This window comes from Oryza glaberrima, chromosome 10 (genome assembly GCF_000147395.1).
Source record: "Oryza glaberrima chromosome 10, OglaRS2, whole genome shotgun sequence".
Lineage (NCBI taxonomy): Eukaryota > Viridiplantae > Streptophyta > Magnoliopsida > Poales > Poaceae > Oryza > Oryza glaberrima.
The window spans coordinates 18858909-18928755 of NC_068335.1; the positions used below are offsets into that span (position 1 = coordinate 18858909).

The window sequence follows — 69847 nt, forward strand, 5'->3', positions numbered from 1 at the left end:
AAATCACGGATTCTATAATTCCTACCAGTGAGATGCTTTCTTGACTTTGTCTCAGCAAAGAATGCCACAAAAACAAGATATCGGAAATTATCAAGTATGCTATTATAAGGGTTGGATTACACCAAGTTAGTTTTTTTGGATGTTGCAACTAATTTCTTACTGTGAAATTATCTGCTTGATGCAGTTCACAGTGTGGGCATCTAGACAGCTAAGAGTGGTCCTGTTCTTTTTTACTGTATCAGCAGTAAGCACAATTGGAATATGAAGCCTTCTAGGAAGACGGAGAAAAAACCAACTTGCTACTAAAAATTTAAAATGAATGACATGTTGATTTGCCAGTTGAGTTTCTATCGTGATAATAAACCAAATAAGGATTCCTATCATTCCAACTGGGCAACTGGCAATAGTCTCTAAACAGCTTTGTATTAAATCACAATGTTTAGGAAAAAAAAGTATCTATCTGTTCCAGTAGGCACACATGCTGGTTTTTTTAATGGTTTTCTTCTTTATTTTTTTTAAAAGATCAATTAAGCACTCTTTGTACCAAGAAAAACATAAGTAGACTTTTCTATTTCTAAACCATCATCATGTAGAATCACACAATGGAGTAAAACGGGAGACATGGATTTAATGTGGAAAGTCATTATGAAAAAAGACATGCACACAAAGTGATTAGTCCGGAGCAGAGGATACGGAGAACTCGGACCGTGATTAATCCGGAGCAGAGGATACGGGTCCCCAAGTGACAAGGGTGGCTATGGGGGATCTCTTCCTCCACGGCGGGCGTCTCATCCTCGCGGAAGTGAGGGCCCCTCGAGGCAACCTCGCCAGTTCACCGGTGAGGGCTCGTCTCGGGATCCTCAAACACCGCCTCACAACCCCGCCGTTCCCATTGGTTCTCTTTGGATTCACACCCCAGAGCGGGATCAGTTGGTGATTCGGCAGCCCCGCAACTGGCGCCTCAAATCTGAGGTGGTTGCGCCCTAGCGGGAGGAGGATCCTCGCAGCAACCGACGCACCGCCACCGATGCTCGTTTTTGGACTCTCTTTCAACAAGATTTCTATGAGACTGTGATCAAGCACAAGTCTCATCCCACGGTGGCGATGCAGTGGATCAACTGGGAGGAGTTGCAATCTTTTGATGACCCAGATCTCAACTCCGTCATTGCAGTTTGTGAGGAGATGGGGGTTCGCGCGTTCATGACACTTCAGCAGCCGTGGTGTAATGAGATTATCGCTCAGTTTTATGCCACGATGTACTTTGACTGTACTCGTGACGTGCATTGGATGACTTAGGGCACCTGGTACTCCATTTCCGATGAGAGGCTTGCTAAGTTGGGGGCTTTGATTTGAACTGGATGCAACACTTCGCCACCTTGCACGATCATCTGATCCCCCTCAACACCGAGCTTCGTCCTTTGTATCTTCCTGGTGGTGTCTTGGGCAAGATAGAGGGCATCAAGCCCTTTCACTCTTTTCTGAACCGGATGCTGTGCCGGACTCCTGTGCCAAAGGATGGTGATGCTAGCAACATCAACCATGTCTCCCGGAATGTCCTGCTCAGGTTCAATCCTCCCTCCCACCCCTTCAATGTCTTCAATTTGTATGGGAGGAAATCTAGTTGGCATCTTTTCAGTACAAGAAGGGCTTAATCTATGCTCCTCATCTTATGAGGATGATCGAGACCGTGACTCAGCTGCAGTTTGAGCATGAGGCACCTCACCCTCAACTTCACCTGCGCCTGCTCAAGGTTGACCGCCCCTCTAGGGTGGATACTTCCACTGCAAAGCTGGGGACATTCCCTCCACTTCAACTCAGCCACATGCTCTTGTAGCTCACCGCGAGCCTTCTTCCTTGTTCCACATCTTGCGAAGTCTTTTTTGGCCTTTGCTCTGCAGAGGCTAAGAAGAATTGCAAGGCGCGAAATGAGGTTAAGAAGACGGCCCGGCGCGTCAAGGACATGCAAACTTAGTTGAACTTGCATCTACAGGTGGAGGCGCCTCCTTCGCCTCTAGGTTTTGAAGCAAAGCCTGACGAGCTTGAGGAGGAGATTGAGGACCCCTTCGCTGGCTATCCTCCGGACAACGACTTCTTTGTGTTTATAGTGCACACTTCTAGGGGGAGTTCTCACTAAAACTTTGCATCCACATCAATAATTTAGCTTACTAAAATAGTGAAGATGGACTAAAGTTTTAGTGAGAACTCCCCCTAGAAGTGTGCACTATAAACCCAAAGAAGTCGTAGTCCGGAGAATAGCCAGCGAAGGGATCCTCGATCTCCTCTTCAGGCTCGTCCGGCTCTGCCTTAAAGCCCGGAGGCGAAGAAGCGCCTCCACCTATAGATGCAAGTTCAGCTGAGCTTGCATGTCCTTGACTCGCCGGGTCGTCTTCTTGACCTCGTTTCGCGCCTTGCGATTCTTCTTAGCCTCTGCAGAGCAAAGGCCAAGAAGACTTCGCAAGATGCGAAACAAGGGAGAAGGCTCGCGGCGAGCCATAGGAGCATGTGGCTGAGTCAGTGGAGGGGATGTCCCCAGCTGCAGTTGAAGTATCCGCCCTGGAAGGGGGTCAGCCTTGGGCACGCGCAGGTGAAGCTGAGGGTGAAGCACCTCGTGCTCAAATTGCAGCCGAGTCACGGTCTCGATCATCCTCATAAGATGAGGAGCATAGACTAAGCCCTTCTTGTACTGAAAAGATGCCAACCGGATTTCCTCCCATATAAAATTGAAGACATCGAAGGAATGAGAGAGAGGATTGAACCTGAGGAGGACATTTCGGGAGAGATGGTTGATGTTGCTAGTATCACCATCCTTTGGCACAAGAGTCCGGCGCAATATCCAGTTCAGATTAGAGTGAAAGGGCTTGATGCCCTCTATCTTGCCCAAGACACCACCAGGAAGATACAAAGGACGAAGCTCGGTGTTGAGGGGAATCGGATGATCGTGCAAGGTGGCGAAGTATTGCATCTAGTTCAAATCAAAGCCCCCAACTTAGCAAGCCTCTCTTCGAAAATAGAGTACCAGGTGCCTTGAGTCATCCAATGCACGTCACGAGTACGGTCAAAGTACATCGTGGCATAAAACTGAGCGATAATCTCATTACACCACGGCTGCTGAAGTGTCATGAACGCGCGAACCCCCATCTCCTCACAAACTGTAATGACGGAGTTGAGATCTGGGTCATCAAAAGATTGCAACTCCTCCCAGTTGATCCACTGCATCGCCACCGTGGACGAGACTTGTGCTTGATCACAGTCTCATAGAAATCTTGTTGAAAGAGAGTCCAAAAATGAGCATCGGTGGCGGTGCGTCGATTGCTGCGAGGATCCTCCTCCCGCTGGGGCGCAAGCACCTCAGATTTGAGGCGCCGGTCGCGGGGCTAGCGAATCACCAACCGATCCCGCTCTGGTGTGTGAATCTGGCTCTGGTGTGCGAATCCGGAGAGTGCCAATGGGAACGGCGGGGTTGTGAGGCGGTGTATGATGACCCCGAGACGAGCCCTGACTAGTGGACTAGCGAGGTTGCCACCCTCACTTCCACAAGGATGAGACGCCCGCCGTGGAGGAAGAGATCCCCATAGCCACCCTTGTCACTTTGGGACCCGTATCCTCTGCTCCGGACTAATCATGGTCCGGGTCCTCTAGAAAGGATGGAGTAGGAAATTGATCCTTTTGGCAGTTGGACTTGCGAGGATCCATCCTTAACCAGAGAAAGATACACACGATTATAATGGATGTAAATAACAAGAGAATGGAGGAAAGAATGATGCGAAACCGAGGTTAGAGGGCTCGGACAGGAATTTTCGGAATTTCCAAAAATAGTTTTCAGAATTTCCGAAAATTGCTGACCGAAACCTAAGGCCTAGATCCCGCACAAATCCACCGACCAAAACTTGTGGAATTGAATCTAGAGCTTCTAGGGCACTAGTAGAACATCTTCACCAAAGAAAATCAAAGGATTTGAACCGAGGAATCAAAGGATTTGATTTGAAGTCGCATACCTCAAGAACACGAAGAACACAGTGAAGATGAACAATGTAGCCCCTTTGGAAGCCCCCAAACGAGCTCCCGTGAGGTTGGAGTGGAGGGGAACGCCGAGGAGGAGTTGGCCGCCGGTGGGGAGTGGTGGGAGGGAGGGAAAGAACCCGTGGAGAGAAGAGAGGAAAAGAGTAAGCCACAGGAGAGAGAGAGAGGAGAATATATAGTCACATGAATTTTCGGAATTTCCGAAAGCAATTCTCGGACTTGTCCGAAATTTTACAGAACACTGCGCGCAGATCTGAAAATTTTCAGAATTTCTGAAAAAAAATTTGGAATTTCCGAAAATACCTGGGAATGAAGATGATATATCAAGCTTTTCTTTGCACTTTCTTTTCGTTTTCTTTTTAATGAGATCAGTATGTGAAATCATTGAAAGCTCATTCACTTGTAACAGAATAAGTCATTCATAGTGTTACCGGGACACGCGAGTCGGAAAATTATTTTCGCGCGTCGACACGGTGCGATACGTATTTGACGCTTGTTGCCGTGTCCCATGTGTTGCAGGTCCTGCGCTGGGCGACGCCGGTCTGCAGCCAAGAACCCAGCACTCAGATCTGCAGCCTCCATGGCCTCACCGAGGCCACGGCTCAGAGCTGGGCTAAGGACTATATTGGAGGAGGCAGGAGGATTGAGATGCCGGTCGCCAGTGTTGATGAAGAGAGCACCCAATCTGCAAGAATAGGCGACGGATTTGATGGTGCCATGGTGGAGAGGAGACAAGGAGAGAGAGAGAAGGTTCATGGCTCATGGCTATCGAACAAGAAGGCTGGGGAAGAAAGGTGGCAGCCTGGCTGGTGTTGGTTGTGGGGAAAGTTGAGTGAAAGTGGGCCCAGGCTTTTGGATAATTGACTTCTGTTCTTAGCTCTTGGATTGTAAACTACTGTACTGGGTGAGTGTGAGCAATAAGGGATTGAGAAAATTGGAAAGATACGTAAAACGAAGTGAGCCGCTATTAGCATATGATTACTTGAGTATTAACTATTTTAAATTGTAAAAATAGATTAATATGATTTTTTAAAGCAACTTTCCTATAAATTTTTTTTTGCAAAAAACGCACCGTTTAGCAGTTTGGGAAGCGTGCGTGCGGAAAATGATGTGTTATCTCACTCAATGTCCATGGAACGAACGCAGCCTTAGGTTGTGTATAGTTGTGTGCTAAAAAATTTTTAAGTATACAGACATACATTTAAAATATTAACGTAGACTAATAATAAAACAAATTACAGATTATGCCTATAAACTCGAGACGAATCTATTAAGCCTAATTAATCCGTCATTACCAAAAGTGTACTGTAGTACCACATTGTCAAATCATGGCGTAATTAGGCTCAAAAGATTCGTCTCGTGATTTACATGTAAACTGTGCAATTAGTTTTTTTATCGTCCACATTTAATGTTCCATACATATGTCCAAACATTTAATGTGATGGAAAAGTTGAAAGTTTGAAGAAAAAATTTGGAATCTAAACACAACATTATCTGAATCATGAGAAACTCCTGTAGCTTTTAACTTGCATGTTGTTTTTACATTCTATTTACACTCAGGTGTTTTATTTTAGAAGAGGAGCAAAATGAGTCCAATATTAAATATGTTTGAACACAAAAAATATTTAATCTTATTTAGGGTGGCGCATTATACAAAATTTGTCAATAAACTTAGGTATGTAAAAACCACATATGACATACATGTTATCTCTTGTTTATTTTTATTCATAAAATTGTACACAAAATTCATTAAACAATTTTCATGAGACATATGGATATGAATAGAATTTGCAATCAAATAAATTACATGATATGTAAGTAATTTAATACATTTGACACAACCCGTAAAATCGAAGTCAAAGAAAAGTACCCACATGGTGAAGATATATCAAGAAAATAGAGATTGAAGGACAGTGGTGTGGGTTGAGTTCTACGTTGACAAGAAAGAATTGATTCGATCATGCGATAGATAAGTTTCCATAGGAAATCTTTCTACTTTAATTGATCTAATATTGACTCTCCGACAATAAAATTGAAGTGATGATCATGGAAGATAAGATAGAAGCACGGTTACAAGTAACATCTATATGATGTTAGCACCGCACACTTATCTTCAACGGAAATTGAAGAGTCAATGCGTCTGATGATCCAAAGTCATCTATCGTATCGACTTGTAAGAGATAGCATTTTCTTTTTTTCTCTCAACTTTTTCTGAATGTATCATGTAAAGGTATGTACCTAAGGTGCCATTGTACAATTAGGTAAGGGTGGTAATGAGTTAGAGCTCACGGGTCCTTTCACACCCCAATTCAGCCCTTACATATTTTTTAGTTTAAAAGTCTATAAAATTTTATATTGTTGAAAATGCCAGTTTTATTGTACTTTTATATCTTCATGAATGCGTATGATGATTTACTTAATACTACTTTGATCAAACACAGATATTATGTCATGGTTTTCTTGGATGCTATTGGCCAACTTATTAACATGCTTGAATCAGGTCTTTCTAAGACTTCACCAGAATAGTTTCACCTGAAAAACCAGCAACTTAGATGGTCGCTGAAGATGTTGAAAAGCCACATCCCTAATTCGTCAGATAACTCTCATTATTAAATCGCGAAATTTGTGAAGAGAACCTGTGAATTCAGGAGTCAGGACTCTGTCCGTAACATCACTCAACCCATCGGCAGCCAAGTTGGGCCGCTATGTAGGCCTCTAAGGCCGGCCCAGTTGTGAGAAGGTGTCCACGTTCGACGTATCTGAACTCTGAAGCCGTGTCGAAGCATATTGTTTAGGCTACTAGTAGCCCAGCCCAACCGAAACTAACATCCTCTTCCCTTCCCGCTCTCTCGCCATCTTCCTCCTCCAGCCATGGCGATTGACCCACCCCACCTCGCTGCCCCCCGCGACCGTGATCGCCGATCCCCCATCACGCCGCCGGATTCCTCCCATTCCAGTGCGGATGAGACGCCGGCGCCGGCGCCGGATTCCTCCCCTCCCACAGGGGACAGCGTGGCTGGATTCTTGGAGACGGCTTCATCCGTGCGCGGCGCCGCTGGTTTCTTGGACGGCACCCCGGCGTCTCCTTCTCGCGGCGCTCGTGCGTTCTTGACGGCTTCTCTCGCATCTTCGACTTCTCCATCGGCACTGGCATCGATGGATGATGGGTTCTTGACCGCGACCTCGGTTTCCTTTACGGCAGGTGACCCAGGTCGATTCTTGGTTAGTGCCCCGCCTTTCTCGATCTCCGTTCTCTTTCCTGTTCGTCGCGGGCCTCAACATGGATTTGTTCTTGACTTCTTGCCAATTCCCCTTTGCAGAGGACGACTCCGCGGCAGCCGGGATCCTCCGCGCCCGGTGTAGTGGACGATGCTACGGCGTCGTCGACTTCATCGTCAGCATTCTTGGTTAGTAGTACCCCGCCCTCTTGTCTTCTCCTTTCGTCGCCGGCCTCAACGTGGACAATGATTTGTTGCCAATTCCCCTTTGCAGAGGACGGCGCCGCAGCAGCCAGGATCTTCCGCGGCCGGTTTATTAGACGATGCTACGGCGTCGACGACTTCGTCTTCAGCATTCTTGGTTAGTAATACCCCGCCCGTTGCCTTTCGTCGCCGGCCTCGACGTGGATAACATCGTGCCTTGTTTGTTCTTGACCATTCCCCTTTGCAGAGGGCGACGCCACAGCAGCTGGGATCGGCCGGTGTAGTGGACGATGCTACGGCTTCGTCGACTTCATCTTCGCTATTCTTGGTTAGTAGTACCCCGTCCCCTTGCCTTCCCCTCAATTCCCGTCGTGTTCGTCGCCGGCCCCGACATGGACGCCATCCGTGACATGTTGTTGCCCATTGCCCATTCCTCCGCAGAGCGGGACATTGCTGCAGCAGGGTCATGACGCGCACCAGGCCAGCTGGTGGCCAGGGGTGCTCATCATCGCTGGCGACGCCGACGCGCGCCGTGCCTTCTGGTGGCCTGCACGCCACGCCCGCGACGCTGGCGCCACCGCTGCCGCCGTACCCGTACAGGACGATGACCCAGACCGCCCGGCGGCGAGCGATACCGTACCCGACGCCGGCGGCGCAGACCACCGCTCGGCGCCCCTCGTCGTCCCCGGCGACGCTCTCGAGGCGTATTGGTGGCCGGCGCCCATCGTTGTCCCTGGTGATCCGCGGCGCCAGGCGTACTGGTGGACGGCGCCCGTCGCCGTGCCCGTGGCCGGCGGCGCGCGCCAGGACTCGCTTTGGCCGGCGCTCGTTGGCGTGTCCGGCGACGGGAGCCAGGAGTCGGTGTGGGTCGCGCTCCTCGCCGGCTTCGGCTTCACGGATCCGGCAGCCACCGCGACCACCCATCGCGGCTACCTCCGCATCGGCACCTCGACTAGTGACGCTCACCCAGCTGCTGTACGAAATCCAATTGCTTACCTTACCTGCATGTTAGTGTTACTTGCTGTTTTCCAAAATTTTGTTCTTGTTGACATTGGTCGTTTTAATTGAAATTCAGTTGATGAGGATGATCGCAGCAGAGAGACAGAGACAGGGTGTGGCTATCGTCAGTGATGAGGTAGGGCAGGAGTTATTTCCAATGATTGTTCCTTCCTTTTTATTGGTGGCTGACACACACGTTCACGTTAAAATTAAAAGTTTGGTTGAAATTAGAACGATATAACGAAAAAAGTTAAAAGTTTGTGTGTGTAGAAAAATTTTGATGTGATGAAAAAGTTAAAAATTTGAAGAAAAAATTTGGAACTAAACTTGGCCTATCTTCATTGAGTAGAGTACTAGTACTGCTCTAGTACTAAAACTAAAGCTGCTTGTTTGTGATGTGATTAATCAAACAGGGCAGCAGCAGCGGCAGCGGCGTGACGAGTACGAGGAGGCGGAGGCGTCCGAGCAGATGGGACGACGACGACCGCGGCGGCGTTCGCTGTCTCGGATGCGGAGGCAGCCGAGTGGCATGGTTCCTGCCCTGCTGCCTGCAGCTGGTGTGCGCCCGATGCGTGGAGACGGCGAGATGCGCATGCTTCCGCGCGAGGAGCCCGGTTCCCTGGCAGGCTCAGTTCCAGGTGAACGGGGTTAGTCTGCCGCCCACTCTGGTTCGCCTCCTGCACCCCGAGTGGCAGATCTTCGGTGTCGCCACCACGTCAGACAACGTCGTCGTCGCTTATTACCATGCCGAGGATGCCTACCTCAACGGCGACGACGCCTACTACGCCCAGACACCCGGGGTTCGGTTCCAGGTGCACGCGTTCGAGATTGTTGGTGCCAGGTGGACTCGAGTGGCCCAGCTCAGCTTTACCCTGCCATCGCCTCATCCTGGAGCACGTGGCTGGCTATCCGTCGTTGTGCGCCATGCGCCTCCTGATCGCGCTGACTGATGACGCGCTAGTTTGTGGGGATCGATTATTAGCATCTTTTTGACATTCATTCATTGATTCATCATGTACATCTGTGTGTTGTTGTGTGCGTCTGTGATTACTGATTAGTACTGTGCTCTTACTCCTGATTGGCTAGCTAGCAGTACCAGAGATTGTGTTTGTTTTGGGGCCCGGATGTGACGAAGGCATTCCTTCATTCTTTTAGTCTGTCTGATAGTTGGATTGACACATGTTCTTTCTCCTGTGCTTAATTTTACCCCCCTTTTTTTTGCATAGATAGATGTTCATTCTTTTACACATGTGCTTAAATATGGTTTTTTCTGTATGCATGTGTGTGTGTGTGCTGCACTGCTCCCGTGCGTAAATTATACTTGTCTCTCATCAGTGATGGAAGTGCATGCGTGTGTGCGCAGGGAAAAAAGAGAGGCTACATCGATGTACATTGTTTCCTCTGCTTACATTGTTCTGGACAAGTCGCATGCGCTATCTCATCGGTGACACATCCACGTGGCCTGCGATGTGCAAGACAGCTGTATTGATTGTTCGAGCAATTTAAACGGAAAAAAATAAAACATTCAACAGTTCTCCTCCCCCAAAACTTATACTTAGATTTCAAATCTTATAATAGAGAAACAACAAAAGGAAAACACTAAATACCCAGCTAGACCTGTCATGCCAAACAACGCACTGAGTCGATGTAGCCTGAACTCCCACACATCACATTCATATTCCATCTATCTCTTACCGACCCCTTCGCCACGCTGCCCCTTCATTTGGACGGATCCATTCGATCCAGATCCGACAGGCTCTATAAACGCAGTAAGGGCGCTCCATTGTGGCCAATTTACGAAAGCTAGATCGCCGACACAAGAGGATGTTAATCTAGAGCGAGCTTACGCCAGTTGCTTTGCTTGAGGGGTGATGACACGGGGTTGCCTAGACAACGTCTCCAAGAAGAGAAACGACGGAAGAGCACCACTGTCGTATGTGAAGGTCTCAAAGAGAGCCGAGATAAGGTTTTGACCTGGCCAACCCGCGAGAGGGGATGAGACGGCAAGACAACGCCCACAGGAGGGAGAGTGACGCTCGAAACGCTACCGTTGCCGGCCCGACTTAGGCCGGGCTAGGTTTTCACCCACCGTTTGTCGCCTGCCTATCTACAACTAACACACCAAAGCTCCACCACCATCTACGCGTGGGCACCACTGCCCCATCCCCCCCCCCCCCCCCCCCCCCCCCCCGCCGCGCAGTCTCCGCATACCGCCACCGGTCGTGCCTCAACATGCCGCACCGGCGTGCACCTCGCCCGCTCCACCGACCGCTCCTCCTGCTGCGCCGGCCGCAACTCCTAGCGTTGCGCTCGTGCCGGCCTCCGCCGCCGGCCGCCAACCCTCCCCGCGTCTCCTTGTGCCGCGACCACGAGCCAGCCGCGCCGCCTCACATCACGCCGGCCTCCTCCACCGCTAGTCGCGCCTCTGCATGCGTGCCGTGATGCCCTTCGTCGCCGTCGACAGAGCGCCCGCCGTCTGCAAACACCAACGCGGGAAGCCGATGTTGTGGGTCCAGCCTGCCTCGTCACCGGAGTCAGCTGTTTTTTTAAGAACTTTGTAGTCCTGTGTCCATTTCTGGTAATAGAAATGGGGGCCATGGCCCTTGCTAAAAAAAAAATCAAGATGAAAAAAAAGTTTATGTACTTCATACCTTAGTGTCTCATATAGTCATATCTCAGTTTTTGGGTTAAGGTTACTAATTATGAAACAAAATCTGTGCGAGGCCGATCATCCTCTTCATCATCTGGAAAGCTTCCGGCTTTGGATCGGACGGGTGCCGGTCAAGCCGTCCCGCTCGCTTGCCCACCACCACGCCGCTCTTCCCGACCTCCATCTTCAGCCGCCGGCCCACGTCGCCGCGGCGGCGGCGCCCGCCGCCGACGGCGACGACGCTTTCCTCGTGCAGGGCGATGTTGAGCATCAGGGCCGGCTCCACGGGCACGTCCACCCAGTGGTGCATCGAGAACACCGTGTCCACGCGGTTGCTGCCGGCGTCGTAGGCGTACACCTTGTGCCGGCTCGTGGCCAGCAGGACCTTCCCGTCCGGCGACGTGCAGAGCGGGAGGACGCGGAGCCCCAGGCCTAGCTCGTCCCTCATCGGCCGCTCTAGGCTCGTCAAGCTGATGCGGCAGCGCCGCGACCACGACGCCGACGGCGAGCTGGGTGCGGCGGCGCCGCTCCATGTCCAGAGCTCGTACTCCTCCGCGACGAGGCGGAGGTCCACCACCGCGCACAGGGATCCGTCTAGTTCGGCGAGGTGGCTGACCTCGCGCGCCAGCTCCTCCGGTGTAGGAATCCATCCGAACTGCTCCGTGGCGAGGGAGAGCGACAGGATGACGCGCACCGGCGGCGAGCCGAGGAGGATGCTGGCTTCGACGGCACCGAGGCGGGCAGTGTCCATGTGCCAGTAGAAGCAGCCGTCCAGGAACACCGGCGACCGCCCTTCGAGACACCTGGTCACGCCCGGCGGCACGCGCCCGGCGGACGGCCGCCATCCGCCGCCGGACACCAGGCTGTACATCTCGCAGCGCTCCTGCCCTCTCTCCTTCTCCTCCTCGTAGAGCCTAACGACCTTGTGCTCGCCGGCCGCTGGGTCGAAGCCGAGCCCCGTGCTCGAGCGTCCGTAGGCGCCGTCGTCGTACGGATCAGGTTTGGCAGCCGCCGCGTACGGCGGCAGGGAGACGTGCTCGCCGGTGGACAGGTTGCAGACGTAATACTCCGACGAGCTGGCCTGGAACAGCAGCGTGAGCCCGTTGCACGGCTTGGTGGTGAGCACGACGAGGTCGTCCTCGGCGGGAAGGTTGCCCACGGTGACGAGCTCGCGCGCCGCCGATGAGCCCGATCCGTCCGACGCTAGCTTGCAGGTGTAGAAGGCGGCGGTGGCGGAGCCCCCGGCCGCCGCCGGCGCGAAGAAGACGATCTCCGGGCGGCCGTCGTCGGTGGCCGTCCTGAGAGCGCGGCGCACGCGGACGAAGTGGTCGGAGGTGAGCGCGGCGCGCCACGCCCGGCAGACCGCGCGGAGGCGAACGACGGCGGCCGCCGGGACGCGCGCGAGGATGTGGCCGACGACCAGGTCGTCCGGCAACACCGGATGATCAGCGTGCCGAGGCCTCTTGCACGGCGGCCGAGGCGGCGTCGAAGCTTCTTCGGATTCTGCCATGATCGATCGTGTGTCAGATGAGATGAATATGATTTTGATCGTGCTAGGAAAAAGGAGGCACAGGCCCTTTTTATCTATACAAATTAAGGTGAAGTGCAACATCGTGTACCAGTCCGACTCGGATTGGTAGTTCTAATAAGAAATAAGTTCATCGGAGGTCACTCGACTTAATAGAGAGATTTTTGAGGTCCCTTGATCGCAAAATCAGAAACTAACCGTGCACTCAATGTCGTATGGCAGTATATATGGGTGGTTTTGCTGACATGGTATCCTAGTCAGAAAAAAAAATTAAAAAAAATACATGGGGCTCACATGTCAGCTGCACATCTTTTTTTTCTTATCTTTTCTTCTCCTTCTCTTTTCTCCACAACGGGCCGGCATAAGAACCAGGTCAACGCCGATGACGTCGTGTCGCGCCCGACGAGGAGGAAGTTGGTGACCACGTCACGGAGGCTCTCGTTGCTGTGCTCGCCGCTCGCAGCGAAGCGCGACAGGAAGTCGTCACTGCGCGCCAACCCGGCCACCACTCTCTCCCTGCGCTCCCCGACGATCCGCTCGGCGAAGCCTTGGATCGTGGCGAGCACCTCCTGCAACCGCCTCTCGGGCTCCATGTTGAACAGCCTCTTGAAGCACCACCGCGACTTGACCGGCGACATGAACCGGTCCATCACGGCATTCTGCGCGTCGTTGAACGCGCGCATGAACTCCGCTCTCTGGGGCGAGGCCATGCTTTCCTCGCGCGAGGCATGCGGGGTCCTCGTCGAAGGCGACATGGCAGATGTTGTCGAACGCAAAGCACTCCAGCACGTCCTGCACGTCCAGCATCCGGCCGTCGCGCTCCGCCCGCTCCAGCAGCGGCAGCAGCCTCTCGACGACCTCGAACCTGACGGTGTCGACCACAAAGTTCCTCAACGAGCGCTTGTTGAACTTGTAGCTGGCGGCCTTCTGCTGCCACAGCCACTGCTCGCCGTCGGAGTTGAAGATGCCATGGCCGAGGAAGTCCACGAGCATGGACACGGCGAGCTCGCCCTTGGGGTAGTTATCGAAGTTAGTCTTTAGCGTATACTCGACATTGGCCGGGTTGGCGGTGATGACGCCGCCGGTGAGGCCGAGCGCCTTGAACGACATGGTGTGCGTGGGGCTCCGCTTCATGACTTTTGGTGTACGAGAACTGGTGGTGCGCCATCGATCGCCACGGCAGAGTGTGGGGACGAGTCTTCGGAGTTGGCCATGGTGGCGACGACAGCGGTGGTCCAACCGTTGGGCGCAGCGGCGTAGAGCATGCACAAGAGTGGCTCATATTGGTTCAACAGCGGTCGGCCGGCATCGTCTCCCTCCTCTCCCGCGGGACAGTCTAGGCTGGCGGCAGCGAGCTGAGAAGCTCATTGGCGATGGCCTCCTCGAGCCAGCCCTCGGCAGCGCCAAGCCAGCTAGTCGCCCGAAAATGGCGCTCCCCCTCCTCCTCCACCACCGCTCCCCCCTCTCCCACCGGCGCGACGCGTGAAGAGGATGGGAGAGGGAGAGTTGGTTGACGGAAGATGGCCAGATGGGGGAGGGGAAAGGCGGCCGGCTGCTGCCGTGCTCGCCCTCCGCCGCTCTGCCCGCCACTCGTCGACCGCTGCCGTGCTCGCTTGCCACCAGCCTCCCGCATCCGTGCTCGCCATCGTCGCTCCGCTCTCCGCCGGAGAGAAGAGAAGAGAAAGAGAAGAAAAGAGAAGAAAAGAAAAGAAAATAAAAATGTGCAGCTGACATGTGGGTTCCACGTACTTTTTTAAAATTTTTTTGCTGACTAGGATGCCACGTCAGTGAAATCACCCATATATACTGCCATAGGACCTTGAATACACAGTTTATAAGAGTTTAGGGGTACACATTTCTGGTTTTGTGGTTAAAGAACCTTAAAAAAATTCGCTGTTAAGTTGAGGAACCTCATGTGAACTTACTCCTCCAAATAAAAGGTCACAGATCGATTTAATTAGGCCTGCACGTATATACGGGCCAAACTTGGTTCATGCTCATGCGGGCCAAATCTCGCAGAAAAATGATATTGGCCCAGCCTGCATTGGGCATGCCCGCTAATAAGACGTATTCTTCACATGATTACGTATTTTCATCTTTACGCCTTTGATCTTAGTACACAGAAACGTTATCCTCGCGGACGGCGTCCCTCCCTCCTTAGCCGCCCACCGACGACAAGGAGTACCCCGCGGATCCGGCAGACCTGTCCCCCGCCGCCAACGACTCAGACGGTGGCCACATCAACCTCTTCTCCGCCCGCGGCGGCTCCGGCGGTGCTGCCGACTTCGCGGCGCTCGCCTCCGCCGACGGTAGGAGGGGCACCGCTAGGGAGCGGGAGCCTCCCGCGAACCCTAAACTAATATTCTGATAAGGTTTGGTTAAATTTAGTAACAAGCCCAAACCTTCTATACAAGGCTAAACCGACTTTGTGAATAAGGTTGGCCAAACCAACCTTCAGCATAATGACGAGCCGATCTCAGCTATAGAGTAGACCGACCAACAAACTCTAGAGTTCGAGTTCAGTTTAGATATTTACCATATTTTCTTGTTTGAAACCAGGATTTCTAGAGTCCTATTGGATTTTAAGACCAACTGAACGTGGAGAAGACCTTGTAAACACAATACCACCCCTCCTATAAACAGACTGGGGCAAGGCCAATTGAAAAAACCACTAATCAAACGTTAAAATCAATCAACTACCCCTACCCTTATAATCTACATCTCCCTTCTTCTACTAGCTACCTGTATCTCACGTCATTTCATCCTCAACCCCCTAATTGCTCGTTGTCTCTCTCACTGCTGGAGAAAGGGTCTTTAACCCCGGTTCATAATCCCCTGTAGTGCAGGTTATGCAACCGGAAGCATGAATCTGGGACTAAAGATACAACATACTGGCACATGCGAGTATATAACATGCTGGCACACGTTCACCTTGACGGGTCTCTCACATGTGTTTGTTTGACAATATCTACCTCCCATGCGGCAATGTTTGTTTGACAATATCTACCTCCCATGCGGCAGTGTGTCTCCGAATGCTATTGTGGGTTACACACAACATGCTTAAGGTGTGGTGGCGTGTTTTGATGCCAACAGTAAGACTAATTAAAAATTCGAAATAAAAACATTTCCCTAGCCATTAATCTCACCGTCATTCTCTTCTCCTAGCGAAGTCGAGTGATCAGGAGAGGCAACGGGGCTACCGGCGCCATGGTCGGAGAACATAGAATTTTTTTCATTTTAATATTTACAGAAATATTATACCAGCGAAAATATTTACAGAAATAGATCTGCCGCCAAAGTGTAGGGCGGCAAGGTGACGTGGCACATGGCGCCGTGTGCGCATTTTGCGCTGAGGTCCCTTGCTAGTTGCTACCCTCTGCAAGGGTGGCAAGGTGGTGAAATGCAATTTTCGCCGCATGCAAAATTTGCATGCCCGCTCAGCAGCCTCCAGCGCTTGGTCACACACGTCACTCTACCACCCTCGGGGAGGGCTGCAGAGCCTATTTCTGTAAATATTTTCGCCGGTATAATATTTATGTAAATACTAAAACAAAAAAAAAATACAAAATGAAAAAAATTCGGAAAACGTACGTGCCGCTAATGGGCCGGAGAGTGCGGGAACTAGCAGCGAATTAGGGCCCAATTAGATGTCTTGTGTTGGGTTAGGCCCACTTGAACGAACAGTCAGGCTGAATCCTAGCCGCACGTCTCCATCCAACGGCAGTCATGGACGAGAAACGAGTGGGGGTCAGAGATTTCTTTTCCGACCGAGCTGTACTGGGCATTCCTCTGGGAACCTCATGAGAAGGGCCTATCTTGGTACTCTCCGGGCCCACCTGTCGGTGTCACACCTCGACGTTGGCGCGCTGATAAAATTGGAAAACTAGAGGGGGTTAGCGCGAAAAACACCTTCGCTTTGCCCAATCTCTCTCCCGGTCGGCGAACCCTCTCGACGGCGGCGGCGGAGGAGGAGCCATGGGAGGCCACGGCGGGCTGAACATCCTGCCGCAGAAGCGGTGGAACGTCTACAACTTTGACAACCGCGAGAAGGTCCGCCGCGACGAGGCCGAGGCGGCCCGGGAAGAGCAGCTCCAGCGCGAGGCCGTCCGCCGCCGCGACTCCGACCTCCGCCTCGCCGCGCTCCGCCGCAACCGCGGCCTCCAGTCCGCCGACGCGGCGCCCCTCCCTCCCCGGCCGCCCACCTACGCCGCGGAGCAGTGCCCCGCGGATCCGGCCGACCCGTCCCCCGCCGCCGACGACTCAGACGGCGGCCACATCAACCTCTTCTCCGCCCGCGGCGGCGGCGGTGGTGCAACCGACTTCGCCGTGCTCGCCTCCGCCGACGGTGGGAGGGGCGCCGCCAGGGAGCGGGAGCCTCCCGCGAACCCTAACCCTAAGAAGCGGAAGAGGAAGGAGGAGGAGGTGAGGGCGGTGGGGCCCGACGAGGAGAAGTACAGGCTCGGGTATGGCCTCGCCGGGAAGGGCGTGGCGGCGCCGTGGTACATGTCCAAGCCGTCGGCTTCATCCTCCATGGAGAGGAAGGATCGCGAGGCGGGAGAAGGGAGTGTGGGGAAGAAGAATGGTGGGAAGAAGAGCATTGAGGAGCTTAGGGAGGAGAGGAGGAAGAGGGAGGCCAAGGAGAAGGAGCGAGAGCGAGCGCTGCTCGGTGTTCCATCGAGGAAGGAGAAGTATTCGGAACGGGGACGATCGTCGAGGTTGTAGCTTCGCTACACAAGATTCATTAGTGTGAATTCTACTTGTGTTCTTGGACCTTTTGATTTTTTTGTGCTAATTGATGTCATCTTTGTGGCTTTGATGCAGATGGGCACGGTGATGTGGGGATGCACTTAATATATTTGTGCAGGCTCTTCGAAAGATGTTGATTTGAAGAACAATGTGAGGATTCACTTAGACCCTTGTTAGTTTTGGGCGTACAAATTGTGAATTAATTTGTTGCAGTGCAGTGTAATAAAAAATTACAATGAAATTATAATGCTGGTTGTTGATGACTCTCAAGTTTTGTTGTATCGAGAAATAAGTTGAATGGATTAATGATATGCAATTAAATTTTGTTTGATCATTTGGGGTTGTTCAAAGTTCAAACAGAAGCATTTTATTAGATTTAAGTTGTGTATTACAGCTCTTAACATCCCTAATCATGTTTGTTGATGTTCCAGAGGAAGTTTTTTGCCCTGTTACCCTGTATAGTTCTATGTTCTATCCCTCCTTTTGATAACACTCTTATTTACCTGCTGGGTGCCTGTGTCTCTTATATTAGAATATTAGATAGAAAATATCATGTTTGCACAATATGGCATAGATAATTATTATGTAAGCACTTGTGTTGGGTGCGAAACTGTATCTCACTAAAGAAAATGGGGGAAAAGGCATATGGGGCTCCAAAGTTTCTGTCTGTTCTTGCTTGTAATGTGGTGCTCCTGGTTAAAATGCTTGTTTATTTATAATCCACAAAGTTGGGGGCCACAAATCGTGCCGAACATACTTGGTACAGTGTTGACTGATTTTTGTTGAAAACCTAGATTTTGTTGGGACCAAATTTAAAATATTATTCTGAAAATGTAGCAATTTATGCTGGCAACTGTTTGGTGGTAGTTAAAGCGAGAAGGCTAGACCTTCATTGACTTTTCCTGATAAGGGTTTTTCTCTAATTAATTGGCTGGTGAACGAGAAACATCAAACTATTCAATCATGTTACCTACATAGTTGTGCTATTGAAAATCTGGCTTATTTTTGCAACAGATATTTATATTCCGCAGAAACAATTGGAGATGACTTGATGAAGGAGATTCCAGAGGTTTTATATGGCAAGAAGAGCCAAGGTGCTAAGCTGTTCAGGCGCCATTGCCGCCGAGGACATCCCAGTATTAGCAATTTGCATCAGAGTTATCTTTTGTAAAACCAACCCTGGCTAATGTAAACTAATGTAATGCAATGGAGCTTTCAACTCTGGTAGAAATTTCATTGTTTGCTTGTAAAGTTTATCAAAAAATTGCATGGTGGACAGACTCAACTCTCAAGCACCTCTAGATTGATCAAGGTTGGAGAAAACTTATTTTCTGGAGCATGTCGATGATCAAAGTTGAAAGAGCTTACAACATGAGATGAACTCTCAAATATCCCATTTGCTTGTTGGGGAGATGGTCACGATGAATTATAGAAAGATCAATACATACGATTTTATTTGGGAAAGATACAAACCATTCCTTTGTGACATGATCACATCGATACTACAATTCACGTTTTATAGATAAAATTAAGAAAAAACTAATACTGTAAACCACACACGTAACAATCAATAGGAGTAACTTTCCAATGATTAGTTTAAAAATACATCATGGATCAAGCTAGATTACCACTACGACGCCACACAAACACCACCCTTTTTTGTCCATCGGACACTTGTAAACCTCACCAAACTTGGTACATTTGTTTTTCTGCATCCTTTGGCAGCTGACCAACAAAACTAAGCATCCCCACGACGTTACCTTTTTATTTACTATATATAGAGAAATTATCTGACTAGACTGGAACATGAGATTTCTCATTTCTTTACAAGACAACCCAGAATAATGCTAAGTAGCCCAATCACCAGTACGAATGCCAGCGAGAAGCCTCCTTGATGTTGACTGGCTTGACGCCTTGCAAGCTCCTGCATATTTATGCCCACCAACATGGGGTTGACAAACATGATCACTGACATATTCTTTTCCAGTGAGTTCAACAAAATGAGAAGGCATTTCTTCCACACAGGACCTTAACTAAAGTTTTAACATGCTAATGTAATATATTTGCTCCTAATTATTCAGACAAGACCAATGGAAAAAATAAATAATAAATCAGCTCCCTCGTAAGCGAACGAAGTGCATAATGATTCAGCAAAAAAATAATAAAATAATTGTCGTCTATGGATAACCTAGAGAATTTTGTGTTGAGAAAAAAGTAACATCTAAAGGCGCATAATCGATGAATTTTATATTGAGAAGAAATGACATCTAAAGACGCATAATCAATGGATTTTATATTGAGAAAAAAAAACATCGAAAGACACATAATTAATTGATGTGTGCAGCTTGAAATATCTAGATTGAAGGCCTTCGGATGAATCCCCTGGAATATATGGTTTATGTGTATTTTCTACATGAACAACTTAAGGAGGTGATGCTTATTTTCGTAATAATATTTGAATTGAAAGGGGGAATTCTTTTACAATTAAGTAAAGGACTCAATTATTAGCTTTCAAACGGAAGCATGTAAGAGTGCACGATTTTAACCAAATACTCACCAGCTCCTCACGAAGTTTTCTATTTTGCTCAAGTGCAGATTTCTTTTCTTCGGTCAATTTTGCAACCAAAGCGGACAGCTGAAATGAGAAGACAAGTGGTTGTTCAATGCAGGCATAAGTCAATGACCAGAGCAGAATCCAAAAATAAATTAAGACTTAAATAGAAAAACAATTTTCGTGCTTGGAACAATCATTAGTAAAACACACATATAAAGAACACCCTGCTACCTGTCAATTGAATATAAATCAAATTTATGAAGATGGAAAAACAAATATTGTTAAGCATTCCAAGTACAAATACTCAAAATCACGGGAAATTAACTGGAAGAAGTGTTTTAAATCAAGGGCTATCTTGGTGCTATAGCTTTCCTTGAACCATGTCAACACAGAGAAAAACTCTTGTTTGGAATATAAAATAAGTGTTGGTAAGTTGGTAACTAGCCATCTATGCACAATAAAAGTCTGCAGCTAGATACTGTATTATTCAAACAGAAATTAACTGAATGATTCCTTTATATATTTGTTTAGAAGACCTACCATTCCAACCCCCATTTTTAATTTAGTTACAAAGAACAATGAATGGAATTCCACACAGAGGATGACTGAGAAACAGAGGGGAAAAAATCAGAGAGCGAAGTTCAGATGTTAAATGAACTCACCTCGAGGTATTGTTCATCAGATCCTGCATGTACTCTTGTTTCCTACAACATTTTGCATCACAAAGACAGAAACAAGCAACATCTTAAATTTTGTACAGATTATGAAATTGTAGACCAAATAAGGGGCGCATATATGTAGAGAGAGAGAGAGAGAGAAGCAATTAAAAAGATTTGATTGTATATGTAGCACGTACAACAACAGGACTTGCAGTCTTCAGCATATCCTCATTTCTCACAAATCGTCCAAGAGGTGATCCCAACTCCTGAAAACACATTGAGCAAATCATCCATTTATTTCCTTAATAGACTCATAGGAGCAGAAATATCATATGAGAAAAATTCAGTGCACTTACTGTCCCCATCTCAGCTGATCTCAATGAGACATTACCACTTGACAGCTCCGAACCACTCCTCCCATTATCCAAAATCCGCTGCATAGGCACCAAAATTCTCTTTGGAATATCAGACTCCTCTGCAATCTCCATCGCTGGTTCAGGTGGCATCACATAAGAAACCTTCAGCTTCACCTCCTCAACCATGTTGTTCTCATCTCTCATGAACTAAACAACACACCAATCCATGAATTCAGCACGAAATCTTTAACCACGAACAACATGTAAATAACAATTTAGTACTACCATTTGAGAGGTGATGTCCTTAGCTGACAAACCATCGTCGACGACCACGCTCTGCACCAAGAACTTGTCCTTGCACTGCAAGTCCGGAGGCGCCACAATCTGCGCTTGCATCGTGACTGAAGCACAAAACGCATCGAAACTCCCCACATTCAGACAGCCACAAAATAATCCCCAAAATTGAGCAGTTTCTTGAACTTTGGCTTAGTTCAGTTGTTTACACAAACACATTACCTACAACGACGGAGGCGGATCGCGGCCGCACGACGCCATTGTTGGGGCGCACGCAGTACTTCTTGGGGCTCGTCGTCTTAACCTACTACCCACACGCATCCACAAAAAAGGACACCGCAAAACCATGAGCGAGACATTTCCTCAAACACCAAGCAAGCAAGCAAGCAAGAAAAATATTTCTAGGGTTTTGCACCGCAATCAAACGGGCCGCAAACCACCTTAAACGCGACGGTCCTCTCGGTCTTGTTGGCGATCCTGAGGGGGCAGGAGATCTGCTTGTCGAGCTCGACTGGGCACGCCAAGAAATTGCAAAGGTACCAACAGAAAAAAAAGATTCAGACAAAAAAACAAGAACACCCGGCGAAATTCTGAAACGAGATGAAGCTAGCAGGGGAGCAGGAGGGGTCCGGGAGCTTCGGCTTACAGGGGAACTGGAGCTCGGGGGGGTCGACGTCGACGAGGTCGCAGGAGGCGGCCATGGCTGGGGTGGGGTGGGGTGTGGGCGAGAGGAGGGAGGGGGGAAGTGGTGGGAAAAGGGAGTCCTTTTCGTCTTGGAGGCGAATTTTCTTGTGGGTTTTATTATGTGTTTATTTTGCTTCGATTTTTTTTTTTGTGAATGAAAAATTTTATTATTTGTGTGTTACTGTACTACTTCCTCCGTTTTACAATATAAGACTTTCTAGCATTGGCTACATTCATATAGATACTGTCTAGATTCATTAGCATCTACTATATGAATATGGGTAATACTAGAAAGTCTTATAACATAAACGTTCGTCTTATTACAAAGATTAAGTAGTTATAATTTATTTTGTTGTCAGTTATTTTAACATTCAAATTATTTTAAGTATGATTTATATCTAATATATTTAAATAAATTTTTTGAACAAGATGAATGATCAAACATGTGTTAAAAATCAATGGCGTCCTCTATTAAAAAACAGAGGGAGTATTATCCTACTCCTACATATTTTTATCGATGTATTTATGGGTAAACTCCTTTTGAAATATTCAGAGGTAAACTACCGCGAAATACTATTCTACCAATGTAAATGTTGAAAAGGCGTACGACCTTCACCGATCAGCTAATGTGTGGATATAGTCATGTTTATAGAGAGATAGATGGTTTTGCATAGTCATGGATAAAAGTTATTTTGAAAAAGGTTTACACTTTTGATGATCTTAGTAGACGTATCTAGAGATGTTAACCGTACAAAAGGTATTGCTTTGACAAAATAGTTGTACATTTTCTTGTTCTACCTTGACACTAGTACTCTTCAAGTTTCAGTTTGACTTGCAGAAGAAATTGGGCTGTTTTGTTTTATTCTATTTCTTTTTTCTGAAATAATTCTCTGACTTGTTGTACATAATTACTAAATATCTTTGTGTATACTCAATTTTAATGGTGTGATCCTAAAGATTCTTCAGCATTTCACCATTAACTGGTCCACATTCCTAACCTATTTAAGATACTTCTGCCCAATTTTTCTCTTTGTACTACTATACGTCTTCTGTAGTTGGTGGCCGTTTAATTCTCAACTAAATGGAGGATAGCTATTTTTCGTCCATTTACGGGATTATTTTTTAAACATATGCTCTTTCTTTAGACCCATTTTATTTTTTTGCGTAATAATTTTTTTTTCCAATTCAATTGTATTCAGCCCAATTTTCGCTCAGGCTCCGCCACTAGTAACAAGTTGAAATTAAGCTCACAACCAACCCAAATTCAATGAACAAAAACGACAAGAAAAAAAGGGACAAAACACCTGATACCTCACGTTTTTGTCATGTGATATTTCTGTAGCAGTGGCAACCAATTGCCACACATGAATCAAATTAAGATTGAGTCTCTATATAAATATATACTCATGCAAATGGCATATAGCATCACTGTGTTTAATTGTCCTGAAAATAAGCACACTACCAAATTATATTGTTCAGCAAAATTAATGACACCCTCTTCTTTCTTTCTTTATTTTTTTTTTCTCTTTTGGTTTTGGTTGCCAGGTCATTTTCATCCAAGTTGGCATCACATCAGCCAATAAATAGAAGATGTTCATACATCATCTCAAGAGACAGAGAAAACCGGGTCGTGTTCATACGTTATAATACACTGATGGATCTAGGTGCAAATGGTGTTGTCAAAGGATAGGTCAAGAGAACACTTTTAAGAGTGCCATGCTTCCCAATTCCCATTTCAAGCCTCCCCATGACTCTTTTCCCATCACTTCTTCCTTCTTTCTTTTTTTCCGGCTCCCTTCGTTTTTGAGTCCGAGTTTAGACCTTGTTTAGATGGGACTAAAAGGTACCTTTTAGTCCCTATCACATCGGATGTCTGGACACTAATTATAAAAATTAAACCTAGATTATTAATAAAATCTATTCTATAACCCTCGACTAATTCGCGAGACGAATCTATTGAGCCTAATTAATCTATGATTAGCCTATGTGATGCTACAGTAAACATGCGCTAATTATAGATTAATTAAGCTTTAAAAATTTGTCACATGAATTAGCTCTCATTTATGTAATTAGTTTTATAAGTAGTCTATGCTTATTACTCCAAATTCATCCGATATGATAGGGACTAAAGTTTAGTCCCTATATCCAAACACCACCTTAGTTTCAAACTATTTCTTCAAACTTTCAACTTTTCTATCACATCAAAACTTTCCTACACACACAAACTTCCTATTTTCCGTCACATCATTCCAATTTCAACCAAACTTTCAATTTTAGCGTGAACTAAACACACCCTAAACACACCCTGAGTTGATTCTCATGTGTTCTAGCTTGTCAGTCACTTCAACGGAATTATGTGTCAGTGTCAACAGTTTTACATGCACAAAATCGAAAATATGAGGCTAACCGCACAATAACCACGGGTATTGGTCTTGTCAATTTATTTCACATCATCGACGAACCACTAATATTCACGTCAACAATTTTAAAGGCATAAACCAGGGTTTGAAAATATGATGCTAACCGCACGATAATCACGGGTATTGGTATTGTCAAGGTAGTTCATATTGACATACCGCTCGGTTAACCTAACCAAGTTTAAAAAAAATTAAGCTTTCTTTCAAAAGATAAATGGCAGGCGACAAACATTTAGAGATGAAATCGATCACCACATTCGTATCAAATTCATGTCCGGGCTCCAAGGCCATCCATGGCCATGTGCCAATTGTTCGATCACACAGGGGTCCTAAATATTTCAATATAAGCCATTGTGTTTCAATATGTTTTCGATATCAATCATTTATTTTCAAAAATTTCCCTCTTCTTAATCTATTGATTCGGTTATATCGTATTTGTTTTTTTAGATAAGTTTGATAATAATTATGGCAACCATAAAAAATACAGTTTACAATGACGATATGAACGTGTATTCTCATGTGCTAAATATTCCATTTTTTTCGCTTGGAATAAAATAAAAATAAAATTCTAATTTTTCTTTAAAATTAACGGACCTTGTGATATGGGGACGTACTCCCTCAGTCCCAAAATAACTTAACCTAAAATGGAATGTGGTCCATCCTAAAATGACGAATCTAGACAAAGGCTTGTCAAGATTCGTTCTCCTCGGATATATCACAGGTTGAGTTATTTTGGGACAGAGGGAGTAGGTAGTCCCTTTCTGAATTTCACTGAAATTGTCAATGAGGACGAGCAGTAATCACGGTTATCAACAAAACCGCTCATGAGCGAGGATCGGTATTTCGAAACCCTGGCAGTGGCACACATACATATAGTATCATCAATTACGAGCCACTTAGAAAAACCAAGGCCCCTAATAGCAAATCTGTACCACGGTTTACGTATACTATACATTGAATTTGGAAGGCCAAGCTGAGGGTGTGTTTAGTTTAGAAACTGGAATGATGTGATGGAAAAGTTGAAAGTTTATGTGTAGAAAAGTTTTGATGTGATAGAGAAGTTGGAAGTTTGAAGAAAAAGATATTAACATAAACAAGGGCTGATTGAAGTGTCCATAGCAATCGCCAGGTAAGATGACAAAGAAGCTTTACTGAATGCTAATTGCTTGCTCTGCCAATGGATGGTGGCATCAAATCTCAACTTTCTTTCTGAGTACATGTACTTTTTGGACTCATACATCATGCACTAAACACGCACTCGTGTGGGCAGTGTACATTCCAAGATTGATGGACATTTCATCAAAAAAAAAAAAGAAAAATGATTGATGGACACTAACGTTAAATCTAAAATTTGAAACCTAATAACGACCCATTCGATTATAGATATAAATTAAATATTATAAAAAGTAAACTTATAGAGCAAGTGATCCAAGCAATACAATCGATCTTTTTTTTAAAAAAAAGAACATAGTTTAGAGACGTAGAGCAGATAATGTACAGTAATGATCCAGTGAAGTTGGATGAAGAAATGCACGTGTGTGTTCATAGGGGTAGCTGTACGCGCGTTATAAGCGTCTGTATTTGTACTGTGTTTTAAAAAAATGAAGAGGAATATGCCGAAATTCCATATCATTCTCAACTTATTGTAAAGGCAAACTCTGATGGGCCGTTTAGCGTGTATAGAGGGGGACTTAACCATGGAGGTTTTGGTGTAATTATGGAGTAAAAGTGATCACAGCCATTCACACGTGAGACATGAAATGCAGTTCAAATGACAAGACTGAAACTTTCGGTGCAGAACTGCAGAGTTGCCGCTGTGCTGTCTCTTGCTCTGATACTGTGGATGTAAGTTTGTAATGTCAATCTGTTCATGTTTTTATAGAGGAATCTGTTCACGTTTTTTTTCAGAGGAATCTGTTCATGGTTGGGAATTCATAATTTTGTTAAGAGTATCCAGGAATGCTCATGGGCCTAAAAGGCTGGGCTTGGAAAACCATGTTGCTAATCTAGACAGGCCTTGGCTATGTACCTGGGCTATCCTCCACCAACTGGGACTGCGGGATACTATTATAGTGGTATCTCGACGTTTGGACCAGGTGGCACAGGAGTTTTTACCCAGGAGCATGGGTGGCGGTCTAGTCTACGGATCGATAGCCACTAAGATATATGTTTCTGTTAAACTTTTGTGCTTGGGAGATGTTCTAGTTGTTTCTTTCTTCTTTTTTGGCTGTGTGCATTTTATGCAGAGGCCGGGGTGACTCAGTTTGATTGTATCATCTTGATGTAATTAACTGAGTGTAAATAAAGCTTCTATTATCTTAAAAAAAAAAGACAGGCCTTGGCAATTAACAGCGGCGCTCCTACAGTATTGTAGTCTGGCTCACAGGAGATAGAATTCCATTCTTTAGCCGTTTTAGCTTATAATAATTATGTTATTAGTTAAAAATTAGAGTATTATATATGTGTTATGACATGCATAGGATTCCCGATAATTTTTGTTTTGGGTTTAACACTGGCAATTAGTATATGACAATGACAATGACTTGGGTGAGAGAGGGAGGATCAGATCATCCAGTTCTGCTTGGATACTGATGCAATGATCCTTTTCATCTGCTTTACTGCTACTCCAGCCTTCGTCCATTATTGATGAGCCGTAAAAACAACTAAAAATAATTTATACATAAAACTTTTATATCTATTTTACTAACGGTTCTAAAACCAATTATGCAAAATAAACTAAAGTTATACTACCATCAGATGACCTAATGCTGCTTATAAACGCCGTACTGCTTTTATATATATATATATATATATATATATATATATATATATATATATATATATATATATATATATATATATATATATATATATATATATATATATATATATATAGATAAAACTTTTACATATGTGTTCTGAACGATTTAAAAGCCAATACTGAAAAATAAAGTTCAATGAAAAACCATCAATATCAACTTAGTTTAAAAATTCAAATTTTGACAGCTGCTTATAAGTTGTAGGACAAAAATGGGAGCCTTATCTGTAGTGTAAAAGATGCCAACGGCTTGCCGGTTTATAAGCTGTATGGCAAAAAGATAACAGTGGCTTATAAGCTCTATAACTGTTTCAAAATTTTAATTTTGGCTACGGCTGATAAGATAATAATAAGCAGATGGTGTAGTGTAACGAGATGTTGTGCTGGTCCTGGTATTAAATGTGTGCATTTAGAGGGGAGTGTACCGGATCAAAGAGACAGGGACACACAGATCTTGATGCACTGAACAAGAAGAGGTCTCTCTCCCTGCAACCAGCGGCTCCGTGTCCTGAGGATGTAGGGTTGTTGTGGACATGGCCTACACAGAACAAGTGCAGAGAGCACAGTGATGAGTGGCAGATGAATTGTCACTGTGAAAGATGAACTGGCACACGCGGTGTAACTTGTACTGTACCATGCTGCAGCGACTGATTACCATAGCCAGTAGCCTAGTACAGTTCCAGGCTTCCAGCAATCCTGCTTTGATGATGATACACAGAAATGTTTGGCAATGGGAGGACTGTTTCCTGCTTCAATCTTTTTTTTCACGAACGCACAAAAGAATTACTTGTCAATATATTCGAAAGAGTTATAGTTACACAACGCAATCAGCCAGACCGACTTATACAGGGGAAGGGAGAAAAGGCAAAATAAAAGACTGGTTTCTTGTTTCAATCACAATGCAGTTGTGTCATAGTTTTGCTTATTATAAAACTTTTATATGTGTGTTCTTAGAAATTTGAATGTAAATGCTGGAAAATAAAATTGTGATGAAAAAACCTCAAAAATCGACTCCAAAATTAGGTTTCTTGGTCAGTGGTGAAGCAAGCTGATGTTCTGTAATTCTGATTGTTTAGAGATCAGATTATATGTTTCACTCTCTTTTACCCACTTTTCAGCTCACACTGGATGGTGTTTTGCAGTGTTGCTGTTGCTGAGGAAGGTCGTTTCTTTCAACAAAAATATGGATGCCATCTTCATCGGTTTTGTTTCTTTCATTGGAAAGGACACCGAGGGGAGAAGAGTTCATCAGTTAAAGCACATCAAAAGATTAATTTTGGAACAGGTCAGAGTGCAGGAAAAGGAAAACCATACAGTTACTTGTCTCATTCACAGTTACTACTACTAGTCTGTATTGGCACAGCTCAGGATATAACTGCATCTGATGAACCAGCTGTTCACAGTTCACAGATGACAAATCTGCAGCAGCAGAAGTTAAGCATGAACATTGATGCAGCAGAAATTCACTTGCATTGTCCGTTGATGCGATGCGATGAGATATTCAGATAAGAGTTCAGGTGTGAGTGTGACCAAGAAGATACTAGCTCGGTTGAACATGGACACTGATGCAGACCAAAATCAGAATGTAGATTTTAACTCAGTTGCATTGGCCATCAACATGATTCGACAAGATCTTCAGATAGAGTTCAGGTGTGACCGAGAACAATACTAGTTGATGTTCCTTTTTTTTCTCTGCATTTCATTCTCAATTCTCACTGACAGACATGTACATCACAAAGCTAGCAGATTTACCAGACTAATCAACACCTCTTCCTCTTCTTCTTTTTTTAACCAGCAACGACTAAATATGCAACTATGCATCTAATCTACTCATGATCTCTGTTCTTGATTGCGCATCACAACCAGATTAAACTATACATTTCATCTGATTTCATCTCATCTCATCTCATCTCATCCTCTGAATCTAAGCCGCTACTTCTACTACCACAGCTGGTGGTTCTTTGAGTATCTCAAGCTTCCTCGCCGCTTCGACGCCGCCGCCGCCGCCGCTGCTGCTGTTCTTCCTGGTAATCCTGATGTACCAGAAGACGACGACCACCACGGCGGCGGCGAACCCGACGAGGATCACGTCGGCGCCGGCGATCGACCGGTCGGGCTTCATCACGCCGCCACCCTGCGCCGCCGCCACCACGCCCGCCGGCCCTGGCGCCGCCGCCAACACGGCGCTCGGCGGCTCGGCGCCGCCGCTGCCGGCCAACAGCGGCCTCGCCATCGCCACCGCGGCCACGCCGCCGGCGCCATGCAGCACGGCGGCGCCAAGAACCGCCGCCAGCAGCCTCGGCGTCGCCAAGAACCGGCTCCTCGCCATTCGCGGCAGCAATGCAGGCACAGAAGAACAGAGAGATGGATGCAGAAATGCAGAATCTGGCTCGAATCTCGATCTCTACGAGCTCCGCGGCGTTGTGGTGATGAAATGGTGGTGGATCAGAGGTGAGATGTGAGCTGGTATATATAGAGTGAGGTGAGGTGGTAGGGGGACCCGACCAAGGTCGTAGTGGGCAGGGCAACGGCACACGAGAAGGATAAAAAAATAAATCAGAATTCAGAGTTGAGAATTATTTTCCCAGTCTCAAAATAAATCAATCTAGGATTAGATGAGATATTACCTAGTACTACGAATCTGTACAGATTCCTATTCAAATTTATTGTACTAGATAATATTATATTTTGGCCTAAATTTGCTTATTTTGGGATTGATGAAGTACTCCCTCCGTTCTAAAATACGTTTATTTTTTATCTCTTTCATTTGTTCCAAAATAAGTTCATTTTTTAATAGTCATTGTATCGGAATTTATAACGATAGAGAATAAATGCAATAGAGGAATAATTGCATTAGCCATTAGGATTTGATAAAGTAGGAATATTTTAGTTTTTTTAATGTGCTGGATGGGTGAAAAATGAAACTATTTTGAGACGAGGATATAGTAGATTGGTTGGGAACTTGGGATTCTGAATTTGAGCAGTGATGTGGAGTAGTAGCAACTGAAATTTCCAAGAGTGAGACCTGCTCTGAATTGATGTGCTGTTTACAGTAGAGGAGGGAGGAGATCGATCAGGGGAGGTCGGGATCGGGGGGAGAGAGGCTCGGGGAAGGCTTGGAGTGGGACGGACGCATGCTGCACTGGTTACAGCTGAGCTGAGCTTAGCATGAGTGTGCATGGCTGGATGCTTCTCAACCTTCTTTGACTCATGTTCTTCACCTGGAGTGGTTGGTTGTACTAAACTACTAGTACTTCAGTATTATCATAAAAGGTTAAGAGCACATAGTGTGATATACTTAATATGCAGGACCATTACCACTAAACTATGGGTAAAAACCATAGTTAATCTAATCACACACATTCATACAGGTTGTGATTGTCACTACTCCCTGTCCTAAAATATTACTTCCTCCGTTTTATATTATAAGATTTTCTAACATTACTAATATTCATATATATGTTAATAAATCTAGACATATATATATATATATATATATATATATATATATATATGTATATGTAACTAGATTCATTAACACCTATATAAATGTTGGTAATGCTAGAAAGTTTTATAACTTGAAACAGAGATAGTACTACCTAAGATAAGATTTGGTTCATCCTAAAACAATGAATCTGAACAAAAGGTAACTAGTCTGGATAGAATCGTTGCCCAGATCTATTGTCTTAATACAAACTAAAATATTTTAGATAGCAACATTCCGGAATACTGAACGCAGCAAGCGTGTGACAGCAACGGGCTACCCCAGCATTTGACCATTGTCAAAGCAGAAATGAAGGCGAGCGGCCGCGTGTCTGCTGGAGGAGAGGACGACAGGCAGAGCAGAGAAGGAGAGGTTAGCTTAGCTGGATCCATCCATCCATCCATCCATCGATAGCTCCATGGCTGGCTGCACTGGAGAATGCGCGTTTGGTGCGGCGCAATGGACATTCCGTATGCTGCTGCGACTGCGAGATCCCTTGGTTTGGGTGGCAATGCGTCTCTCTCCTCTTCATTTGCTTTGCTTCCGGCTTGATTGTGCGTACTAGATCTGCACACATGCGATGAAGGGGAGCGGCCACCTGTTTGGTTTGGGTGTATTTGTATATGGCTAGAAAAGTTTTAGCTGTATTTAAAAGAGGTGGTCCGTTTTTTTTCTCTCTCTCAGTTTTATGAATATATGGTAGACACGTGCGCATAGAGTGTGTGTTTAGAGGAATAGAGACTAACAGTAAATCTCTAGCCTCACTAAGAAACAAAGTCATGGTTAAGTAATTTTGAGAACAAGGGATCATATTAGGGCATCCATAATGTGAAAAAAAAAGATAACCCTTATAGCTGTAGATGAGCAATTTATATCAATGTAAAAGCTGGAAGTAGAAAAGGAAATGTGATAGCCATCTCTAGCTATATGGTCCACCCACATGAATTAAAAATGCATTATATTTCACCTCTCTCGTGAGAGAACATTGGCAGTTGGATGCGATTTTTTTTAAGGTGTGGGTTTTAACTTAATCCAGTATCCTATTTCGAACAACAACAACCCACTTACGTGGATTCAATCTATATTGAACTACTTAGTCTATATACATTGTGGCATATAACTGAAAATACGATTTTCCCCGTTACCATACAAGTCTAGCCTTGAGTTTCTGGCCTATTTAAGACATGTAAAAACTGTATAATTTTTACCCAAGTAGTGGTAATGGTATTTCAAGTGAGCACTCGATCGGTATTGGAGGTACAGTAAAAAATATTTTTTGTTCTATGACAGGAGTATGCTATTAACAAGAACAGGAACAAAGTACCGAATCAGTTGGAGTGAACCCCACTAAGAACATACAAGTATCTCCAATGATCCGGAAACAGTAGGGAGTGGCAAATAGAAAAACAAAAGCTATGGTTTAAAGGATGCCTTTTGAAGATACTTTACATTAAGATGATCAATTAACAAAGATATGTCACTCACGCTGCTACTACTGACTGTACTAAATCCAGTAGCTTTTGATGTAGCCTGCATCGGGAGTCTACTTAAATATCGTAACTTGCTTAGACCTCAAGTCTTCATCTGGTCTGAACAATCTAGGAATGTATTAGCTGGGCGGACGCAGCATATTTCCGTAGAAATAAAATAAATCTATATTTCGCGAGATTAGATATTGGGTTTGTTGCCCTACTAGAATTGAAGAAATCATTAGTAGGGTGGTGGAGTCGTGGGTATATAAATATGACTATTCAAAATTTTAATGTTCGCTCTGGAAGTATGTTAAGAGACGTATTATATCTGTTTTACGTATGTAGTGGTATGTATGACTCTGTTTTTCATGAATAAATTTTTTTGGTAGGTTCAACTCAAGCACTATAAAATTTTGATAAAGATGAGATAAAATGGATATGTTTGGTTTAATGCTAAAATTGCATTTGGTAAGGTGAAACAATATATGGCTGTACCAGAATTTTGGCACTGTGGTACTAATAATTTTAATGATGTGTTCAGTTTACTATCTTATCAAAAAAATCTTTACTTTAAAAGTGTGAACCTGTTGTGCATGCGAAGTGATGTATGCCTCTGTTTTTCATGAATCGGGAAAAAAAAAAAAGATGGTAGCTTCAACTCAAGCACTATAAAATGGACAGGTTTGATTTGATGCTAAAATTGCATTAGGTAAGGCTGTATTTAGTTCACGTCAAAATTGGAAGTTTGGTTGAAATTGGAACGATGTGATGAAAAAGTTGGAAGTTTGTGTGTGTAGGAAAGTTTTGATGTGATGGAAAAGTTGAAAGTTTGAAGAAAAACTTTGAAACTAAACACGGCCTAAGTCGAAACAATAGATGTGTGTCCTAGAATTTTGGCTCTGTACTTCCTCCGTTTCACAATATAAGTCATTCTAGCATTTTCCACATTCATATTGATGTTAATGAATCTAGTCATATGTATATCTATTGATGTTAATGAATCTAGTCATATATCTATATCTATGACTAGATTTATTAATATCAATATGAATGTAGGAAATGCTAGAATGACTTACATTGTGAAACGGAGGGAGTAGTATTTTTGATTGAGTGTTTAATTTACTGCCTCATAAAAAAAAATAAACTTTATTTCATTGGAGTTCAGTAGAGTAGCAACTAGCAAATCAAAGTAAGCCCATGGAACTTCGGCTGTCGCCGACAGCATCTAATCTGTTGCACGAGCACGCAACAGCAGGAATGCAGGATGTGTTCACCGGTCTCGCAACAGGAGAGGATGTTGTGTTCCTGAATCCTGATGGACTCCCTGTGAAAAGAAAACCAAGCAGGAGCAGAGACAGCTCCGGATGCGTTGGCCTCACCTAAACCATGTTTTTGTTTGCAGGTTAATTACTTCGGTGCCCGGAGGCGGAGGCAGCTGCAACGCAACAGAAGGCGCTTGCATTTGCATGTGTGGTACTGTGGTGTCATGTGTCAATTCAGAGAGCAGTGGGGTTGGTGATCGAGGAGTGCACACGCTGAACATTTTGTTGGTTCTCTGCAGTCTGCATCTATTCTAATCTCGGATGGATCATGTGGTTGGTGATCGACATGATAAAAATTAGAGTAAATTGTGCTCGCGGTACATGAATTTGCTTGGTAGGTGCAAATAGGTATAACAACTTGTAAATTGCTCGTTTTTTACAATAACTTGTCTAGTTTGTGCGAACCTAGTACAAAACAACACACACATACAAAATTGATCTAATGTGTAGTACATGCTAGCAGTTGTTTGTAGTTGTGCAGACACAAGCACACTAGCTTAATTTTGAACATATCAGTCAACAACAATAATTACTATATTACAATCTCTTGTAGGCTGCTTGCACTACTAGAGGACGGATTTTATTTTTCAAAACAAAACAATTACTAGCGCGTAAAGGTGTTAGCAAGATGCACCGCATTAGATCAATTTTACTTGTGTGGATTATTTTGACCCATGTTCGCATAACCTAGTCAAGTTATTGTACTAAAATGAGTAATTTACAAGTTGTTGTACCTATTTGCACCCACATCATAAGTTTATGTATGATGAGTGCAATTTACTCTAAAAATTATTATTATTACCTGACAAATGAAGAGCCAAATGAATAAATGATTCACAAGAAAACGCTTTACCCTGTATTGAAGTGATTGCATTTGAACACAGGAGTGCAATTTCAAAGTAGAACACAACATAGGAAAACAAGGAAAACACCGACATTATGATGAGTTTATATTAGTAACAGGTGAGAATGGTGAAGAAAGGGAATTCTTGAAAATCACTGTTGGCGGTGGCTAAAGAACCTGAACACCAGCTGACGGATCAAAACTGGAATATGACAAAAACAGAGCATCACATTGTCGCACGCTCGCAGACAAGGAAAAACAGATGCATGTGTTAGAGGGTTGGCTGTGATCTAAGTGGCAAGGCGACAGCTGCATCTTCGTAGATAAAGAAATTATCAGTTCAGTGCATGTTTCGTCCAGTGAAGATTGAACTAATGTCGCGAACTTTTGATTGACTGAAACTTATTGACTGTCGGGATCTCACCCCGCGTATCTACAATCTAGGTGGAACAAATCCACGCATGTATACAACAAAATGGGCCATGTGAGGGAAAAACAGCGAAAAACAGAAAAGCCTCATCAGAAGAAGAAAAACTATGAGAAGAGAGCTATGGGGCTCAAAATTGTTCGGGATCAGCGGCAGATCAAATTTGATGAATATCTTGTGGTATCAACAGTGCAGCGTAATCATCTACCATGACCTGCCAACAGAAAGAGAGTCAAGGACTTTATGTAGGAATGCACAAATCCGCATACCTAGCGTTGCGACATGGTATGTCAAAGGGATGTCAGATTATTCTCTACCTTGTATTTCTGACCATGAAATGTGTATTCTACAAGTAACAGCTTTGGATCACCAGGGCAAGGATCGTAGAAGCCCATTATTCCAGACTTCTTGATCCCCTCATGAAGCTGCAAGTGGTGGAAATTTGTTGTCAGGCAACCATATTTCGATCAAACGTATAAACCTAATTAACTTTGGAGGAATGTATTGAGCTACTACAATGAACAAACAATCTGCAAAGGTAAAATAGAGTTAAACATAGCCTAGTATTGGGAATATATAACAGGTAATCCCTGTCTATTTGCAAGTTAAAGCCCGCAGGTACCATATTATATTGTTGATTTTCCAGTGGAATTACTAGCCAGAAAAGGAAGGATAGATAGGATGCAAAAAATAAACTACATATTATAGCATTTGTTTACCATCAGCTTTGTATTAACAGATAAACTTATATGTGATTGGCACATACCTTTAGCTGGCCTGCCTCAGAGACGAGGAAGTTCAGTGGGATGGTCACGTCTAATACTTGTGAAGCCACATCATCATTCAACTCATTTGATTCGCTGCTCTCTTTAACTTTTTTGCGATTCCCATACAGAGCTTTTGTAATCACCAAGCCATCATCCTCCAGCTGTCTATTCTTCTTACGATTTGAGACAGGTTCTAGTAATTTTTGTGCTTTTTTCGCTGCGCGTCTGGCTTCAGTTAGCTATACAAGAAGGAACCCTAAGCACTTGATAACCTTATTTATGTATAGAATTTGTTTAAATAAAATTTAACAAAGAAAATAACATGGGCATGCAGTTAAGAGACACATTGCAGTTGCAGATTGCAGAGGAGCTATGATAAAGAGAAGCCACAAGATAGTTTGTCCTCTTCTTTCAAAAAAAAAAAAGATAGATGTTCCATCATGGAAAAAATGGAAGGTCTAATACATGTATTCCCTCCGTCAAAACATAGCTACCTTCGGCATTCAATTTTTGTCTCAAAATATAGCTACTTCTCCAACTACCACTCATCTCAATCAATCACAACCATCCCCTATTCAATTCCACTTACTTCCTTAATCTCCGCCGCAAAACTACATTTTCAAATATAGTAGATATATTTTGAGATGGAAGGAGTATCTATCTGTATAGATTTAACTGAACTGGCATGTGATAACCAAAGTTGGGTGACTAATTCCAAAATAAAACTATGTGAAGGTTCCAGCTAGTAAACTTCCAGTCCGCCCTTTGCACTGGTGTACATAAGCTGTCTAATACAAGTAAGAATACAAATGACACAAACAACCTTGGTTTACCTGTGAAGACAAACTTTCCATTTTTTCAAGTTCCTTCTGCTTTTCCCGCTTAAGATAGTATGGCTTTACAAAATACGTCTGTGAATCAATAAAAAGGCACAATTTGCATTTAGTGAACTGATGATGCAGCAAAGGTAACAAATGTGAGATAATGCTAGGAGTTGCAAATATCACATTCCAGTCAGGAAAATCCTCTCAACAAAAAAAAAATCAGGGGTAAGAATGAACATAGGATAGGACTGATTGATAACCTCAAGTAGAAAATATAGTGTTGAAGGAATAGCAAAAACGCTGGTAGCAAATAATGCATTGAAATCAGTTGAAAGCAAAACCTGCACAATTATTTAATAAGTCAGTGAAACCTAAGAAAAGAAATTATACATGGAATCATATGTTATTGAAGGGGTAAAATTATCAACAACAGTGAAAAATAAAATAGATTTGTATCACGGTGATGCTTTTATCCTGTACCTGCATTATAATATTTGATAAACAAAAAATATTAGAACCAGATAGGACTCAGGAGTAGAACAGATACTTACTGGGATAACTAATTTTTGACCAGCACGATGCAACTCGAATCTCCAAGAGACCCCCTACATTAGATACATGGAGGAATTTCAGAGTACAAAATGGACAGGAAGATAAAAGTTGCCAAAACGTATCAAGCAACAAATACATGAGATTCCAAGGTTAATACATAAAACCCATCAATGCTAGAACAAGCCATCTTTGATGTTGTATCCTTATATGTAGTGGATAGCAGATCATAAGCCATAAACTACTGTTGAAGACCATACCATTAGTTTGGATGATGAAAACATCCCTAAGGCTGCGTTCGGGAGGAGGGGTTCCCAACCCCTCCTCCCCGGCACGCAAAACGAAGCACGCGTTATTACATAATTAATTAAGTATTAGCTAATTTTTTTTCAAAAAAATGGATTAATTTGATTTTTTTTTAAGCAACTTTCATATAGAATTTTTTTGCAAAAAACGCACCGTTTAGCAGTTTGAAAAGCGTGCGCGCGGAAAACGAGGGAGATGGGTTGGGAACTTGGAGATAAGAACAGAGCCTAAGAGGTTATATACTCCAAAGTGCATTGCAGAGCTATTATAAACACTGCAGAGGATGCTTTCTGTCTTTCTCACAATCATTCATACTAGAAGCATGTGTATGAATAAGAACAATAAAGATTCATTAATTATTTATTTACAACAATACATTATCAATAATTCCATATACATGTTTCAAACTCATTGCAGAGTAATAGCAATAGATTAAAATGTTTATTTCCGTTGTGGATAAATAGAAGTGTGCATGAGTTACTTGCACTGTTATCCATGAATAAATATCATAGGCATAAATGCAGCAATTAAGTTTATTAATTTGCTTTGACTCAGGAGATAAAGTGAATTAGCCTTTTTTTGCGAGGAGAATTAGCCTATATTTATTGTGATCATCAATAAGGAACCAATGTTTAGTCATGTTTTAACCCCCCGAGGGATACCTTCGGAAAGGACAAAAGCGGGAGCGGACCTAAATAGAATAGGAAGTTGGGTTCTTTTGTTCACTTTCCCAACTCATCTCTCTCGTTTTCCGCACGACGCTTTTCAAAATGCTAAACGGTGTGTTTTTTGCAAAAAAAAATTATATATGAAAGTTGCCTTAAAAAATCATATTAATCCATTTTTCAAAAAGAAAACTAATACTTAATTAATCATGCGTTAATGTATACATCGTTTTGCGTCCCGGAGAAGAGGGGTTCCCAACCCCTCCTCCCGAACACAGCCTATACAACACTGTTTATCCAAAATCAAACTGTCTTAAAAAAAATACTCCCTCCATCCCAAAATATAACTTCTAGCCTTTGAATTTGTCCCAAAATATAACAACTTATCCATCGACATTCTCTTCTCAACCAATCACAACCCTCCACCATTCAATTTTCCCACCTACCTCCACTTCTCCTCCAATCACAATACTCTCCCATTTAATCATACCAACTTTCTTAATAACCGTGTCCAACTCTAAAAATACTTATATTCTGGGATGGAGGGAGTAGCATTAACACAAGGTATTTCAACAGAATCGATATGGTGATATGGTAGCAAAATACCAAGAGAATTTTCTCAGATATTGCAAGAGATTAGAGCAAAATCCCACCAAACACATGAGACCTAAGAAACAAGCACTTCACCTGGATTCCTATATTATAGATCATCCTTACAGTACTGAACTCAGATATCCGCCTTCCTCCTCCAATTTCAAAATCAAGGGCCGTGCTGCAAGAAATCAGTTCAAGAGAGAGGAATAGGGGTTACAAACTCATGTAATGGCTTTCAAAAAATGCAATACGGCCATACATAAGTGAAATCAAATAGTATACACCTTCCAACTCGACCAGCAACGCGACCATGAGACTTGGTGGAGAAATAACGGGTGTAATGAGCAGATGCACCAAAATAATTAGTACCAAGCTGGAAAGAAAAAGGCTAGGTTGTTAATACAAGTCCTCAAAAAGCAAGCATCGGATAGTTGCCTGATGTAAGAAAGTGACAATCTATAAAACAATTAGTTCTTGAAGGCATTACAGTCAAGGTATATATATTATAATCACTGTGAAGCCTGTTTTTCACAATTTATCAGAGATGTAACTTTCTCAATTTTCAAGGCCCTACAGTCCTACACAGAATAGGTGCTGTTAATTTAGTGATGAGATTGCTTGGAAAATTGAATGACCTTCCAGATATCTGTAAGTACTAATGAACCATATGGCAACCATGGGGAGCTGGTTACTTTAGCTGCTGATTGCTTAGAAACACTCCTATACTAACTACTGTGCTAGCTTCAGAAGTAAGAACACAGCGGCGAACTTATAATAGATGCTGTAACTACACCTCCTCGGAAGTGTCATGGATAAAAGTACACAGGGCACTGTTTTGAAAGAAAATAAAACCGTGAATTCTACAGAACGAAACAACATGAAGCTACGTGCTACTAAAAATGAATCCAACCAGGCAATGTATATGTTGCGAGGGCATAGAATGGCAAGTACTTCAAATTCCAAACAGATATGTCAACTCTTAGCTGATAACAGAGTTGTTTCAGAATTACCTTCACATCCCCTGCTGCAGAATTTTTTTCATCCTTCTTTTGCCATCCAACAGAAATACTTGAGTCTGTACCAAGGGCAAGCTGTATCTGGAGTTTGGGGGCAAAATCGAGTAACGGACACAGGAAAAGAAAATACCATCAGCTTACCAACACAAAATAAGTAGGTTTTGTATTTAACCTATGTTGTGAATAACAATGTGGCAAAATTCACATGTACATTACATAAAAATAGCATGTATCAATAACTAATGGAAGACGACTTAGGCTGAGTTCGGATGGGGGAGATGGGAACCTAACTCCTGCGCACGGAAAACGGAGCGGTCCATTAACACGTGATTAATTAAGTATTAGCTATTTTTTTTTCAAAAATGGATTAATTTGATTTTTTAAGCAACTTTCGTATAGAAACTTTTTGCAAAAAAACACACCGTTTAGCAGTTTGAAAAGCGTGCGCGCGGAAACCGAGGGAGAGGGGATGGGAAAAGGTGCATGCGAACACAACCTTAGTAGAGCATAAATCAGTGAGAGCAAACATAAAACTCATTTTGGATTTATGCCATTTGAAAAAGTCTTGTAACTTATCCAGAAAGAGATGTATAGTGTCTATAATATGCATCAAATGTAAAATGAACAGTTGACAAGTTGTTCTATACATGAATTAAACATGGAGCCAAAAGTCATGTTTGGAAAGATGGGGGTGGGGGGCACTAAAAGATGTGCTATTTTCCTAAAAACTATGCAACCTTAATTAGCAGGGAGCCTAGGAGGCTCTGCAAATATTGAAATTAAACAGGTATCAGTTTCATGGTTCCATGTAGGGTGGGAATAGAACTCGAGTAATTTTTTCAGCAACGGCGTTTGACATCACAGATTGTACACATATTATCCGTGCTCTTTTTATATGTTAATCTATCCATGTTACCATGTTTTTGAATTGCTAAGTTGCTAGCCTATTAGTTACTTAGTTGTGTATAGGAAATAAGCAGTGTATCAGAAAACTGAAAAGAGCATCAAGAATAAAGGGACATACATTCCCAACAATATTGTCAGATAGTTGGCGAGTCCAGGCATTTGATAGATTGATAGATCCATCTCTCAAAGAAAGAGCAAGTCCAGATGTTGCTGTCGAATGTGGTGAAATTTGACTGGAGTGCATAACGATCAAGGAATTATAATTTGCAATATGCAAGCAAGTAGCAATAGAAGTAAAACAAAATGGCATGTTCTTACCGAAATGTTTGTACGCTAATAAGGGAACGTAGTCCAGCTGTAGCCATAAACTCTACTGATGCCACAGAAGACAACTGGTGACGCAGCACAGCGCTTGCTGCACCAGTTCCATCTGTGCCATTGACAACCAAATTTCCACCAACAACAACAGTATTTTTCTTGGACACTGGCAACTGAACTTCACTGGACATTCCCATGCTGCCCATTTTCAAATCAAATAATTAAATAATGGAGCTACAGAAGAATATGGGAAGTATCAAGCTGAATTGAAATACAAAAGGGTACTTGATAAATATGTCTACAGGTTATAAATAAATTGGTAAACTGCCATCCTAGTTCATGGGAACAGTACAATATACTGATTTAGCCTTACTGAGAATTCTTAAAAAAAATGCATACATCAAAATCAGCTTATAATCCTTTCAGAACTAAAGCCAGAGCTTTGGGGAGCTTTTTCACAAGCAGGCAATTGCCGAAAAAAAAATGATGTTCAGCGATCAACGAAATTTGGCCAACATGATAGTCTGTAAATTGTACTTGCAAGCTGGAGGTAGTAACTCCAACCTAGGTGTTTCTAAGCACTCAGGATTGACATAAGATAAAAGGGTGGGAACTAGTAAAGCCGGAAAGGAAACAACAAGTGCAAATTTCTAAGGAAGCACTACTAATATTTTCACTAAAAAAACACTTCCATTTGCTGAATAACTGTTGCCATCACCAAAACATGCTGAAGAATGTGGAGCGGTACATAACAATACTGATAAGCATACAAATTAATAAATGAGCTCAGTGAGTACAGAATTACTAATTAGTTCGAGAGATATCAAACTAGGTGATTGCTTCTACTCTATGTGAACAGCTTCAATATTGCACGTGGCTGCAGAAAAAAAAAAGACACAAAATATAATGGAAAGCATTATGTACCCTCTCATGATTCCATAGCCATCTAAATACTGTGGCACGGAAAAATTAGCAATTATTGAGCCAGTGGGTCGAGCATGGGCTAAAAATTTCTCTTCTTCCTTGCGCCGCTTCAGCCGTTCCAACTGTTCTTTGATTTCCTCTGGTTTGTTTAGCTTGGGGCCAAGTTCCAGGCCAGAATTTAAACCTTCCATACCATAGATGTCATATATCTGCCTCTTGTTCTCATCTGATAGTATCTCATATGCATCACGTATTCGTTGGAAGTTTTCAGTTGCCACATCCTTCATCTAGACAAACACATATGAAAATGGAGGATACTAGTCAGTTCAGAAAAAAACTCATCAATGTAAAACAAAGGGTTATTCCTAGTTCAACAAAATATAGATTATACCAGAAGCAGGAATCTATCTTAGGACAAATTACTGTTTAAAATGGGGAGCCTGGAGAATCAAATGGTGCACTATAAACATCTGAATGCATCTGTGAAGCATGAAGAAGCTGAAGATTGGACTTAACGTCAAGATTACTCACTAGATTAATCTTAATAATCTTCATAAATCGGTTCACAAAAGTATAACGCTCTCTTTTAAATAAGGCTGGTACTTTAGTGTCACATCCCTCCCTAACTTTCATTCTGAACCAAAAAAAAACATCAGGGATTGTTCCATGGAACATGGTTGTAAATGAAGTAAATGAACATGTTTGCCGCTATTCAGATATGCAGCTTCTCTAAGCAAGAAATGCAGACGAATTTAGCATATTGGTATCTCTCCGATTCCCATGGCACTAGAGCAATGCCTACTACCAAACGTTAATCTCTTTGCAGACCATAATACTGGTGCAAATGATATATAGCCAGTTCAAACAGACCAGATATGTGTGCAATTTGGCACAAGCAGTAATTAGAAATTATCAGCATTTCCCATTATCATCTTATGTGTTTACTGATTCTCCTAATGATCTCCCATGAGCACTAAGTGGACCCTTAGTTATCATACATTGCCCAGATCTTCCCCTTGATCTCTACTCCGTCTCTCAATGCAAACTTGTGAAAAATTCACTGGAAACAAGTGCAGCAAGGTCAGTGTCGAGACCAATCAACTACCAATCCTAGCCGGGCACTACCCGATCAAACCGGTGAAAACTAACTACTCCAACCGAATCCCAATACAGCTCGCAACTACCTGACGAGTTAATCGATCGGCGTTTCATCAGTAAAATCCATCACGGAGCTAAGCGTGGCGCGCAACCCTAAGCCAGCCAGCACTTCGAGCCGATCGAATTGAAAGCTGCGACGTGGAGATGGGGCCATGGGGGGAGGAAGCGGAGCAGCGCCCTGTACCTGGGGGTCCTGGTACTTGTCGGGGTGGTAGATTTGCGCGTACTGGCGGTAAGCCCGGCGGATTTCCTCCCCGGAGGCGTCCGGCGAGAGGTGGAGCAGCGCGTAGAGCTCCCTCCCGTCCTCCGGCTCCGGCGTCGACTCCATCCCGCCGTGCGGCGGCGGCTTCCTCCCCCTCTCTGCTTTGCTCCGCGCGGCGATGCGGGTTTTTTCGGAAGCGAGGGTTTATGTGGATTTTTTTTAATATATTTTTTGTTCACTGCTCATCCTGATTTGGTCTTAATGATGTTCTTCTTCTACTTCCGCCGCAAGGCTCACGTTCCGTGTACTAAGAGCAAAGGCGTAAACGTATAACTACGTAGTCATGTGTAGAATACGTCTTCTTGGAGGACTTGCGTAATGATGCAGGCCGTACTGGGCCAATTTTTTTTATCTGTTTATTGGGCCGAAGGAAAGGAAAGAGCTGCGAAATGTTCGTTTGTGTTGGCGAGCTGATCGTGAAACGATTAGCGCATGATTAATTATTAAGTTGTCCCGCGCTTTACTGCGGGATATATGTTAGATAATAGAGAAATGATTTGGATTGAAATATTATTAAAATAATGATTTAGCATGTGTATGTTTAGTTTTAGAATGAAATAAATTATAGATATAATTACTGTATGCTTGTATGGAAAGGTTTGTGTGCTTATAATGAATTGATGTAGCATGCTTGTATGTAAATTTTAGGATTACTAATAAATATTATGCTTGTATATTAAATTTTAGGTGTTTAATGAGTATTAACTTTGTAAAAAGAAGATATTAGAAGCTAACAGATAGAATTTTTATTAAATCTTTTAAACAAATTATGCATACAAAGTTTTGCATGAAACATTGTTTAGCAGTTCACGAAAATAGATATTAGAAGCTAACAGATAGAATTTTTATTAAATCTTTTAAATAAATTATGCATACAAAGTTTTGCATGAAACATTGTTTAGCAGTTCGCGAAAATTAACGCCAGCCAAACAATCAAACGGGCCCAAGTCTCTTGTTAGTCTTGTACTCTTGTTCTGTACATGGTTGGGCCTATCAATACCGGGCTACCGGGCTTCCAAACAAGAACTATTTAGGCCTCGGCTTGGCCCAAACTTCTGAGAGGAAAGGACCACGACGAGACGACGAGGCCCGGGTGCAAAACTATCGGGCTTCCACGGGTAACTAGTACAGTAGGACTAGCATGTACTATGGTGTTACTGCACGGCATGCTGCTGCATGTGAGCGGTGAAAACGGGCGAGAGGAATTCACCGCCGGGGGGGGGGGGGGGTGGTCCCCACGCGTCCGGGCGCCGAGCCGAGCAGTGCCTGGCGACGGTGGCCCACGCACGTGACGTGCCCGCGCCCGCGCCGATCCGGGTGGTGGGGAAAGCGCGCGGTGGTGGGCGCGGCGCGGTGGGACACTCACTCACCAACGCTGTGTGCGCCGCTGTCACTGTCGCACCACGCCGCGCACCGCGCGCGCTCTCGTCACGGCGACGCGGGCGCGCGGCGCACGCGCTCCCCCCGCACGTTGCGCCCATGAGCGGCGGCGGCGGCTGCGCGGTGGTGGAGAATTTAATGGCGCTAACGGTTTCTTGTTGGGACTCGGCGATGGCAGGACGGTGTATTGTACAGTTGTCCAGCATTGCACATTTGCAGCTGAGCGTATGCTAGTCGTCGGCACGGCAGGTCATTTTAATGAAACTGTACAATAGTTTTTTTTTTTGACTCTGGTCAGGCTGGTGGTTAACTGTACTGTATAGACGAATGCCTCCCAACTCCAAGATTCTCATGTTTTTTATTTAAGAACAGAGATCCCCTTCAGATTAGTCGCTCGAGTCAACCGCTTAACCTCAAATATTCCACACCTGCAAAGCACAAAGCGCAAACACTGTCTTATCCAAATCCAAATCATCCAGCCTCCACCTCGCTACAAATTGGACGGGAGCACGCGCGCATCCCAATCCCCCATCCATCCGCTAACTTTTGCGGTTTCCGCCCCCACCACCATCACCACCTCCACCACCATCGCGCCCCTGTACATCAGCACCCCCGCCTCGCGCTGGCTCATCATCATCTTCTTCTTCTTCTCGCCCAGTGAGAGACACTGTGTCAGTCACTGAGTCACACTCACAGTGCCACTGATCCGCCATGAGCTAGCTCAAGCTGAGCTGCAGGAGGAGTGCAGATAAGAGAATCCGCCTTGCTTTCCTCGCCGCGCGCATTCTCGTCGTTTCCCAAGGAAGCTTCCTTTCTTTTCTTCTTCTCCGGTCAGTCGCAATGTGGCGGGCTCTCGCGGCGGCGGTGGCGGTGCTGGTGGTCGTGGCGGCGCGGCCGGCGGCGGCGACTGACCCCTACGCGTTCTTCGACTGGGACGTCGGCTACGTCACCGCGGCGCCGCTCGGCGTCAAGCAGCAGGCAAAGCTCGCCTCAATTATTCTCCTCGGTGTTCTTGGCTAGCTCTTCGTTCTCGTTGCAAGTAAATGTGTAATGTGCACTGACTATGGTTTGGTTGGTCGCCGGCAGGTGATAGGCATCAACGGCAAGTTCCCGGGACCAACCGTGAACATCAGCACCAACTGGAACGTCGTCGTCAACGTGCTCAACGACCTCGACGAGCCCCTCCTCATCACCTGGTACGTACGTTTATGTAATCCCGTCTTGCAGCAAGTGAATAATGTGTCTGTATATGGACGAACGTATGCAGGAATGGGATCCAGCACCGGAAGAACTGCTGGCAGGACGGGGTGCTGGGCACAAACTGCCCCATCCCGTCGGGCTGGAACTGGACGTACGAGTTCCAGGTGAAGGACCAGATCGGCAGCTTCTTCTACTTCCCTTCCACCGGCCTCCAGCGCGCCGCCGGCGGCTACGGCGGCGTCGTCGTCAACAACCGCGACGTCATCGCCGTCCCCTTCGGCCGCCCCGACGGCGACATCACCATCTTCATCGGCGACTGGTACAACAAGAACCACACGGTAATCAAATCAACACGAAATCAACCGCAATATGAAACATTTTGGACAGGTTTTTGATTTTGAGAAGGTGAAATTTTGGATGGAATTCGTTGCAGGATCTGAGGAAGATGCTGGACAGTGGCAAGGACCTCGGGATGCCGGACGGCGTGCTGATTAACGGCAAGGGCCCGTACAGGTACAACGACAGCCTTGTCCCGGCCGGCATCGAGTACGAGACCATCAATGTGGATCCGGGTAAAATAAAATTTTTGACGAAACTTTGGGTCCTCTTCTCTGTACTACGGCTAGTTTTTTACAGCGTCAATACGTAGTACGTACGTAGAGTCAGTGGGGTGGCATTTTGGCAGCTGGATGAGCAGGTTTCGTTGCTTTTATCATGCTGATCGAGCACTGTGTTTTCTTTGGATTGGAATCTTGTTTCATAGTCATAGCAGTAGTACTAGTAGGAGTAAGTTTTAGTTAGTTCCTTCGCTTTTTGTGATAGTAAATTTGGAATTTGATTGTAGGACAAAGTGTTGTGGAAGATAGTGCTTTAAGCCTTAAGGCACCCTGCTCTGCTTACTGAAGCTGTCCGCTAATGCTTAACTGACAAAAAGTTCATTCTCGTGAATTTTCACCAGTTTTGTCTGCTAGTAGTATCATGCAATGGTTTCAGTTAAACAGATCAACGATAGGAGTAAAAATGCCAAAAAAATTTTTACCGAAACTAGGATACAAAAGATGTGACAACAGAAGACAGAGTAGTCAATCCAACAGTACCAAAAATACAGACTTTCAGAGACCCTGTCCAATTTCATGAAACTTGAAACTGACGAATTGTTCACTGAATACTTTCACCCTCATGAAAAGGATATAATCTTGTTTGCTTCATCCACAAATTGATGCAACTACTCCATTCATTTTATATTATAAGTCGTTTGATTTTTTTATTAAAATTCTTTAGATTTAATTAAGTTTATAGAAAAAAAACTTAAAGAAGTTTAACTAACAAAAATATAATCAAACGATTTATAATATGAAACGGAGAAGGTTACTACCTACTTACAATGAGTCTATTATCTTTTGCGCGTGTGTCGGCGACGTCGGTGTGGGGACACAGGCAAGACGTACAGGATCCGAGTGCACAACGTGGGGACGTCGACGAGCCTCAACTTCAGGATCCAGGGGCACAACATGGTGCTGGTGGAGACGGAGGGCTCCTACACGACGCAGCAGAACTACACCAACCTGGACGTCCACGTCGGCCAGTCCTACTCCTTCCTCGTCACCACCGACCAGAACGCGAGCTCCGACTACTACGTCGTCGCCAGCGCGCGCATGGTGAACGACACCGTGTGGCGCCGCGTCGCCGGCGTCGCCGTCCTCCGCTACTCCAACTCCCGGGGGCGGGCCTCCGGCCCGCTCCCCGACCCTCCCCAGGACCAGTTCGACAAGTCCTTCTCCATGAACCAAGCTCGCTCCGTCAGGTACGAGTGAATTGCCCGACTTCGCTCATTAGCTTATAAGTTTCGAGTTAAACTTACTGTCTGGTTCAACTAAAAAGAAAAAAATGGCATTACTAGATTTCAGGAAATTAAAAATTCTAAGTCTAAAATTGTAGGAGTAGTAGTATACAATGTACAATTATACTTCTTTTTAGTACCATTTTGTTGCTTTATTATTATCTAAGTTTGAATATTTTCTTAACATAAATTCTGTAAACTTTATGAATTGTAAATTTATTTCATTTAATTTTATTTTTTTATGTTTGAATATGTTGTTCAACCTTTTACATAAGAAAAGGAAAGTAATAGTTGGATTGTCCTCAAAAGGGATGAAAAACTGAAAAATTTAATATATGACAATCTAGATACTTAAAAAAGAAGAAAAATTACTAGCCTCCATCGTTTTCTTTATCCAAAATCAACCGCTGCCGAAATTTAAATTTTAGAACTTCATTTAAAGTATTATCGTTTATTTCTCAGCATTGACATTTACGTCGCTAAAATACATTATAAAAATTTTATCTATAAATTATTTTTTTAAATACGTGGAATGATGTATTATTCGCATTAAGCTTTTGGGTTTTGGTTTTTTGCATTGGGCAGGTGGAACCTGAGTGCCGGAGCGGCGAGGCCGAACCCACAGGGATCGTTCAGGTACTCGTCGATCAACGTGACGCAGGCGTACCTGCTGCGGAGCACGGCGCCGGTGACGATCAACGGGCGGCGCCGCGCGACGCTGAACGGGCTGTCCTTCACACCGCCAGAGACGCCGCTGCGGCTCGCCGACGCGTACGGCGTCAGGGGCGTCTACTCGCTCGACTTCCCGGAGCGGCCGCTGCGCGGCGCCCCCCGGATGGGCCGCTCCATCATCAACGGCACCTACCGCGGCTTCATGGAGCTCATCTTCCAGAACAACGACACCAGGATGCAGAGCTACCACATGGACGGCTATGCCTTCTTCGTCGTCGGGTAAATACATACCCCTTTCGTCTCATAAAAAACAAACCTAGAATTAAATAATGTGACATATGAAATAAAAAATGAACTTAGAATTAAATAATGTGACATATGAAATGAATTTGGACTGACTCTTTGACCAGATTCGTTATATTAGGATATGTCGCGTCCAATTCTATGTTTATTTTTCTAGACGAAGGAAGTAGTAGCTAGCAATGGCACAAATTAGCTTGAAAGCTATGTACATCCGCCATGGCTGTTCTTGGAGATCTTTGTTAAGGTGGGTGAGCTTGAATTTCGATGCAGGATGGACTACGGCGAATGGACGGAGGATAGTAGGGGTACTTACAACAAGGGTGACGGTGTCGCCCGCAGCACTGTGCAGGTGAGCAAAATCGGTAGAGATCATCGTAAAAGTTGTCAATAATACCTTAAAATTGACACTAGAATAGATTATTCAACAGGTTATTATAGCGAATTATCTACTAATTTTGTTTTTGAAAACTAGGACTTCATTCCATTCTAAAAGCATAGAACATGGTTTATCCTACAGTTCATTGACCTGAAGAGCCGATTATCTACTTGATTGTAGAGAAAAGTTAAATATATTTTATGAATGAACTTAATAAATACTATTACAACAAGTAGTTTAAGCAATACAATAGGCAATTTTTTTTCGAAATCGTATTTTTCTTAGATATGTGAAGTAAATAATTCACTGTAACAATCCAATGAAATAGCTGAAAACAGAGTGTAAAAATAATCACGTTTTCTAATAACTTATCAAGTTGATCACCATCTGATTGCAAATAGCAATCGCACTATCTCTGTACACTGGCCAGTGTTCATAGTACTGGAGATTAACCACAATGGAGTTTAGATTTGATTGGATTGGACTGGACTGTATCTTCATGTGGTGCATTGCGATTGCGGGTGTGGCATATGATTTGGCAGGTGTACCCGGGAGCGTGGGCGGCGGTGCTGGTGTCCCTGGACAACGTGGGCGTCTGGAACGTGAGGTCGGAGAACCTGGACTCATGGTACCTGGGCCAGGAGGTCTACGTCAGGGTCGTCAACCCTGAGGACACCGGCAACAAGACCGAGATGGCCATCCCCGACAACGCCCTCTTCTGCGGCCAGCTTCACAAGTACCAGAAGTATGGAATTTTCCCAAACCCAAATTTCCTTCTTTTCAAAGAAAAAAGATCAAACTTTTGTCAGTATAGTCCAATGCACGAGATTTCTTATCTCTTTTTTTGTTTCCCGGCTCTTTCTTGTGTATATACTGCCCCATCCGTTTCATATTATAACTAGTTAATCATTTTCTTCAAGTTTTATTAAGTTTATAAAAAATATTACAGCATTTATAACATAAAACACACGCATTATCAAAATATATTTAATGTTACATCTAATGAAGCTAATTTGATGTTGTAGATGTTGTTAAATTTTTCTGTAAATTTTATCAAATATAAAATAGTTTGATTAAAGAAAAAAAATTAAAATGACATATAATATGAGGTAGTATCAAATTTCTCATGTGTTGGTTGGTTTGTTTCAGGCAGCAGACCCCTCACCACAAGATGGGGACGTCGGCGGCGGCGGCCGCCGTCGTGGGGAGCCGGGTGGCGGCGGCAGCGATGCTGCTCCTCGCCGGAGCAGTCATTATCTCGCCGTAGAGTGGCGACGTGTTTCTTCTGCAAGGAGGTGACTCCGTCGTGTAGGATTGTTTAGGATCAGGGTTCAGGATCGTAGCCTGTTTTCTCTGTTGATATGGGTTTGTCAGTGTGCCGCTTGATTGTGCTGCCCATTGTTCGTTTTCTTTTCATTTTTCTTTTTACCTCATTTTGGGTTCTTTTAGGGTGGGTAGAGATTGCTTCTTGATTCGATTCGTTCGTGCATTTGCATTTGTTCACCAGGATCAACTCTGGTTACTCCAATTCTTTTTGGTAGTGTAACTCTGTTTGATCGTCTGAAAAACTGTTAAAAAAAAAAGACAGCATCAGCTTTGTTCAGTGGAGAACGACAGGCAGTCAAACAAGAACGAACCTGCAGGTTCAGTTAAACACTCCAAACAAAGGCAAGACCTCGCAACATCATAATCACCCATTAACACTTTTGCAAACCACACACATTTATCACTACATCTGCACTCATTTGTCCCTGGCACAGAGATATAATTGCAGCACATGCAGGCCTTGAAGAAATCTGTGGGGGTCCAATTCGATCCAAGACCTGAAATTGTAACCTGCAAGCAGATTCAGTGTTGTTCATCTTTTCATATTTACCGCGTCGCTTTTCTCTGTACTCTTGAGTGCGCCATGGTGGCACCTTTTTATCCATCCTTGTGCACAGCATCACATGGATGCTGGCATGCTGCCTCCGCAGCAATTTGACTGGAGCAGGGCATGATTTTGACGGTAGATAGATAGCCCCAGCAAGCGTGCAGGAGGCAGCAGGAGGAGGAGGAGGATGCTGGACCAGGGCTGACGGCTAGCCGACAGAGCAACCGTGGCACAGGCTGGCTGCCTTCAGTGAACGCCCTCATATGAAATTCTGCAGCATACTATGCAGTATGGACTATGGTGCATTACTACGTGAGATGTTTTGGGTTTTTTTCCATTATCTGGTTGATAACTTTGGGCAGCGTTTGGCTAATGGGACGGGGAAATCATTTCCCACCCATCAAAAACATCTTTAAATCCTAACCATTCATTCTTCTTCTTCCATTTAATCCTAACCCTTCATTCATTTCCCAATCCCAATCCCATCCTCCATTTTCCATTATCCAAACACACCCCAAGGTTACGGATGATGGAAGAGCGTTTGGAGCGCGGGAATTTTGTAGGAATTTCATTTTCTTGTTGGTTTACCAAAATTTGAATTTCAAAACCTATTTTTAGAGTTGATTTTAAGGGGTTCTTTATTGTAATTTATTTTTAGAATTTGCTTTTAAATCGCTGATAATATAGATATAAAAGTTTTACTCGTAAATTATTTTTGGTCGCTTCTTCATTGCTGCACGGGTTATTAGCCGTAGTGAGAACAACGACAAGCTCTGCAAGAACGAAACGCAGAACGTAGGGCGTGTTTTATTGTTTACGTGTAAAAATTTTAAAGTATACGAACATATATTTAAAGTATTAAACGTAGACTAATAACAAAACAAATTACATATTCCGTCTATTAACTGCGAGATGAATTTATTAAGCCTAATTAATCCGTCATTAACAAATGTTTATTGTAGCATCATATTGTTAAATCATGATATAATTAGGCTTAAAAGATTCATCTCGCAATTTTACATGCAAACTGTGCAATTGGTTTTTTTCATCTACATTTAATGTTCTATGCATATGTTCAAACATTTGATGTGACCTTTTTAGCCAAATTTTTTTGGAATCTAAATAACAATCTCATGGCAAAATTTTTTTGATGCTCGTCTGAACATTCAGATCAACTGTCAGTTCACTCGGTTTTCATGGCACAATCGTTACATTAGCAAAGTTTGCTGTAGATGATATGTGTAAATGCATTCAGAGTAGCAAAGTTTGCTGAATCTTGGATGAGATGGAAGGCTGACGACCTGAGAGCTGAAACCTTATTACCTCATCAGCCAATTAACTAGCTGTGCTGCAGTTCAGCAGCAGCTCATGTGAACAGGCAGCAATCATTCAGTTCAGTTAAAGACTTATTAAAGGTGAGCTAGCAGAATTCGCAATTCCATTGTCCTTTGACGACATTTTGGGCTTTTTGCTGGATATACTCTCTCCATATATAAGTAGTCGCATGGACTGATGAACTTTTTGGAATTCAGACTTCTGAATCGCTCAATCGAGTCCATGCAGTCTACTGAATTTCTGATACGTTCAGTAGTTCATCAGCCCATTATACTTTGGGGATGATAAAGCCCAAATACACTTCCCTTCAGCCGTATTTGCTGTCTCGGTTTCAAAAAAAGAAAGAAAGAAAAAGCCCAAATACTCCTAACATGTAGCAGTAAGTGCCCAATTTAGGCCTGGCACCTCATGGACTGAACTAGTAGAGGGAGCAAGCATGAGATCAAGTAGCATAACAAACTCACAATCAGGCCGATCAACCAGGCCCATTGGCCAGAGATCTAACTGAAAATTGCAGAAACTGCAGGATTCTTACCTTTGGAATTCATGAAATTCAGAGGAAGTTCTGCAGAACACAGCGTCATTTTCCATCTTCCAAACTGTTATGTATCATATGCCAGTTTTTCAGAACTTTGAAAACTGGCATATGCTTCGTTAAAAGAAGGGCATAATTTTGAGAACTTCTGATGCCTATTGATACATTTTCATTTCGTAAAATCTCCATATTCATACGTCAATTCAACTCTGGATCAATCTCCAAGTTAACTTAAACTAATCATAGGATAAGAAAGATGTGATTGTTCATTAATCTAATGCGTCAATTCAACTCTGGGTCATCTGCCGGCCTCTGAATCTAGACACTCTGTTGAGCTAACGGCAAATTCTCCGTTTCCATTTTCTTTCTTCATGTGCACCGATTTTTTTACAAGAAAACACACTCTGCTGTTTCTGCAGGCCTGCCTTTAAAGAAGATGTCCCAAGTCAAAGGGTTAGGTTCTATCCAGTCTCCCATTACAATAGCTTGTCTCTGCATCTTTAATTATGGCTGTCACTAAGATTACTAAACTAAACAATCTGATAAAGTAATCCACCAAGTACTTGAAAGTCTCATGCACTGATGCACACAGTTACACCCAGACACACACCAAAAAAAAAAAGTACAACTCCCTCTATCACATATAAACTTCATTTCTAGCAATTCTCAGACAAATTAGTATGGAGAAATTACTACTATGATACATCTCATTAATATTCTTGACTGTATTTAAATGTGTATGTCTTAGCCTGATTGGTTGTAACATCTAGAAATGAAGTTTTTTGTGAGACAAGTTTTAAACGCTAGAAATGAAGTCTGTGTGAGACAGAGGGAGTAAAATATTATCAGTGCACATCTGAATATCTGATGTACTATTATATATATTACTAACTAACAATGATTGATTTCACAGGTGTGAAGTAGTGTGATGCCAACCACTACCCCCTTGCATAATGCCCTTTGGTGCTCTCTCAACTTCTGCAAATGGGACAGCAGTACATTGGAGCAACTGGGCTGCAGGGATCTGGAAAGGGAGAGACAGATGTGGATTATCACTCTATTCTACTCCCCATTTGTGCAGGCCATGCCAAGAGAATCTTCACTGCTGCTTGAGAAAGATGCAACACCCTATTCTACTGTCATCTTCCACACATCAAAATCTCTAGCATCCCCCTTGATGGAAAAGGAAGAGAATAGAATCAGATAGATGTCTTTTTCTCCTTGTTAAGCCATGCTACAATGTTTTTTTTTTTCGGTGTGCAGTGACCAGGATTGGAGATAATGTATAGGCATGAGACAAAATGACAATAGACATTTCAGAGATGACCTGCTACTGACCTAAATAACTAACTTTTATTCCCTTGAAATAAAAATCTTTATGCTCTATTAAAAGAAATTTCTTTTACATGTTAGGACCGGTGTTTATCAGTTACCACGGTAACCAGGCTTACTGTCAGTGCGATAATGGAAAGGCCCAATATATCGACCATGTTAAAAAAAAAAAAGTAAAATTCGGTTTTCCTCAGTGACCGCCCACTTACCGGGCAAAACCGTCCGTAAGGAAAACTTCTTCAATGGAAATGTAATGAAACAAACTGTGGTCAAGTTTTTTTTGGTGAAATTATGAATAGCATTTCAGCAAATTCACATCTGAATACAAGTAGACACTCAAGATGAAAACAAAGCTAGTGTGATTGTCACTTCAGACTAGAGTGGTCACATTTTCTAGTCTCAACAACCATAATATGTCGCTCTCATCGGCTAACAACCTAAAAGGCCAAGAACTCTCCCATTGCCCGTGACAGTTGAATTTACACGGGACAGCACACAAGGAAACAAAGCCATCCCCTTCTAACCAAGCAATCAAGCAAAATCAAACGGAAATTGATTAATAATGGCAAGCTTGCCGGTGGTAAGGTGTTGACAAAACTGTGGTCTGGTAGAGGATGACATGTGGGGCCAGCTTAGCTTTGGCAAGGCTAGCTAGCTACCTTTTGGGGGAGCTGCGTAGTGGGCCCTGGTCACAGGCACTGCTGCTGCTTCTACAGCTCACTGCAACGCGGCAAACACACGTGCCACAAATCGCATGGTTTATAGAGTTAAATGTGAGAATTAACTACGGTTTTGGATCTGTCTCTCTCATGAAAATGAGTAGGAACTACCACTAAACTTGTCAAGAAAAAAAAGTTGTCTATGCATTTTGAAAATGTTTTGAAACAAATAGTTGGCCAGTTAAACATTTAGTCTCAAAAAGGGTATTGAAAGTTAAAGTTGCAAACTTAAAACATCCCAAAGCTTAGCCACGAACAGCTGCTGGATTACTCCATTGATCTCTCTCTTGAGAGTTGAGACTCGCTGAAGGTTCTCTAGGACTCCTTTTGTACCGAGAACATAATATAGAAATCAGAACCCTCCTTCCAAAGGGAAACATTGTACATTAAATAGAAGGAAAATCAAAGAGCAATTTTACGGTTCTTGAGAAGATACCATGAGGTACTATTTTTTCTATTGTAAATTTGGTACCTCTTAGTACCTAGGTACTATGAGGTACCATGAGGTACCAAATTTTACATTAAATTTTTGATACCTCATGGTACCTCCTCAAGGACCGTAGAATTGCTCAAAATCAAATCACAAAGCTCGCAAATTGAGTATAATTCAACTGGTTAAATTATTTGTAAAGGAACGTGTGCTTACCCGAGTTCAAGTTAAGACTTGACATGGGCTCAAATTTACGGCTAATTGTTTTTAGTGATAGATAACGTACCCATCAACTGACTTCGTCAATACCAAGACATATTGTATTCTTTCAATGATAGGTGATAATGAGGCTGACTTTCAATGATAGACGACGTACTTATCGATAACGAGATGTTTATGGTGACTTTCATCAATTTCAAGATATGCCAACCTAGCCTTTTGTTTATACTCATAGACATAAGGTGTATGTGTGTGCGTTATAGAGATGAGCTTGCTTGCATTTGTCCTATGTTTCTAAGTGCATGTTCGTTTTGGAGGAAAAACAAAGGATTTGGAGTCCTAAGGACTAATTGCTATGAGTGTCATTCTGGTTATAGGACTGAAGTACATGAAAACCAAAGGAAAATTTCTTTTCCTACAAGTTGTATAGAGGAAACATAATAATTTTTCCATTCGCTCAAATCTCATAGGAAAAATTCATATGGATTAATATGTGCAAACATTCCTATTCCTTCACTTTTCCTATTCCTATGGATTTAAATTCCTCCAAACCGAATAAACCCTCAAAAAAACAGTGGAGAATCATGTCTAGAAATTAAGAAACAGTTTTTACACATCCAAGGTTGACGAGAATTTCCACATGAAACGGGGAATTTTGATGTGTTTCGTGCATTAGGACCCGTTTTAACATTCAGCTCCAAATTTGTGTCATTTACAAAAACTAGCATGGTGGCCCGCGCAGATTGCACAGCTAACATCATTATATTTTCTCTCATATCCCATATAATAGCATATATGTTTTCTCATTATATTATTCAAATATATTAAAATTTTATATTTAAACATAATTTTAAATTTTGCAATAACTTTACAAAACTACTAATATGTCATATTCATATTGTATTTTATATACGTATTAGTTATTAATTATTTTTAATATCATATATTCCTATATGGACTCTAGACTCGTCTTTTAATATTTCTTTTTTTTAATTCCGAATTTTTTGTAAATTGTATTTCTTTATAGACTCTATGCTCTTCTTCCAATATTATTTATGTTTATTTCTGAATTTTTATTATTTCTAATTGTATTTCTATGTGGACTCTAAACTCATCTTTCAATATTCTTTAATTTTTAATTTCGAATTTCAGTTACTTCTAAATTGTATTCCTATATTGACTTTAAACTCTTCTTCCCATGTTTTTCTTATTTTCAAATTTTATTTATTTATAAATTGTATATTTATACGGACTCTAAACTCTACTTTTAATAAAATTTAATTTTATTATGTTTATTTCAAATTTTAGTTAGTTTTAAATTCCTATATAGATTTTAAACTCTACTTCTAATATTCCTTATTTTTAAATTCCGAATTTCTATTTTTTTTCTTAATTTTATTTCTATATGGACTCTATACTCTACTTCTAATATTCCTTATTTTTTAATTCCGAATTTCTATTTTTTTTCTTAATTGTATTTCTATATGGACTATATACTCTACTTCTAATATTCCTTATTTTTAATTCCGAATTTCATTTATTTCCTAATCTCTGTCTTTTCTTTTTCTCCGATTAATGTGGGAATTTCTAGGCCATGAGAGCAAACATGGAGACTCCTTTTTCTATTCCTTTAATAAAATAATAGATAATATACATAGAAATATTTCTTACAAAAATCAAATAAATGTTTATAATAATTAATAATACTCGATTAACCGTAGCTAAACGACCTATCTCGTTTCACGTGCCACGAAAACTAAACCTCTATCTTCAACGATAGAACACAGCGAATCTTTTACACTTCAGTTATTTTTTCATGCACCGAGACTTAACAAAAGACTTTGAAGTGAGCGTAGCTTAACTAGTTTGGTTCCTTATAGTGTAACTGGTTCAAATTCTATATTTGATACGGGTGCTCGTATTTACGGCTAATTATTTTTTCAGTGGTAGACGACGTATCCCTCGACAGCGAGACGCCTGTGGTGATTTCGTCGATCAGTACTGTTTCTCGAAAAGAAAAAAAAAGCTTAACATAGACTATAACTGTCATCCTCTCTTGAAATTAAATACTCCTACACAAATTTACAGGTAGACTAGTAACAAAATCAAAACAATCACGAGATTAGAAGCATCTTTTGTAGTAGTAGTAACAGACACCTACCCCTGAATCCCAGTAATTCCAATTCCAATTCATCTCTTCTCCCCCTCCCCTCCCCTCCCCTCTCTTCCCTTCCCCTCTCTTCTCGACGGAGACACGCACTCACTCTCTCTCTCGCGTCAGATCCCCTCTCCTCTCTCGCCATCTCCACCTCCTCCATTCCACCTCCACTACCGCTTCCTCCCCCCCACGATTCGCCGGAATTCGAGCTCGGCGCGGCGGCGGCTGCGGCGGCGGCGGGGTTTGTTGTGGGGGGCGAGCGGATCGGCGCAGCCATGCTTCAGAAGTTCGCGCTCGCGTTCAAGACCAAGACGATCGAGTTCTTCGCGGAGGAGGAGGAGGACGAGGATGCTGATGGCGGTGTCTCCGCGGCGGCGGCGGCGGCGGCGGTAGGGGTGGGGGAAGGTGGCGTGCTGGCTGGTCAGCGGGTGGTGGTGCTCAAGCCCGACACGGTTCAGAGCCCTAACCCTAGCGGGGGGGTGGGGGTGGGGGTGGTGGTGGGTGAGGCGGCTGCGGTGGAGGCGGCGCTCGCGACCGCGTCGTCGTTCCAGGCGGCGTACCTCCACCTGCAGGCGGCCCACGCGCCGTTCCTCCCGGATGCCGCGGCGGCCGCCGACGCCGCCGCGGTGTCGCACCTGCGGAGGCTGTCGGAGGTGAAGCGGCTCGCGCGGGATCCCGGCGTCGGCGGCGGCGCGCTCACGGCGCACCTCGAGGCCCAGGTGCGCGAGAACCAGGCGCTGCTGCGGTCGTTCGACGCCGTGGTGAACCGCCTCCAGGCCGCGCTCGACGGCAAGGACGCCGCGGCGGCCTCCCTGCGGAGGGACCACGCCGAGCTCGCCGACGGCAACGCGCGGCTCGGGGCGAGGCTCGACCGCGCACTCGCGCCGCCTCCAGGCGCCGGCGGCGACGACGCCCTCGGCGCCATGCTCTCCGCCGGCGTCTTCGACTCCGTCCTCCGCGACGCGCTCCGCGTCGCCCACCGCTTCACCCGCTCGCTCGCCGATCTCCTCCGATGCGCCGGGTGGGATCTTGCTGCCGCGGCGGCGGCGGTCTACCCCGGTGTAGCCTACTCCAGGCCTGGTCACTGCCGCTACGCGCTCCTCTCCCGGGTTTGCCTATCCATGTTTGATGGCTTCGATTCATACCAATTTGGTGGTTCAACTGATGCCACCACACTGGAAGGAATAGATCTCGCAATCCGAAGGAATGAGTCACTGCAGCAATTCATCGAGCACTCAGATGCAGACCCAATGGAGCTTATCAATTCAAGCCCAGACTGCGAATTCGCCCAATTCTGTGACCGGAAGTACAAGCAGCTCATTCATCCTGGCATTGAGTCCTCACTGTTTGGGAATTCTGATTGTGGCAAATTGCCAGTGTTGGGCGCGGCCGGACCACTCTACGAGCTGTTCGTTGCAATGGCAAGCTCAATATGGACACTTCATAGGTTGGCTTGGGCGTATGATCCGGCAGTCGGCATATTCCAGATTGGCCAGGGAGCAGAGTACTCGGTGGTTTACATGGAGAACATTGTGCGTTCAAAAGGATTTTCAGGAAGCAAGGAGCTCGGAAAGATGATGCGACCGAAGGTCGGTTTCACGGTGGTGCCGGGATTTCGGCTCGGTGGGACGGTGATCCAGTGTAGGGTGTACCTAGATTGTGGCAAGAGGGAAGGAATTATAGGTGAATGAAATAATATAGTCAAAAAAGAAACTGTACATTTGGAAAACAAAAGGAGGTTTGTGTAAAGGCGATCAAGAACAGTGCCAAAATAACCTTCGGAGAGTCACAGTTGCTGCTCGATGAGTAGTACAGAAATAGCTACTTATCTTTCATTTTAGTTTTGGTTTGGGTAAAAGCAGGTTATTCGTGATTTGTAGTGTTGTACAAAGGCCATCAGATTCTGAGAGCTGTGTTCTAACATTGTCAAAGAGCTATTTATCTAATTATTTGTAATTTATTTCTCTGTAGTTCTATAAAAAAAAGGTATATTTATGATTGTGTGCCCCTGTGAATAATTTGCTTCCTTCAGTATAAGATCAGATGCTGCACTTTGTCATCTGTTGTGGAAATGCAAACTTGCCATTGTACCCTGTTTGTTCATTTGTAACTAGGGTTGTTCCCTGTTTGTTCAAGTAGAATGGTTCAGAACAACAGTTCAAGTTTCCTTTCACTGATCGATGTTTCTTATTCTGAGGACATGCTTAATGTTTGTCTGAATTCTGAAATGATTGGGATTCAGTATTCGATTCCGAATTCAGTCAGGTGGCACACACACTTTCTGTCTTGAGGAAAATGCCCAACGTCTCCAAAAACTTGTGTGTTGTGTGGCAGCATCCAGGTTTCATGTCAGTCAGGTGACTTTCTGTCTATGGGACAGTATCATTTCTGTCTATGGGACAGTATCTTTTTCGTTCTCTCCTGTAGCCCGTCAACATAGTTTGTCGTCAAAGTTCAGAGCTACTACTGAACTCTTTTGCACTGTAAAAAGCTTTGTACTCCATAATACTCTAGTAAAACTAATGAAACTACCTGGAATTAATTCCTAATGACTGCTGCTGCCTTTGCAATTCTTCATAGTTGGTCCATGTTCCCCCATCAATTATGAAGGGCCTCGTGGCTAATAAATTCCACATCCCGGTTCTTACCAATTCCAAACTAACTACAGCTTGTCACCTGTACTGCCAGCAAACTAGTAGGAGATTCCTAGCACACTCACAATGCTCTTACCAGAAAAAAAGACCCCATATATTCAATGGGTGATCTGGTCATAACTTGCTCAAAGGCCAGCATTTTGCTGTCAATCTTGCACCTCAGAGATTAAGCCTAACCAAATCATTGCCTCCATCTTGTGACAGTAGTTAACTGCCACTGTTTTAGCTGAAGAACAAGCTGACATAGTAGCAGCTGCGGCATTAAGAATGCGTGCCTGCCACTTTACCAGTGGGGTTGGGCATGTTCCTTGCTTCGGCTTCAGTCCAGCAGCAGCTGCACACGCATGCTCTGACGATTTGCTTGTGGCTTCACTTGTGTGTGTTTTGACCAAAGTTAGATAATACCGCCGCGATACGGTGCACGATTAACTCCCCCAATTCAAAACAGATTTTAAAAATAGTTTTAACTTTTTCAATAAAATTTTATCTGCTTCCATAATTTATCGTGGTGTGTTACTATGATGTTAACTGTGTTTATCGGTGGGGTGCGATAACCTAGTCCATGGCGGTTTGATAACACTCTTTTTTTTAATTACACAATAAACCCACACGCACACACACTGTTACAAAACACGTCCCTTAACACATGTTCAAATAGACAGAATATGTCACTTAACACACGTTTAAAGAGACGGTGGTAAACCTCAGTTTTGACCTCGCAATAAGAAATGGCCTCCGGATACCTATCGTGTTCACCTCGAGGCCCTGTCGCGTGCGTGCTCCTTACTTATACCTTGAGTTGGCTTTACTCCCGTGCTAGCTAGTACTTGGTGTTCAAGGCGAGCATACTTGGGGGTCGTCTGCCAATCGCCTGCCGCCACTGCCTGTATCGAGTGGTCTTCTGTACCGTTGCAGTGGCCTAATGTGCCTCGGAAGCTGTGCCTGAAAGAATCATCAACGAGATAACAGTGCCAGTAAACAAGTCATAACTAAAGTGGCTGTGTTTGGATCGAAAATTTTCGTTGTGTCGATCGGATGTAGGGATACACATTCAAATATTAAACGTAGTCTAATAATAAAACAAATTATATAATCCGCCTGTAAACTGCGAGATGAATTTATTAAACCTAATTAATCTGCCATTAGCAAATATTTACTGTAGCACCATATTGTCAAATCGTGGAGTAACTAGGCTTAAAAGATTCGTCTCGTAATGTACATGCAATTTGTATAATTAGTTATTTTTTTCGTTTATATTTAATACTTCATACATGTGTCTAAATATTCGATGTGACAGGGTGAAAAAATTTGCCATGGGATCTAAACAGGCCCCACAATACTTCCTCCGTTCCTAAATATTTGACGTCATTGATTTTTTTAAACATGTTTGACCGTTCGTCTTATTCAAAAAATATAAGTAATTATTAATTCTTTTCCTATCATTTGATTCATTGTTAAATATACTTTTATATATACATATAGTTTTACATATTTCACAAAAGTTTTTGAATAAGACGAATGGTCAAATATGTTTAAAAAAGTCAACGGTGTCAAATATTTAGAGACGGAGGAAGTATTAATTAGTACTCCCTTCATTTTATTAGTAGTTATTGGTTATTAGTTTTGCCACATAACGGGTGAGTTAATTACTTATTTATCTTGGTGATAAAAGAAATATGTTTTATATTTTTGAGAAGGGAGTAACAACTAAGACTGTTTTTACCTCTTTTCGTGAGCTTCTCTATGAACTTAAAAGCACCATCGTTCTCCTTCCCTCTTAATCATATATACCAGAAAACAGCTAATAAAAAGATAACCACGTGTAAGGAAACTGATCAACCGAAAACAAAAAAAGCCAATCCCACGTATAAAAAGAGGGCTAAAAACCAATAACGGTATAAAAAATGAACCGAGAGAAAAAAAATATGGGAGAAAATAAAATACCTGTGACTAGTACCGTATAATGCCATAGTCGATCATAGCACATACAGCATCACGTTTGCTATGTTGCCATGATAGCTTGGGAAGTGGGATGCATACGGTTTAGGGGTCCATCGTTTGGCTTTTCTTTTAATAAGCCAAAACAGCTTATTAGAGAATGAAAATAAATTTGTAGATAAAACTTATATATATATGTGTGTGTGTTCTCGGTGATTTAAAAGCTAATGCTGAAAAAGAAATTATGTTGAAAATATCTCAAAATCAATATCAAAATTAAGTTTAAAAATTTAAAATTTAGTTTTTTCTTTAGCTGAATAGACCATCCGATGGGAGCCTAGATCGCGAGTTCAGAGAATTTTATGAAGAACACAAGAACGTACAAGCATCATTTAGACTGGAGAACGTAAAAAATCCGTCCTGCTGCTGCGATCCGCTTACGTTATTTCTCGAAGGACCTGCACGCAGATTTGTTTTGATCTGCCGCCTTCAAATTTTATGTTGTCCTTGGGATCGTTCCAGCAAATTACTCCTGTCTGCACTGTACATCGGCGTGTGCTTGTGTCCCATCCTGTAGACCTAGTGATACACCATGTCGGACGTTTGCTTTTTAGTCCCCCTGAAAAAAATCAAAGTACTCCATCCGTCTCATAGAAAACTAATCTAGTATCGGATATTGACACATTCTATACTAGGAATTTGGGTATATGCATATTCAGACTTGTAATACTATGATACGTTAACATAAAGTAGCAGGTTGAGTTTTTTTTAACAGAGAGAGTAAAAGTGAAATGAAACACTACCTAGCTAGTACAATAAAACTGCATAAATTCGAATTGGATGGGCCACTAGGTAGTACAGTGAATTTGGACAAGTTAGGAGGACATCTATCCAGATTCATTATCCTATGTAGTGTCATTAACACCTAAGTTGAATCTTCTTGGGGTAGGAAGTACTAGCTAGTATAATGCCCGCATTGCAACAGTAGCTTTCTGAATCATTTTTTAATTATTTATATGTATCACATCTCTTAGTCTCTACATATACTTCCTCTGTAAAAAAAAGAAGAGTTTAAATTTTGCTCACAGAAAACCAACTTTCATCATCTTATCTACCCCAGCACATAAAACAGAAAATTTTATCCCTTTAATACCATTTACCTACCTATCACCATTTTTTTTTTCCCAAAAATGAGGGGTGCATTTTGGTCATTTTTACTCCTCGCTAAATTTGCCTTGGAATGCTAGGAATGCTTTTTTTTGGGGACGAATGAAGTACATTTTAGCTTATATGTGTACTCTTTGACATACATTTTTTAATAAAAAAAATATAAGGAGTGGTGGGCAGGGTTTCCCCAACCGCCGGTAACCGCGCGGTTATCATAGTTATCGCGCTTAACGCGAGGTGCGGTAAAAGAAAAACCGCGATAACCTCCTTAAATTTAAATAAATTTTAAAAATAAGTTGTAATTTTAATAAATTTTATACGGTCTCGTACGGTTTGCCACGGTTACCATGAGGGTGCGGTAACCCCGGTCCCGACGGTTTGGGAAACCTTGGTGGTGGGGCCATAGGGTGGTGACAAATCCATCGCTCATCTCAAACACTAATGTCTTACGTATTAATGGAGTATAGATAAGCCACTTTCAAATTTCAAACTTTAAAACTTAAAAGTGGAGTAGTCCTCTTACTCCCCGCCCATTGTAGTTCCCCCAATTTAACCTGAAAAAAAAAGAGTAAAATACACCAGCGGTACTTAAACTTGTCAGGAGGTTTCATTTAGGTTCACGAACTTGCAAAGCGCACATCGAGGTTCCTAAACTTGGTTTATTGTATCATCCAGGTCAAAAGCCACTTTTAACCGTGGTCTTGTCTACGTGGCACGCCACGTAGACGATGACATGAAATTTATTTATTTTTTTCTCCCTTCTTCCATCTTTTTTCTCTTTTATGAAAAGACGATGACATGGATGATAACGTGTACGAGGCATTTTCGTCTTTTTGACAAGGAAGAAAGAGAAAAAAGAAGGAAGAAGGGAGAAAAAAATAAATAAAACAATTCCATGTCATCGGTCCACGTGGCGTGCCACGTAGGTAAGATCACGGTCAAACGTGGCTTCGGACCAGGATACAATAAACCAAGTTTAAGGATCTCGATTTGCGCTTTGCAAGTTCGTGGACCTAAGTGAAACCTCCTGACAAGTTTAAGTACCGCCGGTGTGTTTTACTAAAAAAAAAAACTATCTTGAAGTTTAGATGGACAAGGGTCAGCTTATAAATTTTAGTATTTGAACCATAGTATCCTCAGAGTCAACCCTTTTATATAAGATATAAAAAGCGTGGATAAAATTGAAAGCAGCATACCTTAGTGCCTGTTTGGTACAGCTCCAACTCCTAAATATAACTCTAGGAGTTAAGTCTGGAGTGGAGTTGTGGAGCTGTCTAAACCCAGCTCCACAACTCTAGTACATTTTGTGAGAGAGCTCCACCCAACTCCATTTCCAGTTTTAGTGGAGCTGAAACTGTTTGGCTGAGCTCCAACTCAGGAGGGGTGGAGTTGGAGCTGGAGCTGTGCCAAACAGGCCCTTATATGCTACATCATAGCCCGGATCGTGGAGGAGAAAGGCCCACATGTGTGCATATGCAGCATGCGGGCCCAGTGACCACTGACACTAGGCCCATTTGGGGGTGAAATGGGCTCTACTGGACGCACTGACACGACGGACCAGGTAACCGGGCTCTAGAGAAGGCACTGGTCTCCGCTCGGCCCACAGGACAAACCAGGCCGACTGTTTGAATCGTGCTTTTAGGGGGAAAACGCTCAGTTTTACTTGTTGCTCTTTTTTTTTTCTAAAAAAAAAAAACACGAACCGCACAAGATAACTGTGAGGTTTCATATTGATATAGCAAATAAAAATTACAAGAAATTAGCCCCCCGAATGTTATAATCAGAAAAAAAAAGGCCAAGTGCCTACTACACACAACACCCACTATTAGAAGTAAACAGTAGCACTTGTCGCTCTTGAAGTAGATTGATTTCCGTCCTCGTATAATTTACGTGCGAATAGGGGTGGACAAAAAGCTCGTGACTCGTTAACTTACTTGGCTCGTGAGTCGTGACAAGCTTGGCTCGACTCATTTCATTTTCCTAACGAACCGAGCTGGCTTTTAAGCTCGTTAGAGATAACGAACTAGTGCCTCAGGTTGCAAGAGATGGCCTAGGGACAATTGTTTGGATGGTTTGGCTCGCAAGCCAAACAAGCTAGCTCGTGCTTTCATACGAGTCAAGCCGAGCTGGGTTTCTAGTGACCTAGCCGAGCTGAGCTAGCTCGCTATCCACCTCTACCTGCGAATGATCCTTATTATTTAAAAACATTTGTGATATCCTTGTCCTTTATCGTCTACTTGCAAACTTATTAGTCACAAACCAAAATTTAAATTCTAAAACTTAACTTTAGAGCTTTTTCATCACAATTTTTTTTACATAGGCTTTAAAACTATAAAAGTTTATCTATAATGATTTTTTTTGCTTCGTTCATGTTTTCACGGTTTACCAGCCAATGCTTAAAAAATGACTCTAGCTATTTATAGTACCACGGTGACATGGGATGTGCATATGGGTAAAGAGAGATGCGTGTATTAGCAACTGATCATCCGGACACAGATATTAAGGAGACAAGCACAAGAGCTGTAACAGCTGATCTCCAGAGACTGGCTAATTGGTTTGAATTCCAGAAGCAGGGAGCAGGGCAGCAGGCAGGCAAAACAAAGGGGTGGCTCATTGATTCCAGACAATTCAACCGGCCGTGGCCGGCCTCCCTTTACTCGACAGGGAGAGGGCACTGCACCAAAGTACCTACGTACTTGAACAACAAATAAAGAAAAAGTGAAAAAAAAAAGAATAGTGCACAATCAAGAAAACTAAAGTAACTGAAAACTTATGAAAACTTATGTTATGACCGGTGTTTACAAAACTGGTAAAATTGGTCGGTTTTTACGATAAAATAGAGATGGAGAGATAGAGGGACGACTAGAGGCCAGGCTCCCTCCAACATTTTTTTACGTAGAATAATCTAATCAATTATAATCAACAAGTTAAGTAATAGTACTCCCCTTCAATACTTTTGGCCCCCTTCCATATCTAAATCCTAGCTCCATCGTTGTATCCCGGGCTGGCTTTGTAACATAAAATCGTAGTTTTCTAGTTAAATTAAAATAATAAATTGGATTTTAAATTTTTGAAGAAATAGGTCAGATTTCACTAGCATAGGCAATGGTTTAATTTTGCTAAAACCAGAAAAATCGCCATGGTCCGGTTTTCGCTAGTGGTTTTTATTTTTTTTTTTGCACGATACACTCTTACTGTTTTCGACGCGGTTACCGGACCCCGTGGTAACCGCGCGAAATACCGTGGTTTCAAAAATTTAAAGTTACCGTGCATGGTAACCGCGATAACCGCATAGTAATTAACCACACGGTTTTGTAAACCCTGACTACAATCAAACAATATTCACTGTTTTGGCATGAGGGTGGAAAGAGGGTAGAAATGAAAGGAATTGATGAAGATTTGATCAGATCAACTGCTAGAGAAAAAAAAACAGCACAGATATCAGATAGAGCAAAATGACTAGTAGCAGAAGAAGCTCAATTAGCTAGCTAGATGATCAGATTATACCTAGGTGAAACCAACGCACAGAGACAGTACACTTCATTAATAACAAGAGAGATGATCAGGAAGCCCTAGATAGCTTGATAGGAAGAACACACTAGTTAATTGATGAGCTAGCTAGACTTGGTAGATAGTAACTAACTTCTCACTAATTATTCTAGCTGGGCTTAGTACGGTGCAACACCCATGTTGGCCGCCGCCGCCGCAGCAGCTGCCGCTGCATAAAGCCCTTCCTTTAGTAGCCCATCCTTTCTCTGATGATCCTATAGGACAAATAAACAAGGTTGACATTTGATTAGTAACATAATTACCCTCCTTCATTAATTCACACTCACAAGAATGCTTTTGGCTAGATTGTGAAAATTAATTAATTAGGATGTGTTTTTCCCCGTTTTATGCCTGCCATTCATAAGTTTAAATTTAAGAAAGGAAAATGATAAAATAATTACTCCCTCCATCTAAAATATAAGCATTTTATACCCTGACACGATCTACAAGATGCTACTTTGATCAACAATATCTATAAAAGTAAGATGTTTTAAACAAAAAGAATTGCATATTATGATAGTTTGCTTATTGATAAATGTAGTAACATCAATTTTACATTATTATTTTTTTATTTTTTCTATTAAAATTTTAAAGTTAAAAATATTTGATTTGTCACTATTCTAAAATGCTTATATTTTGGGACGGAGGGAGTAACACTTAAACCTATCACTCCATAAGTTCAAATTCAACAACAAAAGTTAAAAAAAAACCCAAATATAACTCTGAATACTGTGCATTATTGATAATTATTTATTATTTTTGTTTCAATTTGTATAAGTTGAATTGGAACTTATATATGTTTGCGAGTAATTAATATATCACATATATATTGATCTAACTTGTCAAGTTTTGTTTTAGAAAAATGATGACTTTTAGGTGACATAAAAAATGAGGGAACGTTTCCTTGAGAGGCAAAACTTCCTATGTTCTTAATAAAATACTCATTAAGAAGAAGAATAAGATAGTCAGCATGCTCTCTTTAAGAAGAAGAATAAGTTTGGCGCAGCCGTGCAGTAGTGCTATTGGTTGGCATAACTTCTGCAGTCTTTTAACCTGTACTGGAATCCGATGCAGTAGTTGTGCCAAATAGGACTTTGGATGATTCTGCTATATATTCCTCAAAAATAAACAAAGCTTCAGTTTTACTGTCACATATTACTCTTTTGTCCCATGAGACTTCAAATTTCAGAGGTGAAAAACTTGTACAGGAATATGAACAAAAAATGTGAGTTTGTCTCTTCACAAGCAGTAGCTAGTATTTGGGACAAGGTTTCATTGATTGGTCACCTGAGGAAGCAGGCTGGTCTTCTTGAGCCCCTGGTGATCCGGCACCAGTCCAAAGTGGATGTGCGGAAAGTGTGCCCACTGCAAACAAACAACAACAACAAAACCACCACACCAAACAGGCAAACAAAGATTCAGACAATGTCAAACACCAGGAACTCGATTTTGAAAGATCGGGAAACCCTAGGAGAGAAACATGGCAACACTGCCAAACCCTAGAACAACAGATCAGACCAGAGACAGAGACAGAGAGAGAGAGAGAGAGAGAGAGAGAGAGAGAGAGAGAGAAAGAGAAAGATCTAGGTGTGGATGGAGCCATGGCGAGAGAGTACTGACGTTCTTTGCAGCCGCGCTGAAGGCCTCCCTGTGCGAGATGTCGGGATTGCCAGCCTTGATGCGTTGGATTTCGTCCCTGCAAAAATCCAAGAACAAAAACAAGAAAGAAAACAAAGACCAGTCAAGCAAAAAGATCGAGAAAGTATAAAGAAAAGGAAAGGCAAACATCAGCTCAACCGACGACGACATCGATCGTCAATCAATGGAGGTATTCACTCCTCTCTCTCTCTCTCTCATCACCAATGCATCATTTGCCATGTCGTCTCATTAACTCCACTGTGACCACTCTCTCTCTCATTTCCTCTCTTGCCTCGAAAGATGCAAACATGGAGAGAGAGAAGTGAGAGAGAGAGAGAGAGGGAAAAGACAAAGTCACAAAGCAAAGAACCCTTCTTCCTCTCTCTCTATCGATCTCTGCCTCCCTCTGCAAAAGGCCTTATGCTCACTACTGCCGCCACGGCGTCGGGGCCCAAGTTGGCCGGCTGCTTCCACCGAGGCGGCCAGCATTGCCGAGAACCAGTAATACTTCTTCTGTCTCAAGATATAAGAGATTTTGGATGGACATGATACATTTCAGGACTACGAATCTCGATAAATAGGATGTGTTCCATCCATATAAAATTTACTACTACATTTTAGGATGGAATGAGGAGCTCAAAGTAATAGGACTGTGATTCAGAAGAAATGTGATTGTTAGTAACTCACTTGATGAAGCGGTTGTAGGCCGATGGCACACGCTGCCTCTTCTCCGGAGCTGCATGCATTCAGAGTTTCAGACAATTAATCAAAATGAATTAAGCTGATGCATCAGTTAATTAGCTAGCTCTAAACTAGATGAACACGCTGCACGCCATGGCTGGAGCTGAGCTCGACCAGCCGGCCATGGCTAGTACTAGTAATCAACAAGGCTAGCTAGCAAGCTAGCTCGCATGGAAGTGTGGAGACAGGCGACAATGGAGGAGGAGAACGGCCACTGTTGCCCACAGTGAAAAGGGCCTAGCTAGCTAAGCTAGCTCGAGTGCACAAAGGAAGACGACGACTAGACGCGACTACACGAGTGCTAGCTAGCTCTCTCTTCTTCTCCCTTGGACAGTTGAGAGCGTGCAGCGTGGTGGCCATGGAGCACTTATTTCCACAAAAGAGAGAGAGAGAGTGGATTTTAAACTCCCCAAATTTTGATCAAGAACCAAGAAAAAGTTTCATCTCGATTTAATTTTCAGCTGGCTTTTTCTCGAGATGTTGACATCTCAAGGGAGCTAAGCAACTTTGCATGTAAGCTAGCATACTCACGTCTGTTGATGACGGCGGTGTTCGTCCGGGGCGACGGCTCTTTCGCCGCCGCTTTACCCTGCGACGTCGGCGGCGGCGGAGCCGCCGCCGCCGCCGGGGAGTTGTTGTTCCTGCAGCTTGCCGCGCTCGCCATGAGGCCGCCGAGGCCGTGCTGCTCCAGCAGCAGCTGCGTCGGGGAGTTCGCCGTCGATATCTCATCCTGCATGCACACGCAACGCAACCACACAGGATGACTCAATCTTGATCTTCATGCAGAAGAAGCAGCCATTGAT

At 43.3% G+C, this 69847-nt stretch overlaps 7 protein-coding genes and 1 pseudogene across 8 annotated transcripts in view; 3 read left to right on the forward strand and 5 right to left on the reverse strand.

The window, feature by feature from the left end:
- Positions 1 to 11137: 11137 nt before the first annotated feature.
- LOC127786151 (uncharacterized) lies at positions 11138 to 12601 on the reverse strand. The gene has a single exon (XM_052313482.1). It carries the CDS (start codon positions 12599 to 12601, stop codon positions 11138 to 11140), a length of 1464 nt encoding a protein of 487 aa, XP_052169442.1.
- Positions 12602 to 12749: 148 nt separating this feature from the next.
- LOC127785938 (cytochrome P450 CYP94D108-like) lies at positions 12750 to 13750 on the reverse strand (annotated as a pseudogene).
- Positions 13751 to 16506: 2756 nt separating this feature from the next.
- Positions 16507 to 18650, forward strand: LOC127752769 (uncharacterized). 2 transcript variants are annotated; one of them, XR_008012409.1, is made up of 3 exons: positions 16507 to 17334; positions 17441 to 17515; positions 18380 to 18650. XR_008012409.1 is itself a non-coding variant. In XM_052278177.1 (2 exons), exons 1-2 carry the CDS (start codon positions 16595 to 16597, stop codon positions 17451 to 17453), a joined length of 753 nt encoding a protein of 250 aa, XP_052134137.1. In that variant the 5' UTR covers positions 16507 to 16594; the 3' UTR covers positions 17454 to 17699. The 2 variants fall into 2 exon arrangements, 1 of the variants encoding a protein (XP_052134137.1); XM_052278177.1 differs by lacking the exon at positions 18380 to 18650 and having other exon boundaries at positions 17441 to 17699.
- A 276-nt stretch (positions 18651 to 18926) lies between these two features.
- Positions 18927 to 21984, reverse strand: LOC127752768 (vesicle-associated protein 1-2-like). The gene is made up of 9 exons (XM_052278176.1): positions 21875 to 21984; positions 21669 to 21739; positions 21451 to 21532; positions 21220 to 21335; positions 20935 to 21141; positions 20776 to 20844; positions 20582 to 20623; positions 19923 to 20000; positions 18927 to 19289 (listed from the first exon to the last, which is right to left on the reverse strand). Exons 1-9 carry the CDS (start codon positions 21927 to 21929, stop codon positions 19182 to 19184), a joined length of 828 nt encoding a protein of 275 aa, XP_052134136.1. The 5' UTR covers positions 21930 to 21984; the 3' UTR covers positions 18927 to 19181.
- A 12651-nt stretch (positions 21985 to 34635) lies between these two features.
- Positions 34636 to 43159, reverse strand: LOC127753232 (chaperone protein dnaJ 13). Its single transcript, XM_052278704.1, has 13 exons — positions 42908 to 43159; positions 41566 to 41852; positions 40642 to 40839; positions 40442 to 40556; positions 39412 to 39498; positions 38686 to 38774; positions 38495 to 38579; positions 36839 to 36892; positions 36548 to 36628; positions 36297 to 36374; positions 35463 to 35702; positions 35014 to 35121; positions 34636 to 34910 (listed from the first exon to the last, which is right to left on the reverse strand). Exons 1-13 carry the CDS (start codon positions 43049 to 43051, stop codon positions 34854 to 34856), a joined length of 1623 nt encoding a protein of 540 aa, XP_052134664.1. The 5' UTR covers positions 43052 to 43159; the 3' UTR covers positions 34636 to 34853.
- A 1676-nt stretch (positions 43160 to 44835) lies between these two features.
- On the forward strand, positions 44836 to 50346 carry LOC127752784 (monocopper oxidase-like protein SKU5). The gene is made up of 9 exons (XM_052278193.1): positions 44836 to 45343; positions 45452 to 45561; positions 45633 to 45903; positions 45999 to 46137; positions 47003 to 47369; positions 47991 to 48356; positions 48651 to 48729; positions 49299 to 49501; positions 49906 to 50346. The coding sequence occupies exons 1-9, from the start codon at positions 45206 to 45208 to the stop codon at positions 50021 to 50023; spliced, it is 1791 nt and encodes a 596-aa protein (XP_052134153.1). The 5' UTR covers positions 44836 to 45205; the 3' UTR covers positions 50024 to 50346.
- A 7022-nt stretch (positions 50347 to 57368) lies between these two features.
- Positions 57369 to 59313, forward strand: LOC127785732 (protein GRAVITROPIC IN THE LIGHT 1). Its single transcript, XM_052313132.1, has one exon. It carries the CDS (start codon positions 57633 to 57635, stop codon positions 59046 to 59048), a length of 1416 nt encoding a protein of 471 aa, XP_052169092.1. The 5' UTR covers positions 57369 to 57632; the 3' UTR covers positions 59049 to 59313.
- Positions 59314 to 66474: 7161 nt separating this feature from the next.
- Positions 66475 to 69847, reverse strand: part of LOC127785700 (protein YABBY 3) — a 4461-nt gene continuing 1088 nt past the window's right edge. Inside the window, exons 3-7 of the mRNA XM_052313100.1 lie at positions 69576 to 69774; positions 68991 to 69039; positions 68286 to 68361; positions 67953 to 68030; positions 66475 to 66880 (exon numbers count right to left, since the gene is read on the reverse strand). Coding sequence (XP_052169060.1) covers positions 66785 to 66880; positions 67953 to 68030; positions 68286 to 68361; positions 68991 to 69039; positions 69576 to 69774 — 498 coding nt within the window. The 3' untranslated portion in view covers positions 66475 to 66784. The remainder of the gene's footprint in view (positions 66881 to 67952; positions 68031 to 68285; positions 68362 to 68990; positions 69040 to 69575; positions 69775 to 69847) is intronic.

Excerpts from the sequence above, each read along its gene's own strand:
- LOC127752784 (XM_052278193.1), top strand. The coding sequence starts at position 45,206 with ATGTGGCGGGCTCTCGCGGCGGCGGTGGCGGTGCTGGTGGTCGTGGCG. Across the intron at positions 45,904-45,998 it reads GGTACAACAAGAACCACACG|GATCTGAGGAAGATGCTGGA; the intron begins GTAATCAAATCA and ends AATTCGTTGCAG. Across the intron at positions 49,502-49,905 it reads CAGCTTCACAAGTACCAGAA|GCAGCAGACCCCTCACCACA; the intron begins GTATGGAATTTT and ends GGTTTGTTTCAG.
- LOC127752769 (XM_052278177.1), top strand. The coding sequence starts at position 16,595 with ATGGGAGGCCACGGCGGGCTGAACATCCTGCCGCAGAAGCGGTGGAAC.
- LOC127753232 (XM_052278704.1), bottom strand. The coding sequence starts at position 43,051 with ATGGAGTCGACGCCGGAGCCGGAGGACGGGAGGGAGCTCTACGCGCTG. Across the intron at positions 38,580-38,685 it reads GTTGCTGGTCGAGTTGGAAG|CACGGCCCTTGATTTTGAAA; the intron begins GTGTATACTATT and ends GATTTCTTGCAG. Across the intron at positions 35,703-36,296 it reads TGGAAAGTTTGTCTTCACAG|CTAACTGAAGCCAGACGCGC; the intron begins GTAAACCAAGGT and ends CTTCTTGTATAG.
- LOC127752768 (XM_052278176.1), bottom strand. The coding sequence starts at position 21,929 with ATGGCCGCCTCCTGCGACCTCGTCGACGTCGACCCCCCCGAGCTCCAG. Across the intron at positions 21,142-21,219 it reads AGGACATCACCTCTCAAATG|TTCATGAGAGATGAGAACAA; the intron begins GTAGTACTAAAT and ends TGTGTTGTTTAG. Across the intron at positions 20,001-20,581 it reads CTGATGAACAATACCTCGAG|CTGTCCGCTTTGGTTGCAAA; the intron begins GTGAGTTCATTT and ends TTCTCATTTCAG.
- LOC127786151 (XM_052313482.1), bottom strand. The coding sequence starts at position 12,601 with ATGGCAGAATCCGAAGAAGCTTCGACGCCGCCTCGGCCGCCGTGCAAG.
- LOC127785732 (XM_052313132.1), top strand. The coding sequence starts at position 57,633 with ATGCTTCAGAAGTTCGCGCTCGCGTTCAAGACCAAGACGATCGAGTTC.